Source organism: Rhinopithecus roxellana, chromosome 1 (assembly GCF_007565055.1).
Source record: "Rhinopithecus roxellana isolate Shanxi Qingling chromosome 1, ASM756505v1, whole genome shotgun sequence".
Taxonomy (NCBI): Eukaryota; Metazoa; Chordata; class Mammalia; order Primates; family Cercopithecidae; genus Rhinopithecus; species Rhinopithecus roxellana.
The window spans coordinates 52,428,678-52,498,034 of NC_044549.1; the positions used below are offsets into that span (position 1 = coordinate 52,428,678).

The window sequence follows — 69,357 nt, forward strand, 5'->3', positions numbered from 1 at the left end:
CTGGCACCCTGACCCTCAAGGGGCCACCCTGCCCCCCACCCAGGCTGTGCCACTCATACTGGGGATGCTCTGGTCACTCTGTCCAGCCAAGGCTCTGCCTTTCCCCCTGCCTGGATACGCCACCCTTCACCCCAGCCCAGCCTCATCTCGGGGCAGCCCATCCCTGTAAGTGCTCCAAAAGCACCCCAGGCCTGGAAGATGCCCCTTCCACCCACTGCCCTGCCAGGGCTCCCTCCTGCTGTGCAGAGCCACCATCACAGCCCAGCTGTGCCTGCCCACCTATTCCCAGGCTGTCCCAGGCCCTGTGACCTTATCCCCCAGGGACCCTAGACCCTTCTCTGTCCAGAGAGTAACTCTCCCCACCCCACCCCACTGCCAAGTGTGAAGCAGCTGAGAACTTTTACTTTGGAATCTGGCAGAGCTGGATTCAAGCCTGGCTCTACCACTGTTGAGATCTGCTGAGAGGTGTGGCCTGGGCAAATTTCTCACCCCTGCCAAGCCTCAGTTTCCTCATCTGTGAAATCGGAATCATTACCAACTCCACGGGACTCAGAGGGTGGAATAACACACTAGCATTTATTGAGCAGCTACCCATGTCAGGCCTTGCACTACAAGAACTTTCCATTTTCATTTCCTTCCACCCCCAGAAGGTTGGGATTCTTCGCCTCCAGCACACACAGCAGCCTGGGCCAATCAAGCCTCTAGGGTTCTCTAGGAACAGAAGCTCAACCAGTGACAAACCGTGTCTGTGGCTGAGCCCCAGAATTCGCTGGCCTGAGTTGGGTGTGAACGGATGTTAGGTGCCTCGAGTCAGCGACAGAGACCAACAGCAAGGGTAGGGATCTCAGAGTGCATTGTTAGAGCCTCGGGGTCTGGTCCAGGAGGCCAGCGTTGTTGACAATTTGTGATCTTGGAACCCTTCCCCTGCAGCAGAGGGAGCATGAGGGAGGGCGGGAGACAGTGGGAGCACCCCCTCACTGTGATGAACATAAGTCCCATAGGGGGCTGATGGAGCAGGGACATCTCAGCGGACCCACTTTCCCTCCCCAGCCCCTGATTTGGTCAGGGCCACAGCTGCTGGCTAGCAGGGGTGGATGTTCCCCCACCCACTTCCTGGAGGCCCCTGAATGTCCCCATGAGTAGGGCTGAGGAACAGGCCAGAGACCCGGCCCACCTGGGGGCCCTGGGCACGGACAGAGATCGGGGCCCAGGCACTTTGGTGAGGCCAGTGGAGGCCACAGTCCCACCCAGGGCCCTGCCCCGGCTACCTATGCTCACAACCCCCAGGCCGGATAGAGATCCTCACTGCCCTCTCTCCGGGAAACCCTGCCCCACCTCACCAGTACCTGGGTCCCTCCCTGGGCCTGGGTTCCCACAGGACCTGGCTTGGCCACCAGCCTGCATCTCTGATTTCCACCTGTGAGCCTGGCCTGCTCATGTCTCCCACCCTTCTTCTGCCCCCTCCCCACCTGGGTCAGCAGCCCCCTGGAGACAACAGGGCTGAGGTCTGTCCCTGACCTAAGAATTCCTCCCCTAAAACCTGCCCCTTGCACTGAACAGGCAAGACTACTGCTAAGGCAGTGATCCGGGGCTGCAGGCCTTCCCACCTTCACCCCCGCAGAAGGGCCTGGGAAGGCAGGTCCAGACCTTGCTTTATTGAGGGGGAACTCCAGATGAGGGAACCCACCTGTACCCCTTCCTGACCGCCCCTCACATCCAGGCCCAGGGTTTCCACCTGCTGCCTGGGAACCAGGTCCACCTGGAGGCCTAGCTGCAGCACCTCCTGGGCCATCCACACCAGCACCCATAGCTCTTCAGCTCTGGGGCAGAGGGCAGCAAATCCCACGACCAAGGGGAGGGAGGGAGGGCAGTCAGGATGGAGGTGGAAGCTTCCTCACTCTGACCTGGGTCTGCCATTCTCAAAACCAGAACACTCCAAGCCCAGGGCCCTTGCTGTGCCTGGGACCTCGCCTGTCCTCTCCGATTCTCAGTGAACTGCCTGCCTCCCTCGACCCATGGACCCGTGACTCCGTGTGGGTCCCCCTGGGACACAGGCTCTGCCTTCCGCCCCCACCCATAGAGGCCTCGAGCCCCTCTGGCTTCCAGCAGGGAAAAGTGGAGGAAGGGCCAGCTCTAGGCCCCAGCCAGGAATGGCCCTGCCCCTCCATGCTCACTGAAGGCTGCCTCCACCACCCCATGAGGTTAGAAAACAAAAAGCACTAAGGGGCGGATAGGCGGGGCCAAGTGACAGGCGGGGCAGCGAGGGTCAGGGCACTGCAGGGGGAAGCAGCGGTGTGTCTGAGTTCTGTGCTGAAACACTGGGTGACTCAGGCCCAATGAGCCCCAGGCCAAACAGATTAAGGATGGAGTCAGCAATGATGCGGGCTGTGCGCTTCTGGTACCCGCCTGAGGTCACCATAAGGATGGGAACCTGGCGGCCACGGACCATCCGGAACACCAGCTCATCCCGCTTCACAATGCCCTGTTGGGGGAAGAGGAGGGTGACTCAGGCAGGCCAGACCCCCATGGTGTCAGGAAGTCCTGCTACAGGGCCAGCCCTGCTCCAAACTGCTGTTGCTTCAGCCCATCTCCTCCCTGACATGAGGCCGACCACCTTTCCTGCTGCTGCTGAGTCCACAGAGCAGACCCTCCCACAGCCCCCAGAGTCAGGACGTACCACTGGGCTGATGGACAGCCCCCCAAGGCGGTCCCCCTCGAGGATGTCGGTGCCTGCATTGTACACCACCACGTCGGGCAGGTGCTCCTGGAGGGATTTCTCGATGTTCCTCTCCACCTTATCCAGGTATTCATCATCCTCTGTGCCCCACTCCAGCTCCACCTTCCGCCTGATGGCCTCTGGGAGGGAGACATGGATGGCCTCAATTTATAGAGAAGGGAAACTGAGGCTCAGGACAAGGCTGTGGACACCAGGCAAGACTGGAAACTGGTCTGTTGGATTCAGCACTGCTCGGTCTCATTCCACCCAAAACTAAGCTGAAAAGAGCACCAAGAGCTGCAAAAAGGGGGACTCAAAGGAGAGAAGGGGCATTGAAGCTGAGACACTGCCTTGGGGGTGTGGAGATCTGTGTAGGCAATGTAAGATTTCACTGCCTCCTCCGGGCCTTAGCTACACATGTGGACGCCCTGCCCTGCCCTTAAGCCCAGGCTCAGCACATGTGAGCTTCTGTTCAGAAACTGGTTCCTTGGGCCATACTAGCTGCTGACTTATCCACACCAGACTCACCACAACTGGTGCAAAAATGTTCCCTACCTGTGGAGGTGGCAGCCCTGTCTTCAAATCTCATCTGAGAGTCTTTGCCTTTTCATTGATGAGTTTAATGCATTTTCATTTTAACAGTTATATGTGAATTTCTTTCTTTCTTTTCTTTTTGAGATGGAGTTTCGCTCTTGTTGCCCAGGCTGGAGTGCAATGGCGCGATCTCGGCTCACCACAACCTCCGCCTCCCAGGTTCAAGCGATTCTCCTGTCTCAGCCTCCTGAGTAGCTGGAATTACAGGCATGCGCCACCATGCCTGGCTAATTTTGTATTTTTAGTAGAGATGGGGTTTCTCCATGTTGGTCAGGTTGGTCTCAAACTCCTGACCTCAGGTAATCTGCCCGTCTCGGCCTCCCAAAGTGCTGAGATTATAGGAATGAGCCACCACGCCTGGCCTATGTGAATTTATTTCTTATTTCATATTTTCAAATTTATCCTATTTTTCTTTTTTTTCCTTCATCCTTTCTGGTTTTTTTGCCAGGCAAATGCATGTTTATTGGACAGGGTTATGTGATCTTGGGTGGGTCGAGTGACTTCTCCAGGTCTTGGTTTCCTCATCTGTAAAATGGAAAGGATCACCTCATAGGGATGCTATGAACCACCGCAGTGGCTTCTGCAGGGCCAGCAGGCAGAAGACACTCAGGAGAGAGCCTCACCCACAAGGACACACTCAAGACGAGGGTAGGGGCAGCAGCTTACGCTTGGCAAAGCGGTCCCCGGGGTAGATGTGGCGGTTGTAGACATCCATGATGTACACACGCTTGTCGCCCATGAAGTCTCGCTCATGCCCATTGCCCTGTGGGGAGGTCACAGTAGCCGCTCTCAGGCAGGTGCCCTAGGCAAGGCTGGGGCTCCGCCACCCCCCCGCCCCACCTCAGGAAACTCATTTGCCAGGGCAGCACGGCCTGCTCTTGGGGGCAGCAGGTCTCATGGCTGTTAAGGAGCAGAGCTGGGATTCAACCTTAAAACCAGGCCCCGGCACCTTCTAGCAAGCCAGCCCTCTTAAGTTCCCCAGCAAGCCCAGCCCACCTTGAGCAAGCCCAGCCCTCTTAGGTTCCCTATCACAGGAAGAAATTCAGCTCTGCCACCCTCTCAAGTCTGTGGTGGGACTGGTTGGGATCAGGGATGTGAAAAGCAAACTATAAAGGACTGTCCACATGTGACCTGGCTTAGGAGTTCAGGGTCACAAGAACCCAAGGCAGCTCCCCAACTAGCACAAAGCCACAGCAGTAGCAGTGTGGGGGGTGCCTTCCGGAGCCCACCGGGTACCCTTCCTGTCTGACCAGAGGCACTGGCCTCATTAGCGGTCCTGAGGAGGGGGTAACCCTCTGCTTTGATGCTTTACTCCCTAGGCGCCGAGTTCTTAAATGGCGACCCCAGGTGCCTGAGCCAAGCCATGAGTGTGGGCATCCACCTGAGGGGCAGGTCGCCAGTGCTCAGCAGCTCTGGGCAGAGGGCAGTGCCCCAAATTATTCATAAGCAATGGGGACCCACAGCAGAGCTCTGCACACGAGAGCAGTCCCATTAGAGTGGGCTTCAGGAAGAGCCTCATGCTCATGTGGGGGCAGTTAGGAGGAGGGAGGGAGGACCCTCGGGAGCAATGGGGAGGACCTACTGTCCTAGACAGAGCGACAAAGACAGACCCTGCATTTGTAGCCCACGAGACAGAAGACAGAAGCCGTGAGAGCTGTGGGGACATGAGGAAGAGACTCTCCTGGCCCAGGGAGATTCTGGAACTGGGGGTGGCAGGTCCCCCAAGAGTCCAGCCCCTGCAGAGCACTCACCTGATGGGCATCGAGATCAATGATGGTAGCCCTGGAGATGCCCTCCACACGCTCAAACAGAAACTGCCAGGGAGGAGAGGGTAGATGTGAGGACCTGGGGAGGCCAGAGGACCCAGCCCTACAGCAACTCCCTGGCGAGGGGCAGGGCGGGGGGCCTAATGCTTGTGGGTATCAGGCCACCCAGCAAAGATGTCACTTGCCAGGGAGAGCTGTGCAGCACCAGCTGTGGGGCTCCATGTGTGCATGCAGGAGGTGGTCAGGGAAGGCTCCCTGGAGGAGGGAGCATGTCCTGTACCCTGAAGGGTCATAGGTCAGGAGGTAAATGGGTCACTCAGGCCCTGCATTTTCCCAGATTCCCTAGGAAATGTGTAGGGGTTAAAGGAGAGAATCCCCACAGCCCTGGGACTTCATTCCCCAACCTCTGCCTCATCCTACAAGGCCAAGTCCTAAATGCCCCCTCTTCCAGGAAGCCTCCATTCCCTCCTCCCCAGGAAGGTCTCCTGTGCTTCCCCCTTCTTCTAATGGCCTGCCTCCCCCATCAGTCTATGTGCCCCGTCAAAGCAGAGACACATAGGAATAGGTCAGCCTGTTTCTGATGCCCAGCACGAGGCCAGGCACAGAGTGGCAGGGGAGTTGTGGGGCCCCACAGATCAGAGACCAGCACCAGTTCTGCCCCTGCTAGCTGCATGTCCTCACCTCTGTGGGCCCCGTCTGTCTGCAAGGATTCAGGGAGTAAGTCCTGGAGCACAGCGCGGATTGGAGTATGCAGAAGTGCCAGCTGCTATCAGCACCAGCATTCTTTCTACTCCCTACTCCCTTTGCCAGCCATGCCCTTCTTCCTACAACTTAATATGTGGCTATACAGCAGATCCTGGCCCTGTCTAGTCCCCTGGCTCTGTGGGAGGCTGGAATAACTCCCTTCCACCACAGGCAACCCTTCTAAGCAACATGGAAGAAGAGCAAGTGTCAGATCTGGATTCGGTTCCAGCCTGGCTGAGCAATCCAGACAAGCCCCCTCCCTGCTCCAGCATAGGCCCCTTGTCTATAATTCAGGGTGAGCACAGTTCATTTGGAGCTGTGGGGAGGATTCCAGGAGGGCTCTTGGAGGCGAGACCCCACATGCTCATAGACACACCTTGATGGCGAGTGTGATGTCCGCATAGGCACAGAAGCCCCCGCCACGGTCGCTGGAGCAGTGGTGGAAGCCACCCCCTGCAGAAGGGCAGAGAGCGGTGCTGCTCAGGGCCAGGCTCCCAGGCTCAGTCCAGGAGCTCCTCCAGCCCTTCACCTCCCCCAGCATCCTCCCTGCTCAGCTCTCAGGGACCGGCACCTCGGACTCTGGGTGGGCAAACTGAGCTGAGTGCCAGGGCATGTCACCATCCCCAGGCCAGAAGGCAGCCACGTCTTCAGGGTGTCCCCAGCAAGTCCCCAGTGCCACTCACACCCCCAAGCAACAGAGAGCTCATCATTCCTGAGGCAGAAAGCTGCTTCTTGTCCCCACCAAGCTGGGCCTGCCTCCATGTGGCTCCCCAAACCAGGAAGGAGTGGTGGCATGGGGGCCACGCGGATTCTGCCAGTGGCCAAAGCAGATGGTCAGAAAGGGCACCCTCTGCTGGTCATGACTGCCTACAACCACAAGGAGGGCCCTAGAGCCCGGGATCCATTACCCCTCAACCCTGAGACACAGCCTCAGAGTCCCAGGACCCACAGAGACCCCTTCCCCTGCAGTCCTTGGGATAGCCTGAATTGCAGGGGCCCTCTGAAGGTGAGCCCAACAACTGCTCCATCAGACAGTGTGCAGCTGGCCCCATGGATACCAGGAACTTGCCTCTCCCACCCCCCAGGAGGCTATTGTTGGCTCATAATGATGAGACGACAGCCACAGTGAACACCTGACTGAGCACTGAGCTTGCTGAAGATTCCCTCCAGCCCTACAAGGGGCATTAGTATCACCATCCCCGTTTTACAGATGAGGAGACTGAGCCACAGAGGAGGTCAGCAACTTGCCCAGGGTCACACAGCCAGGTAATGGCAGAACCAGGATCAAACCTAGGGTGGATCGGGATCCAGGCTCTTAACCTCTACCAGGCAGTAACACCTGCCATGGGGAGGGCCATCCGGGCCCTCCTGGGAACCCTGCTGTAGACATGCAGGGCACAAATCACTCCCATATCTGACATGGGATCCTTGTCTAAGGAGGTTCCCGGCTGGCTCCCCAGCCCCACCTTTGCACACTTTCAGTGGCAGGGAGCTTCCTCCCTTCCAGAGAGCCTGTGCCATCCCTGGGCAGCTCAGCATGGTCTGAAGGCTGTCTTGTGTCTTCCCTGAAGGACTCCACCTGTGTCCTGGGGCCCAGGACAGCCCACAGAGGCTTGGTCATGTTGGGTTGAGTACAGCAGAGTACCATAACATCACCACTATGCCAGACCTAATGCTAACCAAGCCCCTAGAGAGTGGGGCTCCCCCTAACTGTGCAGTGGCCCAGGGTGGCCTCTCCCTTGCAGAGTTCACAGCCAAAGGCTGAGGAACCCTGCTTTAGGGCTCTACACAAGCCAGTAGGCATCTCTCCATGTCCATTTCCTCATCAATGAGACAAGCCTGACAATTATGCCCAGCTCAAATAAGAGTCTGGGTGAAGGCCAGGCATGGTGGCTCATGCCTGTAATCTCAGCACTTTGGAAGGTCAAGGCAGGCGTATCACCCAAGGTCAAGAGTTCAAGACCCAGCCTGACCAACATGGAGAAATCCCATCTCTACTAAAAATACAAAATTAGCCGGGCATGGTGGTGCATGCCTGTAATCTCAGCTACTCAGGAGGCTGAGGCAGAAGAATTGCTTGAACCTGGGAGGCGGAGGTTGCGGTGAGCTGAGATCGTGCCATTGCTCTCCAATGTGGACAACAAGAGCGAAATTCCATCTCAAAAAAAAGAGTCTGGTGAAAAGGAGCTTTCCAAATGTCAAGTGCTGTGCCTACAGGAGGGACGATGACAGGGACAAGGGAGACTCGCATGCAGCCCTCCCATGAGCCAATCTTGTGGGAGAGTCAAGGGGGCTAGGGAGCATGGGCCCTCCAGACCCTTGAGAAGGTGGTGGTATTGACCCTGGGTGTGCTCACCCAACCCAACATGACCAAGCCTCTGTGGGCTGTCTTGGGCCCCAGGACACAGGTGGAGTCCTTCAGGGAAGACACAAGGCAGGCTTCAGACCATGCTGAGCTGCCCAGGGATGGCACAGGCTCTCTGGAAGGGAGGAAGCTCCCTGCCACTGGAAGTGTGCAAACGCAGGGCTGGGGAGCCACCCGGGGACCTCTTTAGACAAGGATCCCACGTCAGATGGAGGCACTGGTCAGTCTCTCCCAGGTACTAGGAGGCTACATATCAACCTCCAGGCCACTTGACTAGGGAACACCAGAGCTTCTGAATTCACAGCTGCCACCTCCAGGATCCTCCTGCCCTCCTCCAGCCCCCTTTCAGGCCAGTTCCACCAATGGCTGGACATTTCTGAGGACATTCCCAGCACTCACCCACGTTGATGGCCCAGCCTCGCTCCACGGCCAGCTTCCCCGCCTTTGGAGACAAGCAGAGGGTGAGTGGGCACAGGCAGTGCATCTTCCACTCATTCATTCACTGATTCATGCACTCATTCCATAAACACTGCTTCTAGCCAGCCCCGGGGGAAGGATGAGCTGAGCTACAAGGTAGGGGTATAGAAGGAACTCCCTACCCCAAGCAACAGTCCAGGAAGTAAGTGCCAGGTTGGCTGGCATATGAGATGTACAGTGCATAAGCACCTTTGCAATTGTGCAAGGAAACTGGAAAACATAAAAGTACTTATCATCCATCACATATGAGCTGACAATAATTTTGACATGGCTTTCAAAGGGAAAACAGGCAAAGTTTTGCTCATAGAAATATAGTAGGCTGGGCCAGGCACAGTGGCTCACGGCTGTAATCCCAGCACTTTGGCAGGCCGAGGCAGGTGAATCACTTGAGGTCAGGAGTTCAAGACCAGCCTGGCCAACATGGTGAAACCCTGTCTCTACTAAAAATACAAAAATTAGCCAGGCAGGTTGGTGTGTGCCTGTAATCCCAGCTACTTGGGAGGCTGAAGCAGGAGAATTACTTGAACCCAGGAGGCAGAGGTTGCAGTGAGCCAAGATCACACCACTGCATTCCAGCCTGGGGGACAGAGCAGGACTCTGTCTCAAAAAAACAAGCAAAAAAAGAAATATAGTAGACTGAATACTGAAATCTTCTAGGAAATCATAGTTTTGGGGATGGACAGTAATATTCTACTAAGCTAAAAAAAAGTACAAATTTACAAAGATAACAGAACTGTAGGGAATCAGTAGGTAGTGATCCAGGGCTGGGTTAGATCCTCATACATTTGCATGTGAAACATTCCTCTATCTGCAAATAACTAGGCAGTCTGTGGCACATTTTTTTAAAAAACCACACACACAATGTAAAACCTAATTTTGCTGCAGGGATTTTTTGTTGCCACACCCACGGTGGGGGAGAGGTGGAGCCTTATTCATCACTGAAGCCATGGAGGATCAGTTCTCCATCTTAATTTTGGGTGCATTAGGGCTGGGCGTGGTGGCTCAAAGCCTGTAATCCCAGTACTTTGGGAGGCCAAGGCGAGTGGATCATTTGAGGTCAGGAGTTCGAGACCAGCCTGGCCAACATGGTGAAACCCTATCTCTACTAAAAATACAAAAATTAGCTGGGCATGGTGGTGCACACCTGTAGTCCCAGCTACGCAGGAGCCTGAGGCAAGAGAATCGCTTGAACCTAGGAGGCAGGGGTTGCAGTGATCCGAGATCATGCCACTGCACTCCAGCCTGGGCAACAGAGCGAGATTCTACTCAAAAAAAAAAAAAATATTGGCGGGGGGAGGGGGGTGTGCATTAGAGCCATAGTGCTAAGAGTATCCGCTTTGGTGGGTGGAGAGATATACTTTATACTAGCAATTACGGTAACCAATAGGAGGTCATAGGAGAAGGAACGATGAGAATTCTAATGTCCCAAGATGTGGAAAAAAGGCTTTTGGAGAAAGGGTCATTGTTGCCGAGCCTTGAGGAATATTTAGGATTCTGTTCAACTACTAAGTGGGAGGAAGGCATTCCAGGGCAAAGGAAGTGAGAAGGACCATGCGCTATGGGAGCCCCCAGCCCGGCCATGCCCCCCCACCCCACCTACCATTATGGTTCCTCCTGTCTGGGTCCGAAGGGGCCTCAGCACCTTCCTCTGCACAAGGAAGTTGGGGAGGAAGATAACAGGGGGGATTTCTGTGATGGTAGCAACAGCAAAGGACCACTGCGGAAAAAGACAGGGGCTGTTGGCCTCCGCTGTCCCACCCCGAGGCAACCCGTGAGAAATCAGATCCCCAGGAAATGCCTTCAGGACAGTTTCCAGGTGCCCTTGGATGAACTCCCTGGTCAAGCACACTTCCTTTGGTAGAAATGAGAGCCAGAGCCACAACCCTACCAGGCTCCTGACAAGCTCTGGGCTCAGTAAAGAACAGTTTGCACAATGCGTTTCTTAAAGCTAGTCAGCCAGGGTTCCTCAGTGTTCTGAGGCCCTTGGCTGCCCTCTTGTGCCCAGAACAGGAGCTGCAGAGGGCTCCAAGTCAGTTGCGCAGGCTGCTGCTTTGGGATAACAAATTAGTCTAGACCATCCACTGTACAGAAGGGGACACTGAGGCCCCAGTGAGAATCTTCCCAAGGCCACACAATGAGTCACTGACAGAGCTGGGATGGGAGCCCTGGCCTCTTGCTCCCTCGCACTGCATTGCCTCTTCGTCCATTGGGAGTCAGACCTTCCTGGCAAAAGGGATGCATTACCCTCATCTCCAGCTGCTGGGGCTGGGGGGTCTAGGGTACCTGAAAGGTATCAGCACTAAGATCAGGTCAGAATGTGCCCTGTGACCTCCAAGTCCACCAGGTAAACATCCCTGGCACTGGCTGTCCACTTGCACCCAAACCCCAAGCCATCTCCTGGCTGAAAATGCATCCCTGCTCCCCACCCACGCGAGGCAGAGACACTTTGTAAATATTTACTAAGTGTCTGCTAGGTGCTCCAGGTGGGCACTGGTGGGCCCATTCTCATGCCAGGACACTTGCAGGCACTTATTTGCAGTGTGATGAGTGTGGTGATGAGGAGGAGAACTGGGTGGGGGTTATTAGAGAGGCTTTCTGGAGGCAGTGGCATCTGTGGGAGGTGAAGAGCGAATAGGAGTTATCCAGGTGCAGAGGTCAAGGGAAAACGGTAACTGGGCAGAGAAGTGAGTCCATGATCCAGAGAAGGTGGGTGCAGCTGGAACAGGGCAGGCTGAGCTTATCACACAGGGCCTGGTCTGCTAGCACAGGCTCACACATTGTTGTCAGAGTAGTAGGGAGCCATAGATGGTGCTGTCTCAAGCTGCTCTAGCTGCAGCAAGGAGAACCAATTAGGGGAACAAGGATAGAGAAGCAGCAGCTCCAGGGAGGAAGTGTGAGATAAGAAGGGTCTGGGGTGGTAAGAGGGGCAGGTATTAGCCGGCAGCATGTGGGGACAAGGGGTGGAGGGCTCAGGTGTCGAGTCTGGGGCCAGTGAGAGTAATGGCACTCAGAGGTGAACCTGAAGCAGGGTACAGAGATGGCACTAGGTTCTGCTCTCCATGGGCCAAGTCAGCCCCTGGGGCAGCCAGGTGAGACAGCTGAGGTTTAAGTGAGGCTGGAGCTCAGAACAGGGGTGGGAGAGTGGGAGGTGAAGGGCTGGATTGGGACTGCAGGATTCCCACGCTGAAGGGCAAGGCCCAGACAGAGAACCCCTGGGGACAATCAAGGGCTTCCCTGGGACAGGGTGAGGCTTGGAAAGACCTGAGGTGCAGTGCTCAGGAGGCCAGGTGGAGAGAGGGTGACTGGAAGGAGCAGGTGGAGGGAGGCACCAAAGCTGCAGAGACAGTCCATGAGAGGAAAGTGGGAAGTGTGGCCATTCCGTTCACCAACCAGGAGGAGGAGTTTTAGGATGAGAGAAATATGAGCATGTTCAATGATGGAGAGCAGGCAGCAGGGAAGGAGAGGGTGGCTAGGGATGGGGTGTGATGGCAGAGTGGGGACAAACCTCAGAGGGCCAGGAGGTGCTGTAGCCAGGGCGCTTGGGGCCGGACAAGAGGCAGGACACACCCTAGGTCAGGCCCCAGCGGGGGCCTCATGGTTTAGGCCCTGGCCACCAGGGGAGACCTGCTGTCATGGTCCTAGGGACGCCAGGCACCAGGCTGCTGGGGAATGCCCATGGCCACTGGCCTAGGCCGGTAAGGGCAGCTGAAGGCAGGGGAAGCTGGCATCACTCCCTTACTCTGGTAGAGAAGCCAGTGAGCAGGGTCCCACTCGTGGTCAGGAAGGAGAGGTGCCCATGGGGCACCACTTCCACAAGCCCAGGCCCTCTGGCTGTAACATGGACGTATCGCAGGGCCTGGGAAGGGGTGAGAGTGTAAGCTGGGACCAGCACAGCTGGACAGTTGCAGGACACACCCATGAGTGTGTGTATGTATGTCCATGTGTGTTGTGTATACGTGTGTGCACAGGTATGTCTGTGTGTGTGTGTGCCTGCATGTGTGATGAGGGACAGACCCAGAGAAGGAAGGTCCCTGCCTGAGGTCATCAGCTCCTCTTGTTCACCACAATCATCCCACTGCCCAGCACGGGTCCCACATGTGGCCGACATGGAATCACGGTTTTCCATGAATGAATGAGCAAACAAATGAGCTGCTGAAGGAGCACATGGAGTCACAGCCTCCCTCCCTCCCTGGGAAGCCAGCAGGGGACAGAGACTGGAAGACAATGCAGCCGAGAGCCCAGCATGGACACCAACCACGAGAAAGGCATTCTCTCATGTGCTCCACAGCCACGGGTCTCACACGGCACTCCTCGAGAAGGCTTCCACTGGCAAGTCTTTTGGGAAGCACCAGCTTATGCCACCTGCCTCCTGGAGATTCGCAGCGCACCCTAGCAAGCTAAAGGCTCTGAGAAGTTCTGCGGCAAATAATCCATTCTAACTTTGCTCCCCCAAGATGTCAGGAAGTCTGCCTGCCCTCTTTGCTTTTTAAGTCACACACACTAACCTTCTGCAAAACTGCAGTGGTATGGGACACACTTGAGAACCTCAAAGAGGTTCCTTAGTATCCTCCACAGACTGGGCCTGACCTGGTCCAGGGGCCAGGTGCAGCCACCCAGGAGCATGCGTGGGACTTGGCCAGCGGGACCAGCCCCCACAGGAGAAAGTATTTGTGTTTGCTGTGCCAACATTCCTGGGAGATGAGCCCCTCGGCAGAGCAGCAGGCTTCGGGCAGTGAAGAGGAGGCTGGCACTTGGGCCTTCTCCTGGTGCAGCAGTGGTTTCTGCACAAGGCAGTGATGTGGTTACCAACACCCTAGACCAGCACCATCCAATCCACTGGCTGCCAACCACAGGTGGCTACTTACGAATGATTGTAAATTCATCAAAATTTTTAAAATTCAAGTTTTGTTCCTCAGTTACACTCTCCATATTTCAAGAGCCATGTGCGGCCAGTGGCGACTGGACTGCACAGAGCAGGCCTGAGCATTTCCATCATTGCAGAAGGTTCCACAGGGCAGCATCGCTCTAGGAAAAACCACCCATCAGTGGCCAAGGTGAGAAATAAACAGAGCGGATGGGGTGGATTAGTGGCGGGGCCCTGGGTGAGAAGAGGAGAGGGAAGAGAGCCTGGGCTAGAGCAGGCTCTGTATGGTCAGAGGAGGTGGCAGGTAGGAGGAGCTCAGGGCACCACCAGGTGACATCTGGAGATTCACTTTCTGACCAACACTTCTAGGAATAGCCCTGGAGGGAGCTGGGGATGGGGTGGGTGGGGGGTGCAGCACTGCTGATAGATACCTTATCTGGGACGTGCAGCAGGCTGCAGTGGGACTGCCCAGATCTGCCAGCAGGTCAGGATCCCTGATAGTCTCGTCCTGGGCAAGGGCACTGTGGGTGAGGCTAGGACTGGTGTGGACAGGCTCAGAAGTTCCCCAGAGTCAAACCGGCCCAAGTCTGGGTTCTGCCACTGGGTATGTGAATTTAGACTTCACTTCTCTGTGCCTCTGTCTCATCTATAAAGCAAAGCTTTGGATGAGGACTTAGAGGTGGAAACCAGTCAGAGAGGCCTGTCCTCGCCATTTAATCTAAATTGCCCCCACCCAGCCAGGTTTGGTGGCTTACGCCTATAATCCCAGCACTTTGGGAGGCTGAGGCAGGTGGATCACTTGAGGTCCAGAGTTCATGACCAGCCTGGCCAACATGGTGAAATCTGGTCTCCATTAAAAACACAAAAATTAGCCGGGCATGGTGTTGGCTGCCTGTAATCCCAACTACTCAGGAGGCTCAGGCAGGAGAATCGCTTGAACTGGGGGGCGGAGGTTGCAGTGAGACGAGATCGCGGCACTGCACTCCAGCCTGGGTGACAGAGTGAAACTCTGTCTCAGTAACATAACATAACGTAACATACCCAACCCAGGGCCCCCTGGAGCCCACACCTTGGCTTTGTCTTCCCAGATAGCACTTTTCTCCGAGGCTACAGACTGTCCTGATTAGTATCTATCTCCCTCAAAAGGATGCCAGCTCCAGGAGGACAGCACGTGTCTGCTTACTGCTGTGCAGACAGTGCTGAGGCTACGCCTGGCACACAGTAGGTGCTGGCCATGCATGCCATTGATTCCCTTTTCTGGCTGGTGCACCAGAGCCCCTCTCCTGACGGAGGCCACCTCACCTGCACCATCCCGGGAAAGCCATGACTGACAGGGGCCTATAAGAGCCAGGCCACATGCTTCTGGGCAGGGCAACCCTGTGGTGACATTCACACCCCAGAGCTCTCCGTGGAATCAAGCTGAGGCCACACCTCCAAACCCACATCTGTACCTAGCTGCTCACTCTGCCCGCTCCACACTGCCTGTACCTCTTGCAGGTTTCACCTGAAATCACCTGCACCATCTCAGACTCTGCTTCCAGGGGTGTGGTTCTCAGACCAGCAGCATCATAGCACTTGAGAATGTGTTAGAAATGCAGATTCCCAGTCTCTACCCAAGACAACCTGGATCAGAAACTCTGGGAGGGGCCCAGCCGTCTTCTGCAACAAGCCCTCCAGGTGTTTCAGATACTTGCTTGGGTTTGAGAGCCACCATTCTAGGGGATCCGACCTAAGGCAGCGCTGGGTGAATGAGCACACTACGTGAGCATGGGAGGTCTGCCCCAGACTGATGCCACCACCCGCCAAAGGGCATGGCCTGCATGTGGCCAGCTGTCAGGGCCCCCATAACACATCAGCCTCTGAGGGACCCCACAGAGAGCAGGACATGACTGGGCTGGCCACACCTCTGGTACCTACTGCCCCATCTACTCAGCTCCACAGGCCTCCACCTTCCAGACACGTGGTTTCCTCAGGCGGACCCCCTACCCTCAGAGGTACAAACCAAGAACTGCTCTCAGAGAAGAGCTAGGCTGCAACCCTTCTAGGGCCCCCACTGTTTGCTTTAGGTGGGTCCTTTCTACCAGTAGAAGGGGAGCAAAAGCAGAGAAGGGGAAAACACGATCTCTCAGTTAATGCACAAAAAGCCTTTGACAAAATTCAACAGCCTTTTGTGATAAAATCACTCAACAAACTAGGAACAGAAGGGAACTCCCTCAACATGATAAAAGGCATTAAAAAATGTAACCCCGCAGCTGACATTATATTAAACCGTAAAAGATTGAAAGATCAGGAATAAGACAAGGATGCCTGTTCCACTACTGCTATTTAACACAGCACTGGAAGTTCTGATCAGAGGAATTAGGCAAGAAAAAGTAATAAAAGTCATCCAGATTGGAAAGGAAGCTACCTCTCTTCACAGACAGCATGATGTTACATATAGAAGACCCTAAAGAATACACACACACACACACACACACACACACACACACACACATACAACTATTAAAGCTAAGAAACAGGCCAGGCACAGTGGCTCATGCCTGTAATACCAGCACTTTGGGAGGCTGAGGTGGGCGGATCACGAGGTCAAGAGATCAAGGCCATCCTGGCCAACATGGTGAAACCCCATCTCTACTAAAAGTACAAAAATTAGCTGGGCGTGGTGGCGTGCACCTGCAGTCCCAGCTACTCGGGAGGCTGAGGCAGGAGAATCGCTTGAACTGGGAAGGTGGAGGTTGCAGTGAGCCGAGATCATGCCACTGCACTCCAGCCTGGTGACAGAGTGAGACTCCACCTAAAAAAAAAAAAGCTAAGAAACAAATTCAGCAAAGTTGCAGGATACAAGATCAACACACAAAAATCAGTTGTATATCCTAGCAATGAACAATCTTAAAAAGAAATGGAAACAATTTCATTTATAATAACATCAAAAAGAATAAAATGCATGGGAATAGATTTAACCAAGAGGTGCAAGATTTGTCCACTGAAAGCTACAAAACATTGCTGAAAAAAATTAAAGACATACATAAATGGAAAGACATCCCATGTTCACGGATTGAAAGACTGATTACTGTTAAGATGGCAAAACTCCCCAAAGCAATTTACTCAATGCAATTCCTGTCAAAACCCCAATGGCCTTTTTTGCAAAAAAATGGAAGTTGATGCTATAATTCACATGGAATCTCAAGGGACCTCAAATAGCCAAAACCATCTTGAAAAAGAATAAAGTTGGCCAGGCACAGTGGCTCATGCCTGTAATCCCAGCACTTTGGGAGGCAGAGGCAGAGGCGGACAGATCACGAGGTTAGGAGTTCGAGACCAGCCTGACCAACATAGTGAAACCTCATCTCTACAAAAATAGAAAAATTAGCTGGGCGTGGTGCCGGGTGCCTGTAATCCCACTACTCAGGAGGCTGAGGCAGGAAAATCACTTGAAACCAGAAGGTGGATGTTGCAGTGAGCCGAGATCGCACCATTGCACTCCAGCATAGGTGACAAAGTGAGACTCCATCTCAAAAATAAAAAAGAAAGAAAGAAAGAAAGAAGGAAGGAAGGAAGGAAGGAAGGAAGGAAGGAAGGAAGGAAGGAAGGAAGCCTCACAATTACAAATTTCAAAATTTGCTCCAAAGCCACAATAACCACAGCCACAGTAAGAATACCAAAATAGTGTGGTATTGAACAGACATACAGATCAAATGAATAGAATTGGCTGGGCACAGTGGCTCACACATGCCTATAATCCCAGTACTGTGAGAGGCTGAGGTGAGCAGATCACTTGAGGTCAGGAATTCAGGACCAACATGGTGAAACTCCGTCTCTACCAAGAAACACAAAATTAGCCAGGCGTGGTGGCACACGCCTGTAGTCCCAGCTACCTGGGAGGCTGAGATGGGAGAATCGCTTGAACCCAGGAGATGGAGGTTGCAGTGAGCCGAGATGGAGCCACTGCACTCCAGCCTGGGCTGTCGAAAGAGTGCAACCCTTTCTTAAACAAACAAACCAAAAAAATGAATAGAATTGAGAGTCGTCCAGAAATAAATCCATACATCTATGGCCGGTTGATTTTCTACAAAGGTACCAAGACCATTCATTGGGGGAAAAGCAGCCTAACAAATGGTGCTGGGAGAACTAGATATCTGAGTATAAAACAATGAAGTTGGACTCGCCTCACACATATACAAAAATTAACTTAAAATTTATCAAGGCCTAAATATAAGTGAAAACTATAAAACTCTTAGAAGAAAACACATGGGGTAAACCTTCATGACCTTGGGTTTGGCAATGGATTCCTAAATATGACACCAAAAGAAAAGGAATAAAAGAAAAAAAAGATAAATTGGACTTCGGCAAAATTAAAATTTTTTGTGCATCAAAGGACATTATCAAAAAGACAACCCACAGAATGGGAGGAGTTTTTTTTTTTTTTTTTTTTTTTTTTTTTGAGACGGAGTCTGGCTCTGTCCCCTGGGCTGGAGTGCAGTGGCCGGATCTCAGCTCACTGCAAGCTCCGCCTCCCGGGTTCCCGCCATTCTCCTGCCTCAGCCTCCCGAGTAGCTGGGACTATAGGCGCCCGCCACCTCGCCCGGCTAGTTTTTGTATTTTTTAGTAGAGACGAGGTTTCACCGTGTTAGCCAGGATGGTCTCGATCTCCTGACCTCGTGATCCGCCCGTCTCGGCCTCCCAAAGTGCTGGGATTACAGGCTTGAGCCACCGCGCCTGGCCCAAGAGTTATTTATAAATTAAATAATATCCAGAATATATAAAGAAGCCTACAACTCAACGAAAAGACAAGCCAATTTTAAAAATGGGCAAAGGACTTGAATAAACATTTCTCCAAATGAGATATACAAATAGCCAAGCAGCACATGAAAAGATCCTCAGTGTTAATTAGCCATTAGGGAAATACAAATTAAAACCATGAGATACCACTACACATCCAGTAAGATGGCCACACTGGGGAAAAAAAACAAAACAGAACAAACAAACAAAAAAAAACACCAGAAAATAACAAGCATTGAAAAGGATGTAGAGAGACTGGGACCCTGGCACATTACTGGTGGAAATGGTGCAGCCCCTGTGGAGATCACCTTGGCGGTTCTTCAGAAAATTAAACAGAATTACCATGTGACCCAGTAATTCTACTCCTAGGTGTATACCCCAAATAACTGAAAACAGGTATTCTAATAAATACTCGTATGCACATGTCCACAGCAACACTACTCACAATAGCCAAAAGGCCTATAAACTAATGAAGGGATAAACAAAATGTAGTGTTTTACAATGGAGTATCATTCAGCTGTGAAAGGAATGAAGTACTGATACATGCTACAACACAACACAGATGAACCTTGAAAATGCTGTGCTTAGTGAGATAAGCCAGACACAAAAGGTCACATACTGTATGATTCCATTTATATGAAATATCCAGGATAGGCAAATCCATAGAGAGAATGCAGGTGAGTGATCACCAAGGGGACTTGGGGGAATAAATGGGGAGCAACTGTTTAAAGGACACAGCATTTCCTTTTGGAGTGATGAAAATGTTTGGGACTAGAGATGATGGTTGCACCACTTTGTGAATGGTCTAAACACCACTGAACTGTACACTTTAAAGTGGTTAACGGCTAATTTTATTATGTAAATTTTACCACAATTTAAAAAAACATTTTTTTTTTTTTTTTTAAAGGAGAGAGGAGCCCCTCTCAGGGAAGAAGAAGAGAAAGAGAGTTGGAGACCAAGAGGAGCTCATTCCCCTAGAGACTCCAGGGTCCCTCCAGGTGCTCCATGGAGCTATGGTCTGTGTTGCCTCTTCACACTGTACTGGAACTCATGGGAGATAGTTCTGCCCTGGGATCTTTGCACTTGCTGTTCCTTCTGCTTGGAATGCCCTTCCCCAGATGACCACATCACCCACTACCTCACTCCCTTCCCGTCTGATTGCATGTCACCTGTGATCACGGTAGTAAGCCCTTTCCTGACACTGGTTTAAAACTGCCACCCTCTCACCAGCTCTCCCCACCCTCTTTCCTGCTGTCCCTTCCTTTCTTCACGACACTCAGCACCATCTAACATATTATCTCATTACTTAATTATTACATTTATTATCTGACTCTCTCACCTAAATGCCAGCTCCACCAGGAAAGGGATCTTGTCTGTTGCTCCATCCCATCCCCGCAGCACCTAGATCACAGAGGGGTACCCTCTGAGCACTTGCTGGATCCACGTGTCCTGAGCACCGTCCAGTGCAGAGTGCACAGGGGCAAGATGTCAGATGCTGCCCAGCACTAACCCATACTCCATGGCAAATGGTCACCCAAGAATCAACCAAAGGCAAGAGCCCAGTGCTGGGGTGCTGGGGAGCTCAACTGCCACCCTCAGAGGGGCCAACCCTGGACCTTGCACACAGTAGGAGCTTGATAAACATGGGTTTCCCTGAATTGACATCTTGCAAACATCAAGCTCCTGCTTCTCCTTCAGTGCCCTGTTTATTAAGTATCAAAGGCCACACCAGCACAGTCAGGCATGAGCCCTAGGCAGGGGATGGGGGCAGAATAGGATGAGGCAGGGGAGAGGGTGGATGTTACACAGTACCCACAGAATGACCAGGGAAAAGCAGCCTGAGAAACCTGCAGGACTCTCCAGGGTACTCTCTGGATGCCCACAGCAGAGGAAGGAGAAAAGAAACATTGCAGACATCTGCGGGGAGGTGGGAGATGTTCCTGAGCTGCAGCCCTAGCTGCCAGATGATGTCTGAAATGGGCTTGGGTCCCACCTGGGCAGCAAGGGCATGTCACACCATATCACCCTCCTGCTAAAAACCCTCTTGTGACTGTCCAAGGTCCCTGGAACAAAATGTACACTCCTCCCACAGCCTGCAAGACTTATGTAGCCTGGGGCTCTGGCCTCCCTGACTGTGCCATGTACGAGTACAATGTTTTATTCCCTTCCATCCAGCCTCCTAAGCATTCTTCTCCCCTTTGGGAGATCAAGTCCCCTCCACCCTCCAGGCCTGGGATTCTGAAACATTCTTCCTTCAAAGCTATACACGAGGGCCAGGAGTGGTGGCTTACACCTGTAATCCCAGCACTCGGTGAGGCCGAGGCAGATGGATTGCTTGAGGTCAGGAGTTCAAGACCAGCCTGGCCAACATGGTAAAACTCCATCTCTACTAAAAATGCAAAAATTAGCTATGTGTGGTGGCAGGTGCCTGTAATCCTAGCTACTTGGGAGGCTGAGGTAGGAGAATCACTTGAAGCAGGAGGCAGAGGTTGCTGTGAGCCAAGATCGCACCACTGTACTCCAGCCTGGGCGACAAAGTGAGATTCAGTCTCAAAAAAAAAAAAAAAAAAAAAAAAACCTCTACATGAGTATCACCTGCTCCTTTGTTTTAGTTTCAACTCAAACATTACCTCCTCTGGGAGACCCTCCCTGACCACCCAATTACCCTCTATTTTTCACTTTCTTCATAGCCCTTGGTGCTCTCTGAAATGCTCTTGGGTGGTTGCTTCCTTAATTTTCATCTTCCACAACTCAAATGCAAATCCATGGGGACAGGGAGCCTTGCTGTCTCATACTCTCTGTACTCAGCACACAGTTGGCATTCAATACAGATGTGTTGAATGACTACTTCTTCATCTTTTTTTTTTTTTTTTTTTTTTTTTGAGATGGAGTTTTGCTCTTGTTGCCCAAGCTGGAGTGCAGTGGTGCAATCTCGGCTCACTGTCTCCCAGGTTCAAGCGATTCTCCTGCCTCGGCCTCCCGAGCAGCTGGGATTACAGGCATGTGCTACCATGCCTGGCTAATTCTGTATTTTTAGTAGAGACAGGGTTTCTCCATGTTGGTCAGACTGATCTTGAACTCCCGACCTCAGGTGGATCTGCCCACCTCGGCCTCCCAAAGTGCTGGGATTATAGGCGTGAGTCACCGCACCTGGCCCCTACTTCTTCATCTTAATAGGTGCTGTAGAAACCATTATGTTTCTCCTTTTGTTCTGGCTGCCAGGGAGCTCCAAGCCAAATATGCAGCTGGATCACCATCTTGGTTAACTTTTTCAGTGGACATATCTGAATTCTCCTCCTACCCTCGACCTCAGTTTTCTACTGGGACTCTACCTGTTAATACTTTTATTGTTTTATTTTAAGAGACAGTCTCACTCTGTCATACCAGCTGGAGTGCAGTGGTGTAATCATAGCTCACTATAGCTTCAAACTCCTGGGCTCAAGGTCTCCTGCCTCAGGCTCCCAAGTAGCTAGGACTACAAGTGCATGCCACTACACCCAGCTATTTTGTATTATTATATATCACATAGTAAGCTGCTTTCGGGATTTTGGGGGACCAAGGCCAGGCATGCAGCCTGCCCTACACAGTTCCCCTGAAGGCCCCTCAAATGGGTGGGGCCCTGGAGCCTAGGCCCCCACCCCCAGCCTGATTCACTCATACCCTGGCCCCATTCTGTTTTGGTTTCTCCCTGCCCCAGCTGAGCGCCTCCTGTCCCTGCCTTCCCCTCACCCACGGGACTCTGGCAGGCATGTCCTCCTGGCCCAGCCCTAGGCTGCAGACTGTGACCACGCATGCCTGGGCCCCAGGAAACCAGGGCAGCCAAGCACTGGGCTTCCTGCCAAGGCCTCACACCCCTCTCTCTCCTAGAAGCCAGGTTTCAACCTCTTCCTGGTAATCTTTCATGCGCTCCCACTGTCGTGGCCCTATCTAGAATTCTCACAGCTCAGGCTGGGGTTGGAGAGCAGGGAGGCAGCAGCCCTGACTGGGAACCTCAAAGACTGGACTGGATGACAGTCCAGGGGTCTCCCCTAGGCCCGGCCAACTTCCCAGGTGACCTTGAGCTAGCACAGTCTCTTTCTGGACCTAGGCTTTTCCACCTATGGAGCAGTGGGGCCTGCTGGCCTCAGGAATCCACTGTGGCTCTGAGTCTAAGGTGATCCCAGCCAGGGAGCCTGGAGGTCGGGGCTCCCACACTCTTGGGGCAGATAACCTGAGGCATCCCTGACCGCAGGGCAGGCTGGCAGCACCACATTCCAATGCAAGCCCCTGCCCCAACCTCCCCTCTGTTCCCACAAAGAGCACTCAACTGAATGCCTCAGCCCTCAGAACTTCAGCCACTAACGGGAGCTGTGTCCTCCCCTGGAAAGAGGTCACAAGCAGGCAGTCAGTGTGCCCAGTTCAGTCTACAGGTGGGCTTTTACAATCTTATAATGAGTGCCAGATTAAGAAATCAGGGCCGGGTGTGGTGGCTCACACCTGTAATTCCAGCTACTCAGGAGGCTGAGGCAGGAAAACAATTTGAACCCAGGAGGCAGAGGTTACAGTGAGCTGAGATTGTGCCACTGCACTCCAGACTGGGCAACAAGAGTGAGACTCTGTCTCAAAAAAAAAAAAAAAAAATCAGGAAATGTCAGTTAATAATCTGGATTCCTGGCTTCTCTTTGAAGACCAGGTGCTGTGGCCATGCCGGGTCCACAGTGGAGCTCAGTAGCGGCCCCTTGCGAAGGGGCAGGAGTTCTCCAGTTCACCCCAGACTCTACCACCGGCCCTCCCACTTGTTTCCGTTCTCTGCTGAGCTCTGAGGGTTTCAAATTAGTTTTTAGACAAACAATTTTCAACAAATCTTTAGCAGAGGTACTTACATCAGAGTCTTAAACTTCAGCCCAAAATAAAAAATCGGGTGGATGCAGTGGTTCACGCCTGTAATCCTGGCACTTTGGGAAGCCAAGGTGGGCAGATCACCTGAGGTCAGGAGTTCAAGACCAGCCCGGCCAACATGGCAAAACCATGTCTCTAATAAAATACAAAAAAATTAGCCAGGCGTGGTGGCACACGTCTGTAATCCCAGCTACTCACTCAGGAGGGTGAGCAGGAGAACTGCTTGAACCCGGGAGGCGGACGAGCCGAGATCACGTCACTGCATTCCAGCCTGGGCGACACAGTGAGACTCCATTTCAAAAACAAAAACAAAAACAAAAAATAAATGAACAAACAAACAAACAAAATAGGCCAAAGTGAAAGAGCTATGGTTGGAGAAGGACAGGGGCTGGGGTCTCTGAGGCCTGTCGACAGAGCACAGCTTGAAAGTCATAATGTAGAAGCCTAAAATCCTATGAAGGCTTTCATATGCCCTGGAGAAGGGGAGGTCACCACCCTCAGAGTGGCCTGGCCCAAACTGAGGTCTGCCTTTTTATGACCTCTCTCCTCTTGGGGACCATAGACTCCCATGTTCCCCAAACACTAGGGACATGAATGGGTGCCCTGTGGGACTGTGCTTCCCCAGGCTGAGCTGCCTCCTGCCTCTGGCAACTCCTGGCCAGCAGCCCCCTGCCCCAGGCCCGCAGCCCCCCAGGCCCGACATCCTGTACCTTGAGCTCATTAAGATAGCGCCTCGTGTGCACCACCAGCAGGTCCTCCTCCGAGGCCTCCCGCGCCTCCACCAGCATGCTGTCAGACAGAAGCTTCTCTTCTGAAACCACAGAGGGAGCACCCTGCTTCCCCACTGACCTCAAGGCCAGGGCCAGCCCCAGACCCTCCCACAGGCTGCAGACTTGGCCTGTGGCAGCCCCTGCCCCAGGGGTAGGTGGGCACTGCTGGCTTCTGGGCCTTCTGAGAAGGGGCAGCCTCCACACCCATTGCTGACAGTGGCCAGTCCCTCTGGCCAGGGAGCATTGAACATTGTACACACAGCGATCCCCATGTTTCCCAAACCACTAACAGTCACAAGGAGGGCTCAGGTGTGCCAGACAACCTTCAGGAGCAGGTGACACAAGGGTCGGGGATGTTGACCCTCAGAGTGAGAAAAACTCTTCTTAGGAATTCTCCCTCCACCTTTTTTTCCCTTTTCTTTTTAATTCCTTTAAAGAGACAGGGTCTTGGCTAGGTGTGGGGGCTCACGCCTGTAATCCCCGCACTTTGGGAGGTTTAGGCAGGCGGATTGCTTAAGCCCAGGAGTTCAAGACCAGCCTAGACAACATAGTGAGACCTCATGTTACAAAATATCAAAAACTGAGGGAGGAGGATCACTTAAGCCAGGGAGGTTGAGGCGGCAATGAGCCTTGATGCCACCACTGCACTCCAGCCTGGGTGATGGGAGTGAGACCCTGTCTCAATAAATAAATAAACAAATAAATGTGAGACAAGGTCTTGCTCTGTAGCCCAGGCTGGAGTGCAGTGGCACAACCATAGCTCACTGCAACCTCGAACTTCTGGGCTCAAGTGATCCTCCTGCCTCAGCATTTCAAGTAGCTAGGACTATAGGAGAATACCACCACCCCCAGCTAAGCTTTTTTATTTTTATTTTGTAGAGACAGGGTCTTGCTATGTTGTCCAAGCTTGTCTCAAACTCCTGGCCTCAAGTGATCCCCTAGCCTTGGCCTCCCAGAGTGCTGGGATTACAGGCATGAGCCACTGCGCCCGGCCTCCCTCTACCTTCTGATGATATCACAGGAGGCTCAGTGAGGCATGGCCTCGCAACACCTGCCTGTGCTTTGCTTATCTTCCGTTCAAACCACCAATCAGTCTCACAGCCTGCAGGCAATAGTAACCAGCCTGGATTAAATTATACTGTTGTTTTCATTCCATTTATTTTTTTTTACCATGACCTATTTATGGCAAGTGAAACTGCCTTTTCCCATTTTGATGACATAATGTTTCCTTTTAAAACAAGTTTAAGTGAATTTCCCAGCTAAATCAGGCCCCTTGATTACAAACCACAGTTAAAACGATGTGCTTTTTGAAGCATCATTTTGCTCAGGGGGATGAGCCCTAAAGGTGGGGCGCCTGGAGCTCTGAATTCCAAACCCAACTCCGCCTCTTAGTCACTGTGTGACTGTGTGCATGTTTCCTAATCTTTCTGGGCCCCACTTTCCCCCATCTGTAATCAAGGGAAGTGCAGTGGAGGTGCTCTACCTCCTGACTCTCTGAATCTTAGGGAATGGACTCCTCCAAGCTTCACCTTCCCTGTGCCCATCAGCAATCAGCTGCCTTTCCACTAGGCCTCTTGGGCAGAGGCGGGACTTAGGTCCACAGCATGGGGAGCCAGGGAGAGTCTGAGCCAGGGACATCATATCATGCTTAGGAGTCTGTGTTCAAAAAATCCTTTTGGGCGGAAGCATGGTTGGAAGGCAGTCCGAGGGCTGAAACTGAAGATGGGAGAGCCTGAGGTTTATGTTGGGGATGAGGACGGAGAGGACAGGTGGGTTAGAGGAAGCAGATGATAGTCCAAGGGGGGCCTTCCATACCTTTTAGGAAATTGATCACTTTGCCCCATTTTCCGGCATCAAAGGGATGCAGCTTCTCCAGGCCCATGAAGGTGATGTTGTAGCGCGGCGAGTACACGATTGGCCAGCGTGTCTCTGGCACATGCTGGTACAGCTGGGTTGTGTGTAGCCTACCGTGTGGAAAAGGACAGACGCACAGCTGGGACAGCCTCGGCAGAAAGCAGCTCCCTCCCGAGCCCGCCTGTACTGACCCACCAGCCTTTGCCCAGCACCACTAGCCCCTCAGCCACAGACAAGGGCCGCTCAACAACAGCTGCTTACACTGGTTGTCTTTCCCTGAACCCAATTCCAATCCGGTCCTCACAGCAGCCCTGGGGGTAGGCACCACAATCGCACCAGAGGCTCAGAGAGCAGACCAGGTGTGCCCAAGGTCACAGTGCAGGTCTGTGGAGAAGCGGGCGTGCACTCAGGTGTGTCTGGCTGCAAGGCCTCCGCGCATCACCTCTGCCCTGTAATAACTGCCCCCACAGCTGTGTGGCACAAGGCTTCGGCTGCAAAATGTGTGGCTGTTGTGAGGACTCAGAGAATCCAACTGAGGAGCTGAGCACAGCAAGCGCTCAGAAACGCAAATCGGGACCCAACCCGAGCCAGGGCGGGGGTGAGGGTTCCCCTGGCCCCACTGCGCGGCTGACCCTTCCCATCACACCCTGGCAGTCGTCACTCAGAGACAGAAATCCGCCCCCGTGGCTGCCTCCGTGGGGGCGTCCGCGCAGCCAGGGGGCTGGGCAGCGCAGACGTCAGACCCGCGCACGTCGCCCGACCGCTCCGGGTCTGGGCCCTGGCCCGCGGCCGGCGCGCGTCCCTCGGGCCACCGAACAGGGGCGCGGGGCTGGTCTGGCGCGCCGAGAGGGCCTGGAAGTACCCGTCCCGAGCGTCCCTCACCCGCAAACCTAGGCCTTCACCTGGCGCTCCCGCCCGGCCGTCCCCGCCCTCGCCCTAGCGCGCCCGCCCACCGGTACCCCTGGGAGCCCCCGGGGTTGGCCTGGGCGTCCCACCCCCGCCCTCACTCCCCGGCACTCACATCCCGGGGCCGGCCCTCCCAGCGCTGGCCGCGGCTCCGCGACCGGGCGGGGCGGGGCGGGGCGCGGGTGGGACCAGCCCAGGACACGCCCCCGGGTTTAGTCGCGTCTTCTGGGGGCGGAGCTCTGGCCGACTTGGCCCGCCCCACCAGTATTGGCGTCACAGAGGGCCCGTCCGCCGGAAGGCCACCCCCAACGCCCATCAAGCCCGAGTCCCGCCTCCGCAGGCAAATACCCTGTGGAATCCGTCTGGCTTGGAAGCTCCGCCCCATGGCGGGAGGGCCGCGCGGGTTTCACACCGGCGTCGCGGAAGGGGCGCGATCACCCTAGGTCCTGTTCCAGCGCTCCCCAAGCTGGGCAGAAGCAGAGAGAGGCTGAGGGTTAGAAACGCTAGGTTCCCGGCAGACTGTGCCGGGGCTTCGCTGTGTGACCTTGCGCTGGCGTCCGCGCTCTCTGGGCCCTTGTTTCCGCGGGTTAAACGTAGGGGCGGGGGAGTTTCTCTGGCCCTGCCGCCTGTGACCTAAGGAGCGCCGTGACCTCTCCGACCCGAGCCCACCCCCGGCCCAGTCTGCAGGAGCTCCGGGACAAGCACTTCCGGCGAAGGCATGTAGGCTCTCAGAGCCTGTGTTTCCCTCTGTAGAGCAGGCCTAGTTACCGTCTACAGGGTGCACGCGTCTTCGTCCCCGACCCGCACCCCCACCGCCGGGAGAAGCTGAGCCAGGCCAAAGGAACAGCTGGGGGTGTCCGCGGGTCTGCAACCCAGGAGGAGGCCCCAACAATAGAGCCCCAGAGGACGGAGACAATGGGCTTCTCTGTCGGCCCAGCTGTCCCCGCCAACCAAACAGAAGCAGCTGACGAAGGACTGCCGGGCTGGGATCCCTCGGCTCCATGAGGGCGGCTGTGTGCCAGGGCGGGGCACAAGGGAAGCGCACAGACGTTTGAAGAGTGGCCCCCGTGTGCCTGCCATGATTGCATGATGGCATTTGAGCCTCACAACCTAATCCTGAGAGAGGTGACATCACCCCAACTTTATCATGAGGGAACTGAGGTTCGGGCCTGGGTTAAACCCAGACTCAGCCACCCGCCAGCATAGTGGCTTTGGGCAGGTTGCTTCAGCCTTCTGGTCCTTCATGTCTGCATCTGAAAATGAAGTACTGGGCCGGGTGTGGTGGCTCACGCCTGTATTCCCAGCACTTTGGGAGACCGAGACCAGCCTGACCAACATGGCGAAACCCCGTCTCTACTAAAAATACAAAAAATTAGCTGGGCGTGATGAAGGGAGCCTGCAATTCCAGCTACTCGGGAGGCTGGGGCAGGTGAATCGCTTGAAACCGGGAGGGGAGGTTGCTGTGGGGCCGCGCCATTGCAATCCAGCCCGGGCGACAAGAGTGAGACGCCGTCTCAAAAAAAAAAAAAAAAAAAGGAAGAAAATTGCAATTCATTCTCTGGATTTCATGGGCAAGTCCAGAGAATTAAGAGAAAATAATGTTGATTATTACTCAGAGACCATCTGTCATGTGCTAAGTTCAAGTCCAAATGCTTTTTGCTCATTGAACTCTTATAACGGTCCTAGGAGGCAAACTATTGTCATCCCCATTTTATTTTATTTTATTTTATTTTTTTGAGGCGGAGTCTCGCTCTGTCGCCCGAACTGGAGTGCAGTGGCCGGATCTCAGCTCACTGCAAGCTCCGCCTCCCGGGTTTACGCCATTCTCCTGCCTCAGCCTCCCGAGTGGCTGGGACTACAGGCGCCCGCCACCTCGCCCGGCTAGTTTTTTTGTATTTTTAGTAGAGACGGGGTTTCACCGTGTTAGCCAGGATGGTCTCGATCTCCTGACCTCGTGATCCGCCCATCTCGGCCTCCCAAAGTGCTGGGATTACAGGCTTGAGCCACCGCGCCCGGCCATCCCCATTTTATAGATAAAGAAATTGAGGCACAGAATGGTGAGGTAACTCACTCAAAGGTCAGGGATGTGGGCAGATGTAAACCATAGCCACAGAAGGAATAAGTACTATTTTATAAAGTGACAGAGTGCATGCAGTGGCCCTGTGGCATTCGTGAGAGACCGACTTCCTCTCAGGGAACTTGTTCTATAGTTTGGAAAGCCACACAGATGATCTTCTGGTTGGGAGAATGAGGATCTGGGGCAGCCTGGACCTGAAGCTGAGGCCAAAGAGAGTGGGATTAGTCTGGATAAGAGGGTTTTTTAATTTTTAAATTACTTTTTCAGAGACACAGCCTCACTATATTGCTAAGGCTGGTATCTAATTCCTGGGCTCAAGCAATCCTCCCACCTTGGTCTCCCAAAGTGTTGGGATTACAGGCATGAGTCACAATGCCTGGCCAAGGATTTTTTAAGTTGTATCCTGGTAGCTGAGGAGTTAAGTGTTCTGGGGAGGCCTTGGAGCTTGTGAACACCTTCAAACCACCATGACAGCCTGGGACAACCGGCCCACATTATCACTGGCAGGAGAAATAAGTGTTGTGCATGATGCTGTGTTTGGGGGCCTCTTTGTTACAGTATCATAGCATGTCTGCTCACTAAGACACTGCACTGGGGACACAGCTGCATGAGGTCAGAAAGCCTTTGTCAAACTCATAGTTTAATGGGAGAGATAAGCCTTAACCTAGGAAAGAAAATTGTGATTACAAAATATGGTAACTGCTGTGAAAGGCATAGGCTGAGACTGTGAGAGAGAGAATAATGGGGTCCCTGATTTGGACAGTAGTCAGGGAAGGCCCCTTTGAAGAAATACATGTTTTCACGTTTTAACCATATGTATTTTATTTTTAAATGGCATTTAATGAAGCAAGACACTGACTTATTGAATATTATATACTTACTGTTTTTCCCCTTTCGTACAATATTGAAATATATTTCAACTTAAAACAAATAAAAAAGTCCCAAATATAACACTTCTTTTGAAAAATACAGGCACGGCTGGGCGCGGTGGCTCACGCCTGTAATCCCAGCACTTTGGGAAGCCAAGATGGGAGGATCACCTGAGGTCAGGAGGTCAAGACCAGCCTGGCCAACATGGCAAAACCCCATCTCTACTAAAAAGTACGAAAGTTAGCCGGGTGTGGTGGCAGGTGCCTGTAATCCCAGCTACTCAGGAGGCTGAGGCAGGAGGAGCTTAAATCCGGGCGGCAGAAGTTGCGATGAGCTGAGAACGCACCGCTGCACTCCAGCCTGGGCAACAAGAGCAAGACTCTGTCACACACACACACACACACACAAAGAAAAATACAGACACACAAAGGATATTATAGAAATGCACCAAACATGAATTACTGGCACAGATATAATATTTCAAAACATTAGTTAATATTAGATTGAGACATCCTATTACAATATTAAAACCATGCCCCTTTCAATTCAAGTGAGCACTTCTATCTCCATTCCAAGACCCTGTGATTTTATACACATTTAACACAACAGCAACAATAACAGTAATGCTAGCTACTATTTGTTATGCCCTTAATGAGTGCCAAGCTCGGCTAAATATGTAAAACATGTTTTGTTTGTTTTATTGATGAAGAGATGATGTCTTAAACAACCAGAAGATACTGCAAGTTCAAAGTCCTGGAGGCCAGAAGGAGCTTGTATTCAAGAAACAGAAAAGAAATATAAGAAAACATATTTTCTCAAGGAAATGTAAGTTGTATTTCTATGTAACTCTATGTACCAGGAGGGCCCCAGCAAGAAAGAGGTCTCACTCCACAGGGATTTTTGGAAAACGTCCCTGTGGGCGAGGTTGAGGGGACCAACAGGAGATGGTGCAGCACCTGGGCTGGCAACAGAGGGGAGGGAGCTCTCACCCCTAAACCTGAAGGGAGGAGAGGGAGTGGTTTCCTGGAACCAGTGAGAATAGCTAGCTATGGGCCACGGGGAAACCTGAGAGGAGATTTGAGGCCACAAAGTCACTGCCAAAACTGGGGGTACATGGGGGAAATATCCCAAATTTACTCTTCTCCCAGCCTCTGATGCCCTGCTGGCACTTCCCATTGGCTGGATCGAACTGGAACCCCAAGATCAAGGAATCCTCTGTGATGGCATCCATGGGGGTCCGCTTCGTGGGGGAGCACCAAGCAGGGTGGAAAACCCTGGTGAGTGGGTCTGCATGTTGGGGGTAAGCAGGGAATGACCACTGATGTTCTGAGCGACCTTGGAGATTCCTCCAGCCTCGTGAGCCAGCTCTGTAACAGGAGTGAGCGGGCTTGAAAAATAACCCTGCCTCCTGTCCCCAGTACTGCCTGCAAAGGTCTTGTTGACCTGGGACACTCACATATCCTGTCACCATGGAAACCTGATACTCACTCTTGGCTATCTCTGCCTACCATCTATACCAAACTGGTGACCAGGTGATGGCCAAAGGAATCAGAAATCACTGCCCTGCTAGAGCCCCTGTGAGAGGCCCTAGTCTTGGTCTCAACCAGATGAGTTGAGCAGGGCCTCTGGAGGCCAACTGGGATATCTGGACACCCTGGGTGGGGGAAATCATCACTCCCCGCTCTAGGCTCCTGGCAGCAAGTGGTTTGCTGCAACTACCAGGACTGGCCCCAAGGGAACTCATTAGTCCACACCATTGCCAATGACAAACCCAGCACACACACTCTAGGGTGTTCTCTCAGCTGCACAGATGGAGGGTGACAGCCCATAGCTACAGGCACACACCCACAGTGCCAGATTCAGATGCACACACACAGCTACAGGCACACACCCACGGTGCCAGATTCAGATGCACATACAGGCACACACCCACAGTGCCAGATTCAGATGCACACACACAGCTGCAGGCACACACCCACGGTGCCAGATTCAGATGCACACACACAGCTACAGGCACACACCCACGGTGCCAGATTCAGATGCACACACACAGGCACAGACAGAGATGCACCCCTACAGTGAGTGCTGCCACGCCCAGCCCCATGCCTAGCCATCCCTGTCAATCTCCTAGTCTCCATCTCCCTGATTGTCCCAGGATAAAGCTGGGACACCCCAAAACACTGAGTGTCTTCACTGCTGTGTCCCTTCCCCAGAAAGGGAAGTTCCTGGAGCACAGATATGAAAGGAAGGCACAGATATAGATGTGAATCTAGATATACATATGCCAAGGACAGAGTCAGGGTTTGTCAGGCCTGTTGTTCATACAATGAGGGAGGGACCGTTCTTTTTAAACAAAGGCCAGGTATGGTGGCTCACACTTATAATCCCAGCACTTTGGGAGGCCAAGGTGGTGGATCACCTGAGGTCAGGAGTTCAAGACCAGCCTGGCCAACATGGTGAAACCCTGTCTCTACTAAAAATACAAAAAACATTTAGCTGGGTGTGGTGGCTGTTGCCTGTAATCCCAGCTACTCAAGAGGCTGAAGCAGGAGAATCGCTTGAACCTGGGAGGCAGAGGTTGCAGTGAGCTGAGATCGCGCCGCTGCACTCCAGCCTGGGCGACAGAGCGAGACTCCGTCTCAAAAAAAAAAAAATAAACTACGAATACAAAACTAGAGACCTTGGAAGGAGCCCAACTAAGAGAGGAGCCCCGGAGCTTAACAAGAAATCAGCTTCTGTCGCATGCAGGAAACAGAGAGATAACCGCACAGTTACATGTGGGAGCACAGACACAGGCACCCCAGGCTCCTCAAACCACACACGCTAACATGCACAGACACAGGCATGCACACGCACACGCTCTCTGTGCCTCAGGCGTTCTCAGGGCAGCCTAGGGAGACTTCTGTGCACCAACCTTCAAAGAGGCCCCTGCAGCCCTGGCTTAGACCTTAGACTTCCCCCAGCTGCTTCTACACCCACAGGCATTCTCTGAGACCCTGCATTTTGCTGTTTCAGAGGAACCAACCCTGCTCCCCACTCCAGCTTTCTCACCCTTCACCTCCAGCCCCAGGACAAGATGAGCAGGAGGAGGGGCAGCTGCCCAACACTCACTGAGGAGTCAGCCTCTGGACCTCAGAGCCAGCAACACCCCCTGCACTCACACCCGCACCTCATCCTGCTGCCTTCTCCTGAGGAGGGGAAACTGAGGCCCAGAGAGGGAGGGCATGAGCTCTAATTCGAGTCCTCTGGGACGACAGCAGCACCTCATCACATGCACACCGAGAACCAACACACATTTTTCTGGACCGCAGGATATTTTAAAAGGTTTTCTTTTTTAATACAGAAAAGCATAAAGACGAAAATGGTCTGTAATGCTGCCACACAGATAATCCCAGTGGTATTTTTAAAATAAAGTTAATGAATGCCCATGTTTGCAAAATTCAAACCATACCAAAGGATTATAAAATGAAAACTCAAACCTTTTCCATCACAGTCGCTCTCCTCAGAAGCGATGCCGCTTTGTTTCCTTGCTGAAGACATTGGCGTGCCAGCATTTTTTACCTATAAAAAGAAAATCACTCTGCCCACTATTTTGGACCTTGCCATTTTTTCACCTCAAACACATCTTGGCAGATCTTTCCACATCCACACTGCTAATCTGCCTCCTTCTTTCTAAGGGCTGTGCTGTACTCTGTTGTATGATTGTGCCTTCCGTGGGTGTGTATTTACCGTATTTCCAGTTTCTTTGTTCTTACAATGAGTCAGCAGATCCCCGAGGTACCTGAATATACTGCACATATTTCCACAGGGCCAAGCACGAGCAGAGGCGCCAGGTCAAAGCATATGTGCATTTTTAATTCTTGGCGGGGCTCTCAGCTCACATCTGTACTCCCAGCACTTTGGGAGGCCAAGGCAGGCAGATCATTTGAGGTCAGGAGTTTGCGACCAGCTTGGCCAACATGGTGAGGCCCCATCTCTATTAAAAATACAAAACATGGCCGGGCGCGGTGGCTCAAGCCTGTAATCCCAGCACTTTGGGAGGCCGAGACGGGCGGATCACGAGGTCAGGAGTTTGAGACCATCCTGGCTAACACGGTGAAACCCCGTCTCTACTGAAAAATACAAAAAGCTAGCCGGGCGAGGTGGCTGGCACCTGTAGTCCCAGCTACTCGTGAGGCTGAGGCAGGAGAATGGCGTAAACCCGGGAGGCAGAGCTTGCAGTGAGCTGAGATCTGGCCACTGCAATCCAGCCTGGGTGACAGAGCAAGACTCCGTCTCAAAAAAAAAAAAAAAAAATGTACAAACATTAGCTGGGCGTGGTGGTACACACCTGTAATCCCAGCTACTTGGGAGGCTGAAGCAGGAGAATCACTTGAACCTGGGAGGGGGAGCTTGCAGTGAGCCGAGATCATGCCACTGCACTCCAGCCTGGTGACAGAGTGAGACTCCATGTCAATAAAACGAACAAAAAAAAAAAATCTAAAAAAATAATAATAGTGATGAACTCACAGCAAACCTGTTTGATCTGTATCTTCTTCCACTCCCACCTCTGGCCCCTATTCTGGAGCATATCTCAGATAACCTATCCTGAAATTCATCTTTAGTCACTACTCTTGCCATACCAGAGGACATTTGTGAAAAGATGACATGTAGCTATTTAAGATAATGAGCACCCTAGAGCCCGCAGTTTATGACCTGTGGACACACACTCCTCAGATTGGGAATTCATTCACATACAGACCTTTCTAGTCCCACAGGTTGAGATAAAAACGAGGGTGGTGGCCTCAGGAAGGGTCACCACCGACCGGCCACCAGGCCACCCAGCAGCTCTGGCAGTAGGTGCCATGGCTCCCAGCCCACTGGCTGCAGGCCTGTGTGCTATAGTGCACTGGGTGGAACAGCGTCCCTCCAAAATTCCTGTACACCAGTACCCACGAGTGTGACTCATTCAGAAACAGGCTTTGCAGATGTACTCAAGGTAAAATGGGGTCACATTGGTAGGGTGGGCCCTAATCCAATGACTGGTGTCCTTATAAGAAGAGAAAACAGAGATGTGGAGACACCCTCACAGGGAGATGGCCATGTGCAGACAGGGGCAGGTGGAATGTGCCACTACAAGCCAAGAGGATGGCATCCAGGATGGCCAGCAGCCCAGGAATCTGGGGAAATGCAGGAAGGGTCCTCCCCTGGAGCCTGCAGAGAATGTAGCCCTGCCAGCACCTGAGTTTCAGGCTTCTGGGCTCCAGCCTGTGAGAGGACACACTTCTGGCATTGTGAGCCCCTCAGGTTGGGGTACTTTGTTAAAGCAGCCACAGGACATGGATGTGCCCGGTGTGTTGGTTGGTCCCTAGGCCTACAGTTTCTGCCTACCTCCCACCACCTCCCCTCCAAGCCTACTGCCCTTCCTGTGGCCCTTTGGGGTTCCCACAGCTATACCCTGATGTTCAGGGGTCACTTGAATCCACTGAGAATCCTATATCAGTCCCAGCCATGTCACCAAACAGGGGCCAGCCCCCTGTGATCTGCACCCCCTACCTGGGGACCTCCTCAAAGCCAGGCAGCAGGGCTCTGCAATGCCCTTCAGGCTCCCAAGACCCTGAACCCCTCCCCCTTGCTAGTCATCCCCAAACTCAGCAGGAGGAGGGCGCAGCACTTAGAGCCATCTGCAGACCTGGCTTCACAGCCTCCACCTCTGGGAGCCTCAGTGCTGGCAACTGTAAAATGGGGGAGAAACTCCCACTGCTGGGGTGGCCTGTGCTCTATCATCCAAAGGAAAGAGTGGAAGAAGGTGTCTAAAAATGATGCCTGATCAGCCAGTGTAGACAGGAATTATCAGGAGAACCAGGTCCCTGAAATGTCCCTAGCCCCAAGGGTCATTGTGAGGACTAAATGAGGGGACCTGGGTAAAGCTCTCTGCATAGTGTTCAGCCCCTAGTGGGCACTCAGCAGACACTTTTCTCTGCCCCTTGGTATTGACAGCCACCAGGGGCCTCCTCTGGACCCTGTATTCTCAGCCTAGAGTGGAAGCTGTCACCAGCACAGGTGGCCTGCTCTCCCTTTAAGGTTGGGCCCTAAATGTGGGGTCCTTCATGGCCCTCCTGCCACAGGCACTGATGCTCATCCATGGCCTTCCACTTGGTGGCTTCTAGTTCATTCACAGCCTTTTGCACTTGTGTGCTCTACCAAGGTATCAAAAACCCATTATGCCATTTAACCATTGCTCATATTCACCCATCATCAGCACCATCATCATCACCACCATAATCATCACCATTACCATCATCCCCACCATCACTATCACCATCATTGTTATCATCATCCACACCATCACCACCAATATTATCACCACCATCACCACCATTAGCAGCAGCATCGTTATCCTCACTGTCATCCTCATCACCATCATCAACAAAACCATCATCATCATCACCATCATCAGCAGCGTCAACATCACCATCACCACCATCATCATTATCCCTACCACCATCACAATCATCACCACCATTGTCATTACCATGGTCACCACCATCACCACCACCATCATCATCACCATTACCATCAGCAGCAGCATCACCATTACTATCATCATCATCCCTACCATCATCACCATCATCACCACCATTGCCACATAGTCACCACCATCACCATCATTATCACCATCATCATCTTCACCATCACCACCATCATCAGTAGCATCACCATCATCATCATCACCACCATCACCATCACCATAATCACCACCATCATCATCACCATCACCATCAGCAGCAGCATCACCATTACTATCATCGTCATCCCTACCGTCATCACCATCATCACCACCATTGCCACATAATCACCACCATTGCCACATAGTCACCACCATCACCATCACCATAATCACCACCACCACCATAATATCATCATCACCATCATCATCACTATTACCATCACCATAATCACCACCATCACCACCATCATCACCATCGTCATCACGATCAATGCCATTATCATCACCATTGTCACTGTCGTCAACCCAATGATGATCTTCTTCATTATCTTCACAATCATCCATCATCATCATTACCGTTGTTGTCACTGCCATCAACCCCTTCATTATCTCCTTTATCACTACCATGACTGTCAGCATCATCACCATCATCATTATCCAAAAGCAATTTTCAGCTGCAAAGTCAAAGGTAAAGAGAGCCCATGCCAAGGCAGGGAGGCTGGCCTGCTGACATCTGACTTGCTGAAGGCCACTCGGTCTTCTACAAGGCCACTTTGTAGGTTTTTCCAACACCTTCTGATCTTCTTCCGTCCCAGTCCCAGAAGAAATGCCACCCAAGCAGCCCCCACAGTGCCCTACGCTCTCTACCTTTCTCCTGGACTTGCGCTGATTTTCTGGCCCATGCCCACAATCAATTCTGCTTGAGGCTTCTGTATCCTGCTCACTCCCTCAGTCATGCCCCATCTCTGTAAGGCCAGAGAATCCTTTTCCATAATACCCAATAAATAACCTGGATTTAATTGAATTAATATCGACAGGATGTAATTGCTCCTGGTTGTTCAAGCCTGCTGAGGAGGGGCGTGAGGGGGTGGGACAGTGAGGTTACTGCTTTAAAAAAAAAAAATGCCCTGAGCCCCGAGCAGCATTTTGGCCTTATTATTATAGTTATAATGAGGGCAGCTGATTTGATCTCTCCTTCCACAATAGGGCAGCACAGCCTGGCTAAATAAACAGCCAAAGTCCTTTGTCCCTGTGGGCTGTTTCTGGGTAATTAAAATCAATAGGGTCTTCCTGGCAGATCTCCTTAGCCTCATCAAGCCTCAGTGCTCAGGGCTGCCAGGTGTAAGACAAGCAAATGAACTTGCAGGCCCCTGGAGGTGTGGGCTCAAGAGCTGCTTGCAAACAAAAGTACGGGACAGGCAGCACCCTGGCCAAGCCCCTTTCCCACCTGCTGGCGGCCGTCCTCCAGTGCTGTAGCCTCCCTGGGTCCCAGGACTTCTGGAAACGGCCACAGTCCCAAAGGTGACTGTGTGTGGAGGCGGGTGGGGGAGGCAGGAGGGTGGACTCCAGACTGGGCCATGAGGCCAAGGTCTCAGGCTGCAGCTCGGAACCCAATGTACAGGAGCCCCCAGGTGGGGCCTGGGGTCTGTGAGGAGGATCAGAAAGGGTTCTCCCCACCCTGGCCTGTATCCTTTGCCCACACTCCCCACCCTGGCCAGGGACCTCTGCCTTCCCCACTCCACCTTTAACTTCCATACAAGGTGAAGTAAGCCCCTGTGGGGCACTGGACTCCCCTCCCCAGCGGCCACCCCACATCCTGTCCCTGGTCCTAGGGTGGCACTCAGTGGCCACGCATCGAGTCTCTTGACCACACAAGCTTCAGGGCCCTTGCTCACCGCTCAGCAGGTGGCCACCGAGGGGCCCCCCACCTACAGGGTCCTGTCCTGGGCTCTGGGGTCCAGGAAGTGAAGGGCATGGCTCTCCAGAGCCCATGCCAAGGCAAGGAGGCTGGCCTGCTGCACTTGGAGCAAACTGGGAAGGAGCTGGCACAAGGAGTAGGCAGTGGGGCAGGAGGGCCGCACGGAGGCTGTGGCAGGTGCAGGGACCAGAACCCGGGAGGCCGTGGGGGCAGATGGGTGGATTCCAGAAACATGCCAAGGACAGAGACTGAGGGGTCTGTGAAGATGGGGGTTGGGGTCACTGACGTGAGGACAAGGGGCCAGCCATGGGGGTCATCGAGCTCAGAAGAGCCAGCAGGGCTGGAGATGCCTGCTTGGGGTCCTCAGTGTGTGGATGAGGGATGAGTGCAGACGGGGCAGGGAAGGGTCAGGGCAGCACTGGGTGCCCACAGTTAGAGGATGGGGCTTAGAGAGACAGAGAAAGCAGCATGGGAGCCAGGGCAGGAGAGTCCGCGGGGAGCAGAGCCAGGGTGCTGGGCCGACCTCGGGGTGGCCAAGCTGCAGAGGCTGGATTGGAAATGCCCCCGGGGGCTGAGGTCGCACTAGGCTCCTCCTCACCTCCTCCTCTCCACACGCTGTGAGGCACGGACCACAGAGCTCCTTTTACAGATGAGGGTGGCCATCGCACTGAAGGTTGCAGGGCTTGCCCTGTCCTCCCCGTCTCTAAAACAGACTTCGGCCCCGTCCACTTGTCCACTCTGGGGAACCCCTGCCGAGTCTGCCTGGCCACTCAGGGACCTTCTCACTGGTCACCACCACGGACGCATCCCTCCCTCTCCTGCCCCTTGCTCTGGCCCAGCCTCCTCCCTCAAGGCCTCAGTGCCTCCCCCCGCACTGGGCTCTCTGTCCAGGGGCTTTTTGAGGCTTCCCCCACAGACCTCCCTCCCCTCTGACATCCCTTCTCCTGGCCCCCTTGACTATGGTGCCCGGCGTCTCCTCCCCAGCACTGCACACTCTGGATGCCAGGTCTGGCTTCAGTCCAGAGAGCAAGCTTAGGGGGCAGGGGCAGGGGCAGGGGCAGAGGCAGGGGGCGGGGCAGGAGCTGCCCGCTGGCTACAGCTCCTAACGGAACGGCCCCTTCTGGAATGTGAACTGTTACATTTCCACCCATGTGTGTGAGTTTTGGCTTCGGCAAGGCCCTGGCCTGTCCTCAGACCTGCAGGGCTTATCCCATGTGGTGGGTTGGAGAACCACAACACCAACCTGGGGAGGCCACCACAGTCTGGGAGAGGCTCCACCTGAGGCCCTTCCACCCCAGCCTCTCCACTCCTGCTCAGAGCTCCCTCCCTGCCCAACTGCTCGGAGTCCTCTTCAAGACAGTCTGCAGCAGGGACTGGAGTCACCTGCCTGTGCTCCAGCAGGGACCCAGCCTGGAGCCTGGTGTCCCACAGGAGACAGCCAAGTCATGTGTCCATCAGGGTCCAGCCGGAGGCAGAGCCGACACAGAGGCCCTGGTACCCTGATATGTAAGGACGTGATGCTGGCAGACGGAGGCGGCCCCAGCCAGCCCTGCGGGGAGACTGCTCACCAATCGGAAGGGCAAAGGGTTGGGCTCGGCCAGGCCACCCGCCCCTCAGCTCCACTCAGCGGCAGGTTCACCAAGGACATCTAACAGCCCACCTCTGGTCTTCCTCCCACACAGCCCACGGGCCACCCAGTGCCCGAGGACATCTGCCTTTTAGGGTCTGCCTGGCTTGCCGAGGATCAGGAAAGAGTTTAATTCCATTCTTAAAAGAGGTTTCAACTTCGTGATTCTCTGTGAGCCCTCTTTTCCTAATTAAATGTAGCCTGAATTAAATTCCTTTCAGGGTGCAGGGGCAGCCGGCGCGCTGACCAGCCGGAGGGACACTCACCCCTTGGGGAGGGCACAAGCAGCCCTCACAGGACAGTGATCCATGGACCAATATCCCCGGCACTCATGCAGCCGACCCAGGGCCGCTATTGGCTGCTTTTTAATTAACTGTCCGCCTCTCCCACCCTGGGCAACCAGACACCCAGAAGAGAGATGGAGCCGCCAGGCAGTCTGGTGTCTACAGCCTCCTCTCCTGCTGGTGCTGTGGGGCTGCCGGCACCCCCTGAGCCCGACTCCAGCGCCTCTGTGTCTCCTCGTCCTGCACAGTACAGAAATCCCAACCTTCACCCACGTTCCCTCGGGTCTCCCGGGGCCTTCTGGTCCTCTCAGGTTGGCTGGGGAAACACTGGATCCCACAGAGGCAGCAGCAGGAGTGAGGGGCCCTCCGGGGAAGGAAGACAGAGGCTGGGGAGGGAAAACCCTAGGTGAGAGGGGGCGGAAGGCTTGGCAGCAGGAGGACCAGGGGTGGGGAAGCTGCCACAGGGTCAGGGGGCTGCTGCTGTCCCCTCCCTTGGGGGTGCCTGGGGACATGGTGCACCCCACAACCACCAGCCACCCCCCAGGGCCAGGCCACGGCACAGGGGTCCAGAGACCAACAGTGGTGAATCAGGTACGTGCCAACTGGCCCTTGGGTTTCCAGAAACTGCCTCCAACAGAGACCCTTGCATTTGAACCCAGACCCAGACAAAGCTGGGACCCCAGCCCCGCTCCTGCACTTACCTCACGAAGCTTTGTGGGCACTGAGTTGCTGCCTTCCCGTGGCAGGAGTCTGGTGGGAGAGAGGGGCACAGACAGGAGAGGGCAGGTTGCCTGGCGAGGAGGGGCTAATGGCTCAGCTCGGTGGGCATGGGGACCGCTTTGAGGAAGTGACTTGGAGCTGAGACTGTAGCAAGGGAGAAGCTGTGGGTCCTGGACGGTGTGCGCAGAGGCCTGAGGCAGGCAGGGCTGAGGTCAGCGTGGCTGGAGCGAGCGCAGGGAGTCGGCGGCTAGGGAGGAGAGAAAAGGCTGGGTGCCCGTGGGGGAGGCTCTGCGGCCCTGGCTGCAGGCTACAGGAGCTGGCCCCTCTGAGGGCAGGAGGGAAGGACAGCTCTGAGCTCCTGACTCAGGGGGCCCTGTTGGAGCCCTCTTAGGCCCTGCCAGCATGGCTGCCACAAGGCCCGGCTTGCTCCCAGGACCCCAACTGCAAGCAGAATGTGGAGCCCACACAAGGGGCTTTGGAGAGCTGCAAAAACACATGCTTACAGCCATGGGGAGGTTCACAACCAGCACCACACGCCCACACACCTGACCCCCTCCCACACGCACCTGCACTCCCCACATGCACCTGCACACCCCACACGCACCTGCACTCCCCACACGCACCTGCACTCCCCACACGCACCAGCACACCCCACACGCACCTGCAGATCCTGCCACCAGCACAGACGACCACCCGCCACACTGGCGGAGGCCTCCTCGGGCACCCTGGCCGGCTTACACTCCATCCACTCCCACCGCCTGTGTGCACAGTCCCACAGGGGCCACCCACCAGGCTATCCTCTGCAGATGCTGGACACTGACCCACGCGGAGTTTGTGGGGGGTGACGTGGTAACTGCAGTCTCAATGAAACACTGCTGCCAGTCCTTGACTGGAGGATGCTGGGGGGTCCTTCTCCAAGCCTCCTTTCCTTTTCCCCAACTCCAGGGCTGGAACAACAAATCCCATGCCCCTTCCCACCCTCCATTTGTGGGGGACCCCAGTGCTTTCTGATCTGATGCCCGCCTCCCCTGAGGGTGGCTCCTCTGGGCTGGGATGGGCTCAGGAGTGATGGGAGCAGCATAGGACGTGGTGCGCGTTCTGTTCTCTCCTCTCCCTACGGCTGGAACACCGTGTCTCGGAGTCTTCCCTGGCTGGGGACAACCTGTATGTGCACCTGGGGCCCTGAGTGCAGGGACTGGGCCTCTCCTTCCTCTGGAGACCCCAGAGGTGCACAGTGTGGCCTCCGTGGTGAGCAAACATCAATATTCCTTAATCCACATCCAGTATCATGAAGTCCAGTGGGTGACCACTGGGGGCTGCCCAGTAACCGGGGCCAGCTCAGTGGGGTCCTGGGCATCAGCTTCTCCCCCTACTTGGAGTTGGAGAGCAGCCTTCAAAGACCCCTGGAACTCCCCAGGCACAGACCGAGGCCAGGTCGCCCGAGTGTGCTTGGACAGGACCGGGATACAGAGGCCGCAGGTGGGAAGACGCACTGGCTGGGACCGGAGGAAGGCGGGGCAGGAGGGAAGCCTCCCAGGAGAAGTTGACCCGTGCAAGCGAACAACCCCTGGTGATTTCCCAGTCAAGTCCCGGCAAGCAATCAGAGCCCCCGCCAAGGTTCAGGAGCACGGACGGAGGCGAGAGGGCAGCCTCTGCCTTCATGCTTTATTCCCTGACAGTATCCATCTTTCCAAATTGATTTTTGATATCCATAGTGACCTGGAAGGGAGACACGGGGATAACTCTCAGAAAGTGGAAAACAATATTATCGCCACAAATATGAATTACTGGCCGCCAGGTTAAATCTACTGTGCAGTGAATTATGTGACCCTGGCGCTCCTATAATTCTTGGGAATTTTATAGAGTTGTGAGAGGGCCTGTGGACGCTGACAAGCACCTAACAGCCAGAACCGGCCCCACAACTCTCGGGGCCATTTGATTTACTCATCCTGGGCACTGGGGGCCACTCGGCCCTGTCTGGGAAGCACGGGGAAGGGGGGAGGTGGAAGGCCGCCACGTCTGGAGTTTCAGACTTCATCTGAGGCTCTGATCGTCATTCTCAAGGCTGGAGACTCTCAGAGGCTGCCTCGCTGCTGTCACAGGCAACAGAGCAGCACCCTCTCTGTTCCCTTTGGTTGCCATCTCTGTTCCCTGTTCACCCACTCTGTTCCCTGTTCACCCTCTCCGTTCCCTGTTCACCCTCTGTTCTCTGTTCACCCTCTCTGTTCCCTTTTCACCCTCTCTGTCCCTTTTCACCCTCTCTGTTCACTTTTTACCCTCTCTGTTCCCTGTTTACCCTCTCTGTTCTGTTCACCCTCTCTGTTCGCTTTTCACCCTCTCTTCCCTGTTAACCCTCTCTGTTCCCTGTTCATCCTCTCTGTTCCCTGTTCACCCTCTCTGTTCCCTGTTCACCCTCTCTGTTCCCTGTTCACCCTCTCTGTTCCCTGTTCACCCTCTTTGTTCTCTGTTCACCCTCTGTTCTCTGTTCACTCTCTCTGTTCCCTTTTCACCCTCTCTGTTCCCTGTTCACCCTCTTTGTTCTCTGTTCACCCTCTCTGTTCCCTCTGTTTGCCCTCTCTGTTCCCTGTTCACCCTCTCTGTTCCCTCTGTTTGCCCTCTCTGTTCCCTGTTCACCCTCTCTGTTCCCTGTTCACCCTCTCTGTTCCCTGTTCAACCCCTCTGTTCCCTGTTCACTGTCTCCATTCCCTGTTCACTCCCTCTGTTCCCTGTTCACCCTGTCTGTTCCTTGTTCACACTGTCTGTTCCCCTTTCACTCTCTCTGTTCCCTGTTCACCCTCTCTGTTCCCTGTTCACCCTCTCTGTTCCCTGTTCACCCTCTCTGTTCCCTGTTCACCCTCTCTGTTCCTGTTCACTGTCTCTGTTCTCTGTTCACCCTCTCTGTGCCCCGATCATCATCTCTGTTCTCTGTTCACCTTTTCTGTTCCCTCTGTTCACCCTCTCTGTTCCTTTTTCACCCTCTCTGTTCCCTCTGTTCACCGTCTCTGTTCCCTGTTCACTCTTACTGTGCCCTGTTCACCCTCTCTGTTCCCTGTTTACCCTCTCTGTTCCCTTTTCACCCTCTCTGTCCCTTTTCACCCTCTCTGTTCCCTGTTCACCCTCTCTGTTCGCTTTTCACCCTCTCTGTTCCCTGTTCACCCTCTCTGTTCGCTTTTCACCCTCTCTGTTCGCTTTTCACCCTCTGTGTTCCCTGTTCACCCTTTCTATTCCCTGTTCACCTTCTGTTCTCTGTTCACCCTCTCTGCTCCCTGTTCACTCTCCCTGTTCCCTGTTCACCCTCTCTGTCCCCCGTTCACCCTCTCTGTTCCCTGTTCACCCTCTCTGTCCCCTGTTCACCCTCTCTGTTCACCCTCTCTGTCCCCTGTTCACCCTCTCTGTTCACCCTCTCTGTTCCCTGTTCACCCTCTCTGTCCCCTGTTCACACTCTCTGTCCCCTGTTCACCCTCTCTGTCCCCTGTTCACCCTCTCTGTTCCCTGTTCACCCTCTCTGTCCCCTGTTCACCCTCTCTGTTCCCTGTTCACCCTCTCTGTCCCCTGTTCACCCTCTCTGTTCACCCTCTCTGTTCCCTGTTCACCCTCTCTGTCCCCTGTTCACCCTCTCTGTTCCCTGTTCACCCTCTCTGTCCCCTGTTCACCCTCTCTGTTCACCCTCTCTGTTCCCTGTTCACCCTCTCTGTCCCCTGTTCACCCTCTCTGTCCCCTGTTCACCCTCTCTGTTCACCCTCTCTGTCCCCTGTTCACCCTCTCTGTCCCCTGTTCACCCTCTCTGTCCCCTGTTCACCCTCTCTGTTCACCCTCTCTATTCCCTGTTCACCCTCTCTGTTCACCCTCTCTGTCCCCTGTTCACCCTCTCTGTTCACCCTCTCTGTCCCCTGTTCACCCTCTCTGTTCCCTGTTCACCCTCTCTGTTCACCCTCTCTGTCCCCTGTTCACCCTCTCTGTTCACCCTCTCTGTCCCCTGTTCACCCTCTCTGTTCCCTGTTCACCCTCTCTGTTCACCCTCTCTGTTCCCTGTTCACCCTCTCTGTTCACCCTCTCTGTTCACCCTCTCTGTTCCCTGTTCACCCTCTCTGTCCCCTGTTCACCCTCTCTGTCCCCTGTTCACCCTCTCTGTCCCCTGTTCACCCTCTCTGTTCCCTGTTAACCCTCTTTGTTCCGCGTTTACCCTGTCTGTTCTCTGTTCACTCTGTTCTCTGTTCACCCTCTCTGTTCCCTCTGTTCACCCTCTGTGTTCTCTGTTCACCCTTTCTATTCCCTGTTCACCCTCTGTTCTCTGTTCACCCTCTCCATTCCGTTTGCCCTCTGTTCCCTCAGCGGTCACCTGCCAGTGGGAGTGGGTGGTGGGAGACCCATGTAGCCTCATCAAGGGTCCACACACCTTCTGTGAGAGGGGCCTTGGGGCTCACCTGGCCCAACCCAGAGTAGGTAGACACCCAGAGCCCCACAGCAAGGGCATCCTCCCACCCCACAGAGCAAGGCCAGGCCCACCTTACAGATGAACACAGCAGAGGACATCTGGGGGCAGGTGGAGCCAGTGCTGACCAGTGCCTGTCCCTGGAGTTGAGGTGAGGCTCCCACCCAGGCAGGCAGGATCAAGGGGTAGGGAGTCCCGGGAGCTATGCTGAGCCCTGCCCACAGCTGCTGTCCGTTGGTTGAACAAAAGCAAAAAGGGGGCTGGGCATGGTGGCTCACCCCTATAATCCCAGCACTTTGGGAGGCTGAGGCAGGCAGATCACCTGAGGTCAGGAGTTCAAGACCAGCCTTGCCAACATGGTGAAACCCCGTTTCTACTAAAAACACAAAAATTAGCCAGGTATGGTGGCACATGACTGTAATCCCAGCTACTCAGGAGGCTGAGGCAGGAGAATTGCTTGAACTCAGGAGACGGAGGTTGCAGTGAGCCGAGATTACACCACTGAACTCCAGCCTGGGTGACAGCGAGACTCCATCTCAAAAAAAAAAAAAAAAAAAAAAAAAAACCGAAAAAGTACAAAGGAAGAAATGAGGGAATGAATGAATGAATGAGAGAACTAAGAAAAGAAGGAGGGAGGAGGGAAGGAAGGAAGGAAGGTGGGAAGGAAGAAGTAGCCGAATGAGTGAACATGAGTGCCAATGCTGGCTGGCCAGAGCCAGAGAGGGTGGGAAGCATTTCCGAGCTCAGGCCCAACCTCCAGCTGTCCCAAATCTGCCTTCTCTGATGGGGGGCATTTGGGGCTCCGGGGTGCAGACATCGGGGAGAGAGGAAGATCAGTCATTGTGAACACTGTGGAGGTAAACTCAGTGGCAGGGTTGGGGGGAAGCACTTTGATGTTCATGCCCCTGGATCAGCTCTGTGCCTGTCTGGGTTGCAGGCTGTCTGGCTGGGCTGCAGGCTGTCCCCACCCCAGGGATGGCCAAGGACCCTGGGGCTGTGTGTCTGAGTTGAAGTTGGGGACATAAGGTGGTGGGGAATTGGGGGAGAGGAAGGGGCTGCTGGAAGCTGGGGCTGAGGGGGTCGCCCTTGGGCCTGGTCATCAGTGTCCCTTGCTGACCAGGACTCCCCAGAGCATGGCAGGCCTGGCTCAGCACCTCCCCACAGGTGATGGCCACCTCCTGCAGGACTCCAGCCCCAGAGTCATTCAGAGATGGGGGTCCACATGGGAGGTGGAGGGAGAAGCCCCTTGACCAGGTATCCAGGACCTCCTGGGTGTCACTGATGCCTGGAACTGACTGGAAGTGGAATCCACAGGCTTCTCCAGGCCCCAGACCTCTGTTCCTCGTTCTCCGACACCCAGGAATCTCCTGCCCACTGGTCCCACTGGTCTCCTGCCCACTTCCTGTGCCAGGGTCCTGGGGGGCAGAGGCCAGGACCACGGGGCTAGCCTGGGCCTGTCCTCTGGCCTGGAGTTCTCTTGGCAGCCAGGCCTGGGGAGGGCTCCTGCTGCACCACCTCACCACCAGTTGGTGGTGGGGGCAGGACCAGGACGAGTGCCAGGTCACACCGGGAGGCCTCGAGGGTGGAATGTGGCCTACCGTCTCCCACGGTGGGACAGCAACAACACAAATGTCATTTAATTTACATGACAAAGTGGAGCCGTTATTGCGAGCTGACAGAATGCCGCTGGGGCAATTTCCGAAAATTATTTAAACAATGTAATGAGTTAAATATCAGCTTTGGCTAATTATGTTTATGCTAATTGTTAATTAGCCCTATAATGGAGATAGTCTTAATTAACAATGGTTGTGAGTGTGGGCGGGGGCTCTGGTGGCTGACAGGGACTGTGTGGGCTTGGAGAGGGCTGGGAGGTCCCAGGGGCTGGGCAGGGATCCTGCCAGCCAGGCTTGGGCACCGGCCTGCAGCTTCTCCTGCATGGCCTTAAGGTCTCCCACAGCCACCTGTGTCCATAGCAGGACCTCCGGAGGCCAAAGCATCCTTCCTCTCCCTCTCTCCTCCCTACCCCTCTCCATCCTCCTCCCCTCTCCCCCAGGCTGAGGACAAACCAGAGGGAATGTCACACAGGCCAGCTGGGCAGGTGTTGAGGTCCTGGCTGGCCCAGCCCTGCATGAGCCCCTCCTGTGGGAATGAGAATGTGGCTCATTCTTGGGAGGAGGCGAGGCTGCTCAGCCAGCCCCCCCGCCCCAGTCACTCACCACCTCCCAGAGAGGGTGTTCAGTCTCCTGTGATGGAGGAGGAGTCAGACACCACCGGGGAAGGCTCTCCTACCAGGCAGGGAGCTGGAGCTTAAAGGCCCCAGAGCCCCCACACTTTCCTCCACGCCACCTTCTACTGGGCCACCTGGACTCAGGGAGGGGTTCTGCCTCGCACTCCATGACTTCCCAGGGACTCTGACTTCACTGGGCAGGGCCCTGGGGCCACCCTATGGGCAGAGCGGGCCGCTGTGCACCAGGCTGGATGAAATGAAAGGAACAGCCACAGGGTCTCCCTGGGGTGGGGGCTCTGGTCTAGGCCATGGGGGCTGAGCTGGAGAGGGAGAGGAAACAAGCAAAGTCAGCCAGAGGAGCTGAGATGGGAGACCTCTTGAGCAGGATCTAGGAAGTGTCAGGGAGAAAGGGGAGGACTGGTTCTACAGGGGTAGGTGGGATTTGCATAGCACAGGGTAAGCATGGAAGTTGAACCAGACATAGGGAACAGAGAGGACAAACACGGAACAGAGAGGAAAAACACACAACCGAGAGGGCAAACAGGGAACAGAGAGAGCAAACAGGGACCAGAGTGGACAAATAGGGACCAGAGAGAGCAAACTGGGAACAGAGGGGGCAAACAGAGAACAGAGAGGACAAACGGAACAGAGAGGACAAACAGGGAACAGAGAGGACTAACATGAAACAGAGAGGACTAACAGGGAACAGAGAGAACAAACATGGAACAGAGAGGGCTAACATGGAACAGAGAGGACAAACATGGAACAGAGATGACAAACAGGGAACAGAGAGGACAAACATGAAACAGAGAGGACCAACATGGAACAGAGAGGACCAACATGGAACAGAGAGGACAAACAGGGAACAGAGAGGACAAACATGAAACAGAGAGGGCTAACATGGAACAGAGAGGACAAACAGGGAACAGAGAGGACTAACATGGAACAGAGAGGGCTAACATGGAACAGAGAGAACAAATATGGAACAGAGAGGGCTAACATGGAACAGAGACGGCAAACATGGAACAGAGGACAAACGGAATAGAGAGGACTAACATGGAACAGATAGGGCTAACATGGAACAAAGAGGACAAACATGGAACAGAGAGGGCAAACATGGAACAGAGAGAGCTAACATGGAACAGAGAGGACAAACATGGAACAGAGAGGACTAACTTGGAACAGAGAGGACTAACATGGAACAGAGAGGACTAACAGGGAACAAAGAGGACAAACAGAGTGTAAACTAAAAATAAAATCCTAAGCTCCTCACCAAATAAATGGAGCCCCTTTATCCAAGAGGACCCCAGTGAAACCTTAAAGACTTAGTTCCCAGCCATGATGGAAAGGGAGGTGGAACTCACCTCGTTTTAGTTCCTCGTTTTTGGAGTGTGGGCACAACTGACCAGATTAATGTTGTGCATAAACATTAGAGGTCAATGGAGATCTGGAGATCACATGACTGGCAGAACAGACTCTTCATGGGAATAAGATATCAAATTATAAACAGGGCTCAAAAGCTATGCCAGGCGAGGGTAAGTCCCACCTGTGGACCATCAATCCTGTTAAGCAGGACATATTGTGGCGGAACTGACAAAGCATCCTTATCTTAAACACTCCTTTCTGGTTTTCAACAAAGTTTTGTTCCTTTAATCAATTGCAGATTAAAGGATTTCTGAATCTACCTATGACTCGTGATATTGCCTGGCTTTGTGTTCCCATCCAAATCTTATCTTGAATTGTAATTTAAATTGTAATCCCCATGTGTTGGGTGAGGGACCTCGTGGGAGGTGATTAGATCATGGGGGGGTTCCCCCATGATGTTCTTTTGATAGTGAGTGAGTCTCACCAGATCTGATGATTTTATAAGTGTCTGGCATTTCCCCTGCTGGCACTTCTCTCTCCTGCCACCATGTGAAGAAGGATGTGTTTGCTTCCCCTCCCACCATGATTTTAAGTTTCCTGAGATCTCCCCAGGCATACAGAACTGTGAGTCAATTAAACCTCTTCCCTTTATAAATTACCCCGTCTCAGGTAATTCTTATAGTAGTGTAAAAATGAACTAATACAGTAAATTGGTATCAGGAGTGGCACTGCTAGATGGATATCTGAAAATGTAAAAGCGACATTGGAACTAGCTAACTGGCAGAGGTTGTAACAGTTTGGAGGATTCAGAAGAAGAAGGAAAAATGTGGAAAAGTTTGGAACTTCCTAGAGACTTATTGGATAGCTTTGAATAAAATGCTGATAGTGATATGAACAATGAAGTCCAGGCTGAGGTGGTCTCAGATGGAGATGAGGAACTTGTTGGGAACTGGAGTAAAGGTGACTTTTGCTATGTTTTAGCAAAGAGACTGGTGGCATTTTGCCCCTGCCCTAGAGTTCTGTGGAACTCTGAACTTGAGAGAGATGATTTAGGGTGTCTGGAGGAAGAAATTTCTAAGCAGCAAAGTGTTCAACAGGTGACAGAGCATTAAAGTTTGGAAGACTTTCAGCCAGATGATGCAGTAGAAAAGAAAAACCCATTTTCTGGGGAGAAATTCAAGCTGGCTGCAGAAATTTGCATAAGTAACAAGGAGCTGATTGTTAATTGCCAAGATGATGGAGAAAATGTCTCCAGGGCATGTCAAGACCTTTGTGGCAGCCCCTCCCATCACAGGCCTGGAAGCCCAGGAGTGAAAATTGTTTTGGAGACCTAGGAGGAAAAAATGGTTTCATGGGCTTGGTCCAGGGCCTGGTGCTGTATGCAGCCTAGGACTTGGTGCCCTGCATCCCAGCCACCCCAGCCATGACTAAAAGTGGCCCAGGTACAGCTCAGCCATTGCTTCAAGCCCCAAGCCTTGGCAGTTCCCATGTGATGTTTGTCCTGTGGGTACACAGAAGTCAAGAATTGATGTTTGGAAACCTCTACCTAGATTTCAGAGGATGTATGGAAATGCCTGGATGTCCAGGCAAAAGTTTGCTGTGGGGGCAGAGCCCTCATGGAGATAGGGCAGTGCAGAAGGGAAATGTGGGTTTGGAGCCCCCACATAGAGTCCCCACTGGGGCACTGCCTAGTGGAACTGTGAGAAAAGGGCCATTGTCCTGCAGACTCCAGAATGGTAGATCCACCAACAGCTTGCACGATATACCTGGAAAAGCCACAGACACTCAACACCAGCCCAAGAAAGCATTCGAGAGGGAGGCTGTACCCAGTAAAGCCACAGGGGCAGAGCTCCCCAAGGCTGTGGGAGTCCACCTCTTGCATCAGCATGACCTGGATGTGAGACATGGAGCCAAAGGAGATCATTTTGGAACTTTAAGGTTTAATGACTATCCTATTGGATTTCAGACTTGCATGAGCCTGAAGCCCCTTCTTTTGGCCAATTTCTCCCATTTGGAATGAGTGTCTTTACCCAATGCCTGTACCCACCCTGTATCTAGAAAGTGACTAACTTGCTTTTGATTTTACAGGCTCATAGGCAGAAGGGACTTGCCTTGTCTCAGATGAGACTATGGACTTGGACTTTTGAGTTAATGCTGAAATGAGTTAAGACTTTGGAGAGCTGTTGGGAAGATATAATTGTGTTTTGAAATGTGAGAAAATGAGATTTGAGAGGGGCCAGTGGTGGAATGATATGGTCTAGCTCTGTGTCCCCACCCAAATCTCATCTTGAATTATAATTTGAATTGTAATCCTCACATGTTGGGGGAGGGACCTCATGGGAGGTGATTAGATCATGGAGGCAGTTTCATCATGATGTGAGTGAGTCTCACGAGATCTGATGGTTTTATAAGTGTCTAGCATTTCCCCTGCTGGCACTTCTCTCTCCTGCTGCCATGTGAAGAAGGACATGTTTGCTTGCCCTCCTGCCATGATTGTAAGTTTCCTGAGGCCCCCTCAGCCATGCAGAATGGTGAGTTAATTAAATCTCTTTCCTTTATAAATTTCCCAGTCTTGAGTAATTCTTCATAGTAGTGTGAAAACAAACTAATACAACTTGTAAGCCTCTGTTTTGAAATTTCCCACTTTTGGGGGCTGAACCAATGTATACCTTTGATATAGTTTAGATATTTGTCCTGCCCAAATCTCATGTTGAATTATAATACCTAACATTGGAGTTGGAGATGGAGCCTGGTGGGAGGGGTTGGAACATTGGGGTGGATCCCTCATGAATGACTTGGGCTTTCACCTTGGTGATGAGTGAGCTCTCCCTCTGAGTTCACATGAAATCTGGTCATTTAAAAGTGTTTGACACCTCCCCTCCACTTTCTCTCTCTCTCTCTTTCTCCTCTTCTGGCATGTGATGTACCTGCTTCTCCTTTGCCCTCCACCAAGACTGGAAGCTTCCTGAGGCCTCCCCAGAAGCAGATACCAGCACCATGCTTCTTGTACAGCCTGCAGATGTGACTTTAGAGAGGACAGTCCCCTCACCCATACCACTGCCACACAGAGAGGGAAAAAGAGAGAGCACCCATGCATATGTGTGATCTTTCAAATCACAGCCCCACCCATTCAAATCACAGCCCCATGATTCTGAAACCCCAAGATTCTGAAACTCCATGCTGCCCAGAAAGAGCTGCAGAGATCCCCTCCTTCCCTCCGTCCCCCCACCCCTGCAGGGAGGGAAGAGGCCCATGGGCCTTAGACAGGGCCCTGTGGGTGTCCAGACCATCAGGATGGTGTGGGCACCCATGAGAGTGATGTGGGACCAGAGCTCAGCTGACGAGGCCCACTGGATATTGCTATCTGCTCAAAGCCTTTCTCTTCCTGCCCTGTGCTCTGAGGAGGAAGTCAAGGAAATGGCAGCGCTGTATCCTAAGGCTGAGTGTTCACTACAACCTTTCCAGTGCTCCCTTTTGCAAGAGAGGAGGTGCATGGAGGTGAAAGATTGTGCCCAGGCCCCAGAGGGAGGAAAGGCCAAGCTGGGATTTAAGCCTGTTCTAGCCAGGCTGTGGGTGTGAGTTCCTAACCAGGACCTCAGCCCCATGAACAACAGCCAACAGGGTATGCAGGGAGCTCATGGAGCCTGGTCTTGTTCCCAGAGCCCAAAACCAGGTGGGCAGTGAGCCAGAAGCTATTCCCTGTCCCCACATTGCCGGAGGAGGCCTGACCCACATGCAGGCTGCCCGCAATGGCCCCAGGACAGCGTGACGGTGGAGGACATCAACCAGGAGACCACTGGAGACTTTCCGTCTACACCCAGGGGCGAACGAGGCTGACCTTTACTTAGGGAATCTGGGGGCATGTGGTGACTACCAAGGTGTGGCCGGTGGCAAGGCCTCATCCTGCACAGACCTCGGAAAGGAACCTTCTGGACTTCATTCAGCATGAACTGGGTTTCCTAAGCCCAGAAACCCAGGTCCTGGGGCTCTCAGGGCTCGCCTTACTTTTTTTTTTTTTTTTCTTTTTTGGGAGAGACAGGGTCTTGTTATGTTGCCAAGGCTGATCTCGAACTCCTGGGCTCAAGCGAGACTCTCAGCTCGGCCTCCCAAAGTGCTGGGATTACAGGTGTGAGCCACTGCACCCGGCCTTTATTTATTCTGACCTTTAAGAAAGACAAGATTCAGGCCGGGCGCGGTGGCTCAAGCCTGTAATCCCAGCACTTTGGGAGGCCGAGACGGGCGGATCACGAGGTCAGGAGATCGAGACCATCCTGGCTAACACCGTGAAACCCGTCTCTACTAAAAAATATAAAAAAAACTAGCCGGGCGAGGTGGCGGGCGCCTGTAGTCCCAGCTACTCGGGAGGCTGAGGCAGGAGAATGGCATAAACCCAGGAGGCGGAGCTTGCAGTGAGCTGAGATCCGGCCACTGCACTCCAGCCTGGGTGACAGAGCAAGACTCCGTCTTAAAAAAAAAAAAAAAAAAAAAAAAAAAGAAAGACAAGATTCACTGAGATGAGGCTCCCTTGGCTGCCCTCACTAATATCCCACCACAGAATCCTGACCGTCATCCAATCCGCAAGTCCACCTAGGAAACTGCTATAGGATCAAGAGGATTCTACGGGAGACAGAATTCTCACTCCAGGGACAGACACGCAGCTCAGACTGGCGGCAAATGGAGGGCCAGAGGGGGAGGGCTCAGGAAGCCCCGCACCCCGCCCTGACACTTGACTCTCTCTATCCACCCACCCTCACCTCTTTCTGTCTCTCTCCCTGCTGTCTCTCGCTGTCTCACCCTCTCTCCTGTGTCTTTTTCTTTCTGTCTCCTCTCTCACTCCCCTGTGTCTCTCCCTCTCTCTGTCTGTTTCTCTTTCTCACGTCTCTGCCTCTCAACTCAGTTTCTCCATCTGAAGCCAACCTAGCCTTCCTGGTCTCTAGCACACATTCTCCACCAGGGAGGCGCCAACCCTCTCATTAGGGCCCCTGTGGCACTTCCTACCGGGGCTTTGGACATCAATACCCAGACTCCAGGACACCCTCTCTGCTGCCACCTCCATCACTGGGTTCCCTCCTGGGGCCTGGCCCTCCTCTGTTTGCTAGCTTGTCACCTAGAAAGTGCGGGCAGGGCAGAGCACTCAGCCCAGGAGGGACCATAGTGGTCACGTGCTGCAGGTTCCCAAAGATGCTGAGTTGGACCAAGGGGTCGACTTTGGGCTCAGGTTCCTCTCCTGGGCATTGTGAGGTCCCTCTTCTGCCATCGGTGATTGGGGATGACAGCTGGTGGACAGGCGTAGAAATGAGGGTGGGTGCGAGTCCCGCTGTGGTCAGCCTCTCTCGCTCCTCCCCCACCCCCAGGCCAGGACAAGGGGACCCCAGGGCTGGGATTAGAGGGTGGAGGCTGGGGGCTCTGGGACTTCTGCCTCACAGCACAGCACACCGGCCCTGCAGGCCTCTCTGGGGGTTTCACGGTGGTGCAGTGGCCTGTCTGGGTCCTGCTGCATGGGTACCCCCTTCCCTGGGGTCCCAGGTCTGTGACATCTGCTCCCCAACCTGCCAACACAAGGTACTCCAGCCCCAAAGACCAGCACCCCCCACCCAGGGAGGTAACTCTACCCCAGAGGCGAAGTCCGCTTAGATCCCCACCTGAGCCCAGAAAGTGCATGGGGTCTGTTTCTCCCATGCAGGGTCTCAGGTCTCAGCATCTCCATGGATTATGCCCCTTGTCAGGGTGTGCTTGAGGCCCCTGGTTGGAATTCTGCTGGCAGGACAAGCACATGCCAGCTCCGGACCCCCTCCCAGCATCTCTCTGGGTCCTGCATCTCCAGGCCTGGCCTACCCTGGCTCCCCGCAGGGTCTCTGGGCGCCTTTGTTGCCCTGGGAGCAGAGCCGTTTGCCCAGCCTGACTCCCACCCAATTCGGCGCCTGGATCTTTCCAGCTCCCTCTTCCCCTCTCCATCACAGTCCCAGAGCCCTCAGCCTCCACCCTCTGATCCCAGCCCTGGAGTCCCCTTGTCCTGGCCTGGGGGTGGAGGAGGAGTGGGACAGTCTGACCACAGAGGGACTCGCACCCACCCTCGTTTCTACACCTGTCTGCCAGCATTCAACCCCAACCGCCGACGGCAGAAGAGGAACCTCACAACGCCCAGGAAAGGAACCTGAGCCCTAAGTTGACCCCTTGGGTCCCACTCAGCATCCTTGGGCACCTGCAGCCCAGTCAAAGCCCAAAGTCGCTGGGGCCACCGGCTCCCTCCCCTTTCCCAGAGCTCAGGGCCTCTGGCTGCTCCTGCCAGGGATTTGGTGGGCTGTGCCCTGACGGTCCCAGTGCATGGTCCCTGCGTCTGAGCCCCTCGTCCTTGCCCCAGCCCCACTGAGGAATCCGTCTTGGACTGCTACACACTCCAGACTGAGGTCCCTGAACCCTCCACAGGGGCCCAGACAGAGCTCTTCACAACATTCCGGAGGGCCCCGGGGTCTGCAACCTCCCCCACTGGCCTGTTCCCCCACATAGCACCATGGGAGAAGAGGGACTTGGCCCCCACCAGTTCCACTTGTCGGCTTGGTGTCTCCCTGCCCAGCGCCAGCAGACCCTCCCCTGGTGCCAGCAGACCTTGCACAGTGCTGGCAGGTCCCATCTCCACCTGGGGTCTTGATGCCCCCACTCAACCCCCTGGCTTGGACCCAGAGTGGGGCTTCCTCTCTCCCCTGCTCTGCTCTGGCCCCTCTCCACCATGGTGGAGAACTCGAGGGGCAGGACCCAGCTTCTGCGGGAGTGGAGGCCAAGGCGCCTGCCTCCTCCCACTCAGGGCTCCTCCCCTCCGCCTTCAGGAAGACTCCCGGAGCCCTGAGAGGTGGGTCCATCCCTTCCCCCAACCCCCCACTCTCTGTGTGCTGGTGCGCCCCTCTCATCCTCCTGGCCACAGGCCTGCCGAGAACACTGCTCCCCGGGTCAGGCCTCAGCTCTGTGGGGCCACACTGGGCTCCAGTCTCCTCCAATCTGACCACCATTGGGGGCCAAACCCAAGCCCCCTGACAGAACAGGAGGGAGGAAGGTGGGAGATGGGCCTGGAGGCTTGGGGGAGCTAGTCCCAGCCCAGATCAGCCTGCAGGGTGTGGGAGGAGCTGTATTTTGCTTTTAATGTGACAGACACTTAAAGGAGAGACGGGGATTCAGAGTCCATCAAACCATGGCCCATCTCCCAGGGCCTTCTCTTATTCCTGACAACTGTAATAAAAAAGCCAGGTGTGTGGCCTCCTGTTTGTGGCTCCCCAGTTGTATGGAGACGTTATTCACAAGAAGACTCACCCTAATCAGCCCACTCTTTAGGCTCTTGCCCTGGGCAGGGGGCCAGGGAAGCAGTCAGCTCTGCACCCAAGGCTCTGCGCAGGCTCCTGTCAGCTGTAAGCCTGGGTTTAACAAAGCCTCTCCCAGGACCCCAGGTCCTCTAAGGATGGTGCCTCACACCCCAGCAGCAGGCGCCACGAGCAAGCAAGCCCCCCTGACTGGGGCTTCTGGGGACCCGCGTTCTGGGCACCTCAGCCACACACACTGAGGCATTGCAGTGATGGAACCAGGGGGCTACCTGTGTGTTCACGCAGGGCAGGACCCGTCTCACCAGACTCTGCAACCCCAGGTGGGACAGGAGGAGGGGATGCAGAGGGCTCCCCAGCCCTTCTTTGTCTGCTTGCTCTCCCCAGCCATCCTTAGTCTGGCTTGCTCTGCAGCCCCCGCCCTGCCCTCAAAACAGCGGAGGAGCTCTGGGTGAGACCTCAGCACACAGGTGAGGCCAGCCCTGAGGGCCGCACTGTGGAAGAGGCTGGGGCTGACTTCAGTGCATTTAAGCACAAGGTGAAGAGCTGGGTGTGCGCTCCTCTGAGTGTGAGCTCCTCTGAGTGTGCTCTCATCTGAGTGTGAGCTCCTCTGTGTCTGCACTCGTCTGTGTGACCTCCTCTGAGTGTGCGCACGTCCGAGTGCACGCTCCTCTGAGTGTGTGCTCGCCTGAGTGCATGCTCCTCTGAGTGTGCGCTCCTCTGAGTGTGCACTCGTTTGTGTGAGCTCCTCTGAGTGTGCTCTCATCTGAGTGTGTGCTCATCTGAGTGTGAGCTCCTCTGAGTGTGTGCTCCTCTGAGTGTGAGCTCGTCTGTGTGCTCATTTGAGCGTGAGCTTGTCTGAGTGTGAACTCATCTGAGTGCGCTCTTGTCTGAGCGCATGCTCCCCTGAGTGCGTGCTCCCCTGAGTGCGCGCTTCCCTGAGTGTGCGCTCCCCTGAGTGTGCGCTCCCCTGAGTGTGCGCTCGTCTGAGTGTGCACTCGTTTGTGTGAGCTCCTCTGAGTGTGCTCTCGTCTGAGTGTGTGCTCCCCTGAGTGTGTGCTCATCTGAGTGTGTGCTCCTCTGAGTGCGCGCTCCCCTGAGTGTGCGCTCCCCTGAGTGTCTGCTCGTCTGAGTGTGCGCTCCCCTGAGTGTGAGCTCCTCTGACAGCTCCCAAGTGTGCGGTCGCCTGAGTGTGCGCTCCTGTGAGTGTGTGCTCGTCTGAGTGTGCGCTCATCTGAGTGCGCGCTCCTCTGAGTGTGATCTCCTTTGAGCACGCGCTCCCCTGAGTGCGGGCTCATCTGGGTGCTCGCTCCCCTGAGTGCCCGCTTGAGTGTGCGCTCCCCTGAGCATGCACTCCCCAGAGTGTGCGCTCCCGAGTGCGCTCTCGTCTCAGCGCGCGCTCCCCTGAGTGTGCGCTCCCCTGAGCATGCGTTCCAATGAGTGTGTACTCGTCTGAGTGTGTGCTCCTCTGAGTGTGAGCTCCTCTGAGTGTGAGCTCGTCTGAGTGCGCGCTCCTCTGAGTGTGCTCTCATCTGAGTGTGCACTCGTTTGTGTGAGCTACTCTGTGCTCCCGTCTGTGTGCTCGTCTGAGTGTGAGATCCTCTGAGTGTGCGCTCCTCTGAGTGTGATCTCCTCTGAGTGAGTGCTCCTCTGAGTGCGGGCTCATCTGAGTGCTCGCTCCCCTGAGTGCACGCTCCCCTGAGTGCGCACTCGTCTGAGTGCGCGCTCCCCTGAGTGCGTGCTCCTCTGAGCGCTCCCCTGAGTGCGTGCTCCACAGAGTGTGCACTCGTCTGAGTGCGCGCTCCCCTGAGTGTGCGCTCCCCTGAGTGCGCGCTCCCGAGAGTGATCTCCTCTGAGTGCGTGCTCCCGAGTGCGGGCTCCTCTGAGTGCTCGCTCCCCTGAGTGCACGTTCGTCTGAGTGCTCGCTCCCCTGAGTGCGTGCTCTCCTGAGTGCGTGCTCGTCTGAGGGCGCGCTCCCCTGAGTGTGGCTCCCCTGAGTGTGCACTCCCCTGAGTGTGCGCTCCTCAGAGTATGTGCTCATCTGAGTGTGAGCTCCTCTCAGTGTGCGCTCCCGAGTGTGGGCTCGTCTGAGTGTGCACTCCCGAGTGTGCGCTCCCCTGAGTGTGCGCTCACCTGAGTGCGCGCTCTGAGTGCGCGTTCCCCTGAGTGCGCGCTCCCCTGAGTCTGCGCTCCTCTGAGTGTCAGCTCCTCTGAGCGTGCACTCCCGAGTGTGCACTCCCTGAGTATGCGCTCGTCTGAGTGTGTGCTCATCTGAGTGTGAGCTCCTCTGAGTGTGCGCTCCCGAGTGAGCGCTCGTCTGAGTGTGCACTCCCCTGAGTGTGCGCTCCCAGGAGTGTGCGCTCACCTGAATGCACGCTCATCTGCGTGTTCCTCTGAGTGTGCGCTACCCTGAGTGCGCGCTCATCTGAGCGCGCACTCCCCTGAGTGCGTGCTCCCCTGAGTGCGCGCTCCCCTGAGTGTGCGCTCGTCTGAGTGCGCGCTCCCCTGAGTGTGCGCTCGCCTGAGTGCGCGCTCGCCTGAGTGTGCGCTCGCCTGAGTGCGCGCTCGTCTGAGTGCGCGCTCCCCTGAGAGTGCATTCTCCTGAGTGTGCGCTCGTCTGAGTGCGCGCTCCCGAGTGTGCACTCGTCTGAGTGCGTGCTCCCCTGAGTGTGCGCTCCCCTGAGTGTGAGCTTCTCTGAATGTGTGCTCATCTGAGTGTGAGCTCCTCTGAGTATGCGCTCCCGAGTGAGCGCTCATCTGAGTGTGCACTCCCCTGAGTGTGCGCTCCCAGGAGTGTGCGCTCCTCTGAGTGTGATCTCCTCTGAGCGCTCCTCTGAGTGCGGGCTCATCTGAGTGCTCGCTCCCCTGAGTGCACGCTCCCCTGAGTGCGCACTCGTCTGAGTGCGCACTCCCCTGAGTGCGTGCTCCTCTGAGCGCTCCCCTGAGTGCGTGCTCCACAGAGTGTGCACTCGTCTGAGTGCGCGCTCCCCTGAGTGTGCGCTCCCCTGAGTGCGCGCTCCCGAGAGTGATCTCCTCTGAGTGCGTGCTCCCGAGTGCGGGCTCCTCTGAGTGCTCGCTCCCCTGAGTGCACGTTCGTCTGAGTGCTCGCTCCCCTGAGTGCGTGCTCTCCTGAGTGCGTGCTCGTCTGAGGGCGCGCTCCCCTGAGTGTGGCTCCCCTGAGTGTGCACTCCCCTGAGTGTGCGCTCCTCAGAGTATGTGCTCATCTGAGTGTGAGCTCCTCTCAATGTGCGCTCCCGAGTGTGCGCTCGTCTGAGTGCGCACTCCCGAGTGTGCGCTCCCCTGAGTGTGCGCTCACCTGAGTGCGCGCTCTGAGTGCGCGTTCCCCTGAGTGCGCGCTCCCCTGAGTCTGCGCTCCTCTGAGTGTCAGCTCCTCTGAGCGTGCACTCCCGAGTGTGCGCTCCCTGAGTATGCGCTCGTCTGAGTGTGCGCTCTCCTGAGTGTGAGCTTCTCTGAGTGTGTGCTCATCTGAGTGTGAGCTCCTCTGAGTGTGCGCTCCCGAGTGAGCGCTCGTCTGAGTGTGCACTCCCCTGAGTGTGCGCTCCCAGGAGTGTGCGCTCACCTGAATGCGCGCTCATCTGTGTGTTCCTCTGAGTGTGCGCTACCCTGAGTGCGCGCTCCCCTGAGTGCGCGCACTCCCCTGAGTGCGCGCTCCCCTGAGTGCGCGCTCCCCTGAGTGTGCGCTCGCCTGAGTGTGCGCTCCCCTGAGTGTGCGCTCGCCTGAGTGCGCGCTCGCCTGAGTGTGCGCTCGCCTGAATGCGCGCTCGTCTGAGTGTGCGCTCCCCTGAGAGTGCATTCTCCTGAGTGTGCGCTCGTCTGAGTGCGCGCTCCCGAGTGTGCACTCGTCTGCGTGCTCCCCTGAGTGTGCGCTCCCCTGAGTGTGAGGTTCTCTGAATGTGTGCTCATCTGAGTGTGAGCTCCTCTGAGTATGCGCTCCCGAGTGAGCGCTCATCTGAGTGTGCACTCCCCTGAGTGTGTGCTCCCAGGAGTGTGCGCTCCTCTGAGTGTGATCTCCTCTGAGCGCTCCTCTGAGTGCGGGCTCATCTGAGTGCTCGCTCCCCTGAGTGCACGCTCCCCTGAGTGCGCACTCGTCTGAGTGCGCACTCCCCTGAGTGCGTGCTCCTCTGAGCGCTCCCCTGAGTGCGTGCTCCACAGAGTGTGCACTCGTCTGAGTGCACGCTCCCCTGAGTGTGCGCTCCCCTGAGCGCGCGCTCCCGAGAGTGATCTCCTCTGAGTGCGTGCTCCCCTGAGTGCGGGCTCCTCTGCTCGCTCCCCTGAGTGCACGTTCGTCTGAGTGCTCGCTCCCCTGAGTGCGTGCTCTCCTGAGTGCGTGCTCGTCTGAGTGCGCGCTCCCCTGTGGCTCCCCTGAGTGTGCACTCCCCTGAGTGTGCGCTCCTCAGAGTATGTGCTCATCTGAGTGTGAGCTCCTCTCAGTGTGCGCTCCCCTGAGTGTGCACTCACCTGAGTGCACGCTCGTCTGAGTGCGCGCTCCCCTGAGAGTGCATTCTCCTGAGTGTGCGCTCGTCTGAGTGCGCGCTCCCCTGAGTGTGCACTCGTCTGAGTGCGTGCTCCCCTGAGTGTGCGCTCCCGAGTGTGAGCTTCTCTGAATGTGTGTTCATCTGAGTGTGAGCTCCTCTGAGTATGCGCTCCCGAGTGAGCGCTCATCTGAGTGTGCACTCCCCTGAGTGTGCGCTCCCAGGAGTGTGCGCTCCTCTGAGTTGATCTCCTCTGAGCGCTCCTCTGAGTGCGGGCTCATCTGAGTGCTCGCTCCCCTGAGTGCACGCTCCCCTGAGTGCGTGCTCCTCTGAGCGCTCCCCTGAGTGCGTGCTCCACAGAGTGTGCACTCGTCTGAGTGCGCGCTCCCCTGAGTGTGCGCTCCCCTGAGTGCGCGCTCCCGAGAGTGATCTCCTCTGAGTGCGTGCTCCCCTGAGTGCGGGCTCCTCTGCTCGCTCCCCTGAGTGCACGTTCGTCTGAGTGCTCGCTCCCCTGAGTGCGTGCTCTCCTGAGTGCGTGCTCGTCTGAGTGCGCGCTCCCCTGAGTGTGGCTCCCCTGAGTGTGCACTCCCCTGAGTGTGCGCTCCTCAGAGTATGTGCTCATCTGAGTGTGAGCTCCTCTCAGTGCGCGCTCCCCTGAGTGTGCGCTCACCTGAGTGCACGCTCGTCTGAGTGCGCGCTCCCCTGAGAGTGCATTCTCCTGAGTGTGCGCTCGTCTGAGTGTGCGCTCCCCTGAGTGTGCACTTGTCTGAGTGCGTGCTCCCCTGAGTGTGCGCTCCCCTGAGTGTGAGCTTCTCTGAATGTGTGCTCATCTGAGTGTGAGCTCCTCTGAGTATGCGCTCCCGAGTGAGCGCTCATCTGAGTGTGCACTCCCCTGAGTGTGCGCTCCCAGGAGTGTGTGCTCACCTGAATGCGCGCTCGTCTGTGCGCTCCCCTGAGTGTGCGCTCCCCTGAGTGCGCTCTTGTCTCAGTGCACGCTCCCCTGAGTGTGCGCTTCCCTGAGCGTGCGCTCGTCTGAGTGTGCGCTCCCCTTAGTGAGGGCTCCTCTCAGTGTGCACTCCCGAGTGTGCGCTCGCCTGAGTGTGCACTCCAATGAGTGTGTAATCGTCTGAGTGTGTGCTTCTCTGAGTGTGAGCTCCTCTGAGTGTGAGCTCGTCTGAGTGCGCGCTCCTCTGAGTGTGCTCTCATCTGAGTGTGCACTCGTTTGTGTGAGCTACTCTGTACTCCCGTCTGAGTGTGTGCTCGTCTGAGTGTGAGATCCTCTGAGTGTGCTCTCCTCTGAGTGTGATCTCCTCTGAGTGAGCGCTCCTCTGAGTGCGGGCTCCTCTGAGTGCTCGCTCCCCTGAGTGCACATTCGTCTGAGTGCTCACTCCCCTGAGTGCGTGCTCTCCTGAGTGCTTGCTCGTCTGAGTGCACGCTCCCCTGAGTGTGGCTCCCCTGAGTGTGTGCTCCCCTGAGTGTGTGCTCGTCTGAGTGTGTGCTCCCCTGAGTGTGCACTCCCCTGAGTGTGCGCTCCTCAGAGTATGTGCTCATCTGAGTGTGAGCTCCTCAGTGTGTGCTCCCGAGTGTGCGCTCGTCTGAGTGTGCACTCCCCTGAGTGTGCGCTCCTCTGAGTGTGCGCTCCTCTGAGCGTGCGCTCCCAAGTGTGCGCTCCCCTGAGTATGTGCTCGTCTGAGTGTGCGCTCCCCTGAGTGTGAGCTTCTCTGAGTGTGTGCTCATCTGAGTGTGAGCTCCTCTGAGTGTGCGCTCCCGAGTGAGCGCTCGTCTGAGTGTGCACTCCCGAGTGTGTGCTCCCAGGAGTGTGCGCTCACCTGAATGCGTGCTCATCTGCGCGCTTCCCTGAGTGTGCGCTCCCCTGAGTGTGCGCTCCTCTGAGTGTGATCTCCTCTGAGCGCTCCTCTGAGTGCGGGCTCATCTGAGTGCTCGCTCCCCTGAGTGCACGCTCCCCTGAGTGCGCACTCGTCTGAGTGCGCACTCCCCTGAGTGCGTGCTCCTCTGAGCGCTCCCCTGAGTGCGTGCTCCACAGAGTGTGCACTCGTCTGAGTGCGCGCTCCCCTGAGTGTGCGCTCCCCTGAGTGCGCGCTCCCGAGAGTGATCTCCTCTGAGTGCGTGCTCCCGAGTGCGGGCTCCTCTGAGTGCTCGCTCCCCTGAGTGCACGTTCGTCTGAGTGCTCGCTCCCCTGAGTGCGTGCTCTCCTGAGTGCGTGCTCGTCTGAGGGCGCGCTCCCCTGAGTGTGGCTCCCCTGAGTGTGCACTCCCCTGAGTGTGCGCTCCTCAGAGTATGTGCTCATCTGAGTGTGAGCTCCTCTCAGTGTGCGCTCCCCTGAGTGTGCACTCCCCTGAGTGCGCGCTCGTCTGAGTGCACGCTCCCCTGAGAGTGCATTCTCCTGAGTGTGCGCTCGTCTGAGTGCGCGCTCCCCTGAGTGTGCACTCGTCTGAGTGCGTGCTCCCCTGAGTGTGCGCTCCCCTGAGTGTGAGCTTCTCTGAATGTGTGTTCATCTGAGTGTGAGCTCCTCTGAGTATGCGCTCCCGAGTGAGCGCTCATCTGAGTGTGCACTCCCCTGAGTGTGCGCTCCCAGGAGTGTGCGCTCCTCTGAGTGTGATCTCCTCTGAGTGAGTGCTCCTCTGAGTGCGGGCTCATCTGAGTGCTCGCTCCCCTGAGTGCACGCTCCCCTGAGTGCGCACTCGTCTGAGTGCGCACTCCCCTGAGTGCGTGCTCCTCTGAGCGCTCCCCTGAGTGCGTGCTCCACAGAGTGTGCACTCGTCTGAGTGCGCGCTCCCCTGAGTGTGCGCTCCCCTGAGTGCGCGCTCCCGAGAGTGATCTCCTCTGAGTGCGTGCTCCCGAGTGCGGGCTCCTCTGAGTGCTCGCTCCCCTGAGTGCACGTTCGTCTGAGTGCTCGCTCCCCTGAGTGCGTGCTCTCCTGAGTGCGTGCTCGTCTGAGGGCGCGCTCCCCTGAGTGTGGCTCCCCTGAGTGTGCACTCCCCTGAGTGTGCGCTCCTCAGAGTATGTGCTCATCTGAGTGTGAGCTCCTCTCAATGTGCGCTCCCGAGTGTGCGCTCGTCTGAGTGCGCACTCCCGAGTGTGCGCTCCCCTGAGTGTGCGCTCACCTGAGTGCGCGCTCTGAGTGCGCGTTCCCCTGAGTGCGCGCTCCCCTGAGTCTGCGCTCCTCTGAGTGTCAGCTCCTCTGAGCGTGCACTCCCGAGTGTGCGCTCCCTGAGTATGCGCTCGTCTGAGTGTGCGCTCTCCTGAGTGTGAGCTTCTCTGAGTGTGTGCTCATCTGAGTGTGAGCTCCTCTGAGTGTGCGCTCCCGAGTGAGCGCTCGTCTGAGTGTGCACTCCCCTGAGTGTGCGCTCCCAGGAGTGTGCGCTCACCTGAATGCGCGCTCATCTGTGTGTTCCTCTGAGTGTGCGCTACCCTGAGTGCGCGCTCCCCTGAGTGCGCGCACTCCCCTGAGTGCGCGCTCCCCTGAGTGCGCGCTCCCCTGAGTGTGCGCTCGCCTGAGTGCGCGCTCCCCTGAGTGTGCGCTCGCCTGAGTGCGCGCTCGCCTGAGTGTGCGCTCGCCTGAGTGCGCGCTCGTCTGAGTGTGCGCTCCCCTGAGAGTGCATTCTCCTGAGTGTGCGCTCGTCTGAGTGCGCGCTCCCAAGTGTGCACTCGTCTGCGTGCTCCCCTGAGTGTGCGCTCCCCTGAGTGTGAGGTTCTCTGAATGTGTGCTCATCTGAGTGTGAGCTCCTCTGAGTATGCGCTCCCGAGTGAGCGCTCATCTGAGTGTGCACTCCCCTGAGTGTGTGCTCCCAGGAGTGTGCGCTCCTCTGAGTGTGATCTCCTCTGAGCGCTCCTCTGAGTGCGGGCTCATCTGAGTGCTCGCTCCCCTGAGTGCACGCTCCCCTGAGTGCGCACTCGTCTGAGTGCGCACTCCCCTGAGTGCGTGCTCCTCTGAGCGCTCCCCTGAGTGCGTGCTCCACAGAGTGTGCACTCGTCTGAGTGCACGCTCCCCTGAGTGTGCGCTCCCCTGAGCGCGCGCTCCCGAGAGTGATCTCCTCTGAGTGCGTGCTCCCCTGAGTGCGGGCTCCTCTGCTCGCTCCCCTGAGTGCACGTTCGTCTGAGTGCTCGCTCCCCTGAGTGCGTGCTCTCCTGAGTGCGTGCTCGTCTGAGTGCGCGCTCCCCTGTGGCTCCCCTGAGTGTGCACTCCCCTGAGTGTGCGCTCCTCAGAGTATGTGCTCATCTGAGTGTGAGCTCCTCTCAGTGTGCGCTCCCCTGAGTGTGCACTCACCTGAGTGCACGCTCGTCTGAGTGCGCGCTCCCCTGAGAGTGCATTCTCCTGAGTGTGCGCTCGTCTGAGTGCGCGCTCCCCTGAGTGTGCACTCGTCTGAGTGCGTGCTCCCCTGAGTGTGCGCTCCCGAGTGTGAGCTTCTCTGAATGTGTGTTCATCTGAGTGTGAGCTCCTCTGAGTATGCGCTCCCGAGTGAGCGCTCATCTGAGTGTGCACTCCCCTGAGTGTGCGCTCCCAGGAGTGTGCGCTCCTCTGAGTTGATCTCCTCTGAGCGCTCCTCTGAGTGCGGGCTCATCTGAGTGCTCGCTCCCCTGAGTGCACGCTCCCCTGAGTGCGTGCTCCTCTGAGCGCTCCCCTGAGTGCGTGCTCCACAGAGTGTGCACTCGTCTGAGTGCGCGCTCCCCTGAGTGTGCGCTCCCCTGAGTGCGCGCTCCCGAGAGTGATCTCCTCTGAGTGCGTGCTCCCCTGAGTGCGGGCTCCTCTGCTCGCTCCCCTGAGTGCACGTTCGTCTGAGTGCTCGCTCCCCTGAGTGCGTGCTCTCCTGAGTGCGTGCTCGTCTGAGTGTGCGCTCCCCTGAGTGTGGCTCCCCTGAGTGTGCACTCCCCTGAGTGTGCGCTCCTCAGAGTATGTGCTCATCTGAGTGTGAGCTCCTCTCAGTGCGCGCTCCCCTGAGTGTGCGCTCACCTGAGTGCACGCTCGTCTGAGTGCGCGCTCCCCTGAGAGTGCATTCTCCTGAGTGTGCGCTCGTCTGAGTGTGCGCTCCCCTGAGTGTGCACTCGTCTGAGTGCGTGCTCCCCTGAGTGTGCGCTCCCCTGAGTGTGAGCTTCTCTGAATGTGTGCTCATCTGAGTGTGAGCTCCTCTGAGTATGCGCTCCCGAGTGAGCGCTCATCTGAGTGTGCACTCCCCTGAGTGTGCGCTCCCAGGAGTGTGTGCTCACCTGAATGCGCGCTCGTCTGTGCGCTCCCCTGAGTGTGCGCTCCCCTGAGTGCGCTCTTGTCTCAGTGCACGCTCCCCTGAGTGTGCGCTTCCCTGAGCGTGCGCTCGTCTGAGTGTGCGCTCCCCTTAGTGAGGGCTCCTCTCAGTGTGCACTCCCGAGTGTGCGCTCGCCTGAGTGTGCACTCCAATGAGTGTGTAATCGTCTGAGTGTGTGCTTCTCTGAGTGTGAGCTCCTCTGAGTGTGAGCTCGTCTGAGTGCGCGCTCCTCTGAGTGTGCTCTCATCTGAGTGTGCACTCGTTTGTGTGAGCTACTCTGTACTCCCGTCTGAGTGTGTGCTCGTCTGAGTGTGAGATCCTCTGAGTGTGCTCTCCTCTGAGTGTGATCTCCTCTGAGTGAGCGCTCCTCTGAGTGCGGGCTCCTCTGAGTGCTCGCTCCCCTGAGTGCACATTCGTCTGAGTGCTCACTCCCCTGAGTGCGTGCTCTCCTGAGTGCTTGCTCGTCTGAGTGCACGCTCCCCTGAGTGTGGCTCCCCTGAGTGTGTGCTCCCCTGAGTGTGTGCTCGTCTGAGTGTGTGCTCCCCTGAGTGTGCACTCCCCTGAGTGTGCGCTCCTCAGAGTATGTGCTCATCTGAGTGTGAGCTCCTCAGTGTGTGCTCCCGAGTGTGCGCTCGTCTGAGTGTGCACTCCCCTGAGTGTGCGCTCCTCTGAGTGTGCGCTCCTCTGAGCGTGCGCTCCCAAGTGTGCGCTCCCCTGAGTATGTGCTCGTCTGAGTGTGCGCTCCCCTGAGTGTGAGCTTCTCTGAGTGTGTGCTCATCTGAGTGTGAGCTCCTCTGAGTGTGCGCTCCCGAGTGAGCGCTCATCTGAGTGTGCACTCCCGAGTGTGTGCTCCCAGGAGTGTGCGCTCACCTGAATGCGTGCTCATCTGCGCGCTTCCCTGAGTGTGCGCTCCCCTGAGTGTGCGCTCCTCTGAGTGTGATCTCCTCTGAGCGCTCCTCTGAGTGCGGGCTCATCTGAGTGCTCGCTCCCCTGAGTGCACGCTCCCCTGAGTGCGCACTCGTCTGAGTGCGCACTCCCCTGAGTGCGTGCTCCTCTGAGCGCTCCCCTGAGTGCGTGCTCCACAGAGTGTGCACTCGTCTGAGTGCGCGCTCCCCTGAGTGTGCGCTCCCCTGAGTGCGCGCTCCCGAGAGTGATCTCCTCTGAGTGCGTGCTCCCGAGTGCGGGCTCCTCTGAGTGCTCGCTCCCCTGAGTGCACGTTCGTCTGAGTGCTCGCTCCCCTGAGTGCGTGCTCTCCTGAGTGCGTGCTCGTCTGAGGGCGCGCTCCCCTGAGTGTGGCTCCCCTGAGTGTGCACTCCCCTGAGTGTGCGCTCCTCAGAGTATGTGCTCATCTGAGTGTGAGCTCCTCTCAGTGTGCGCTCCCCTGAGTGTGCACTCCCCTGAGTGCGCGCTCGTCTGAGTGCACGCTCCCCTGAGAGTGCATTCTCCTGAGTGTGCGCTCGTCTGAGTGCGCGCTCCCCTGAGTGTGCACTCGTCTGAGTGCGTGCTCCCCTGAGTGTGCGCTCCCCTGAGTGTGAGCTTCTCTGAATGTGTGTTCATCTGAGTGTGAGCTCCTCTGAGTATGCGCTCCCGAGTGAGCGCTCATCTGAGTGTGCACTCCCCTGAGTGTGCGCTCCCAGGAGTGTGCGCTCCTCTGAGTGTGATCTCCTCTGAGTGAGTGCTCCTCTGAGTGCGGGCTCATCTGAGTGCTCGCTCCCCTGAGTGCACGCTCCCCTGAGTGCGCACTCGTCTGAGTGCGCACTCCCCTGAGTGCGTGCTCCTCTGAGCGCTCCCCTGAGTGCGTGCTCCACAGAGTGTGCACTCGTCTGAGTGCGCGCTCCCCTGAGTGTGCGCTCCCCTGAGTGCGCGCTCCCGAGAGTGATCTCCTCTGAGTGCGTGCTCCCGAGTGCGGGCTCCTCTGAGTGCTCGCTCCCCTGAGTGCACGTTCGTCTGAGTGCTCGCTCCCCTGAGTGCGTGCTCTCCTGAGTGCGTGCTCGTCTGAGGGCGCGCTCCCCTGAGTGTGGCTCCCCTGAGTGTGCACTCCCCTGAGTGTGCGCTCCTCAGAGTATGTGCTCATCTGAGTGTGAGCTCCTCTCAATGTGCGCTCCCGAGTGTGCGCTCGTCTGAGTGCGCACTCCCGAGTGTGCGCTCCCCTGAGTGTGCGCTCACCTGAGTGCGCGCTCTGAGTGCGCGTTCCCCTGAGTGCGCGCTCCCCTGAGTCTGCGCTCCTCTGAGTGTCAGCTCCTCTGAGCGTGCACTCCCGAGTGTGCGCTCCCTGAGTATGCGCTCGTCTGAGTGTGCGCTCTCCTGAGTGTGAGCTTCTCTGAGTGTGTGCTCATCTGAGTGTGAGCTCCTCTGAGTGTGCGCTCCCGAGTGAGCGCTCGTCTGAGTGTGCACTCCCCTGAGTGTGCGCTCCCAGGAGTGTGCGCTCACCTGAATGCGCGCTCATCTGTGTGTTCCTCTGAGTGTGCGCTACCCTGAGTGCGCGCTCCCCTGAGTGCGCGCACTCCCCTGAGTGCGCGCTCCCCTGAGTGCGCGCTCCCCTGAGTGTGCGCTCGCCTGAGTGCGCGCTCCCCTGAGTGTGCGCTCGCCTGAGTGCGCGCTCGCCTGAGTGTGCGCTCGCCTGAGTGCGCGCTCGTCTGAGTGTGCGCTCCCCTGAGAGTGCATTCTCCTGAGTGTGCGCTCGTCTGAGTGCGCGCTCCCGAGTGTGCACTCGTCTGCGTGCTCCCCTGAGTGTGCGCTCCCCTGAGTGTGAGGTTCTCTGAATGTGTGCTCATCTGAGTGTGAGCTCCTCTGAGTATGCGCTCCCGAGTGAGCGCTCATCTGAGTGTGCACTCCCCTGAGTGTGTGCTCCCAGGAGTGTGCGCTCCTCTGAGTGTGATCTCCTCTGAGCGCTCCTCTGAGTGCGGGCTCATCTGAGTGCTCGCTCCCCTGAGTGCACGCTCCCCTGAGTGCGCACTCGTCTGAGTGCGCACTCCCCTGAGTGCGTGCTCCTCTGAGCGCTCCCCTGAGTGCGTGCTCCACAGAGTGTGCACTCGTCTGAGTGCACGCTCCCCTGAGTGTGCGCTCCCCTGAGCGCGCGCTCCCGAGAGTGATCTCCTCTGAGTGCGTGCTCCCCTGAGTGCGGGCTCCTCTGCTCGCTCCCCTGAGTGCACGTTCGTCTGAGTGCTCGCTCCCCTGAGTGCGTGCTCTCCTGAGTGCGTGCTCGTCTGAGTGCGCGCTCCCCTGTGGCTCCCCTGAGTGTGCACTCCCCTGAGTGTGCGCTCCTCAGAGTATGTGCTCATCTGAGTGTGAGCTCCTCTCAGTGTGCGCTCCCCTGAGTGTGCACTCACCTGAGTGCACGCTCGTCTGAGTGCGCGCTCCCCTGAGAGTGCATTCTCCTGAGTGTGCGCTCGTCTGAGTGCGCGCTCCCCTGAGTGTGCACTCGTCTGAGTGCGTGCTCCCCTGAGTGTGCGCTCCCGAGTGTGAGCTTCTCTGAATGTGTGTTCATCTGAGTGTGAGCTCCTCTGAGTATGCGCTCCCGAGTGAGCGCTCATCTGAGTGTGCACTCCCCTGAGTGTGCGCTCCCAGGAGTGT

At 55.6% G+C, this 69,357-nt stretch overlaps 1 protein-coding gene and 1 long non-coding RNA gene across 5 annotated transcripts; one reads left to right on the top strand and one right to left on the bottom strand.

The window, feature by feature from the left end:
• Positions 1 to 560: 560 nt before the first annotated feature.
• HDAC11 (histone deacetylase 11) lies at positions 561 to 26,957 on the bottom strand. Of its 4 annotated transcripts, none has more exons than XM_010384470.2 (10): positions 26,829 to 26,957; positions 25,769 to 25,917; positions 23,894 to 23,994; positions 10,263 to 10,379; positions 8,585 to 8,627; positions 6,197 to 6,273; positions 5,062 to 5,124; positions 3,977 to 4,073; positions 2,678 to 2,856; positions 561 to 2,482 (listed from the first exon to the last, which is right to left on the bottom strand). In XM_010384470.2, coding segments are annotated over exons 1-10 (1,044 nt in total). In that variant the 5' UTR covers positions 26,831 to 26,957; the 3' UTR covers positions 561 to 2,266. The 4 variants fall into 4 exon arrangements, with proteins under 4 accessions (XP_010382772.1, XP_030782477.1, XP_030782464.1 ...); XM_030926617.1 differs by having other exon boundaries at positions 26,710 to 26,831; XM_030926604.1 differs by lacking the exon at positions 26,829 to 26,957 and adding an exon at positions 26,069 to 26,678.
• Positions 26,958 to 30,003: 3,046 nt separating this feature from the next.
• On the top strand, positions 30,004 to 33,337 carry LOC115900017. Its single transcript, XR_004059691.1, has 3 exons — positions 30,004 to 30,485; positions 30,809 to 30,937; positions 32,676 to 33,337. It is a non-coding gene; the product is annotated as an uncharacterized LOC115900017 (long non-coding RNA).
• Positions 33,338 to 69,357: the final 36,020 nt, after the last annotated feature.

Coding starts and splice junctions, on each gene's coding strand:
- HDAC11 (XM_010384470.2), bottom strand. Junction 4,074..5,061: donor TTGATCTCGATGCCCATCAG/GTGAGTGCTCTG, acceptor ACCTCCCCACAG/GGCAATGGGCATGAGCGAGA. Junction 2,483..2,677: donor GGCTGTCCATCAGCCCAGTG/GTACGTCCTGAC, acceptor TTCCCCCAACAG/GGCATTGTGAAGCGGGATGA.